Genomic DNA, 65,551 nt, shown 5'->3' with positions numbered 1-65,551 from the left:
ATGCTGCCAACGCTGCCTCTTTCTGCCCTTCAGAGATCCTTCCTCGTGGCTGCATGGCTAACTGCCACAGAGACACCGCTCAGTTAAAGTTCAAACAAAGCTGGTAGCCAGAAAAACAACCCCTGCTCCCTTCCAGCACTGAATTAGGAAGACTTCAAAACAAACACAGTGACCTCAAAAAGCAAAAATAGAAGTGTTATTTGATCACCAGTCGCGAGGCTACACAGCCCAGCAAGCTGGCCCTGGATTGGATGGCTTGTTGCCTGCAGTGGTCTGATATGCTTATTTTTCCCTATTCATTGAATCATAGAATTGTGTAGGTTGGAAAAGACCTTTAAGATCATCAAGTCCAACCATTAACCTAGCACTGCCGAGTCCACAGCTAAAGCATGTCCCTAAGCACCACATTTACATGGCTTTTAATACCTCCAGGGATTGTGACTCAACCACTTCCCTGGACAGCCTGTTCCAATGCTTGATAACCATTTCAGTGAAAAAATTTTCCCCAATATCCAATCTAAAACTCTGCTCATGTAACCTGAGTTTGTTTCCTCTAATCTTGTCGCTTGTTATCAGAGAGAAGAGATGAGCAGCCACTTGGCTGCAACCTCCTTTCAGGTAGCTGTAGAGAGCGATAAGGTCTCCCCTCTGCCTCCTCTTCTCCAGGCTAAACACCACCAGTTCCCCCAGCAGCTCCTCATAAGACTTGTGCTTCAGACCCCTCACCAGCTTTTGTTGCCCTTCTCTGGACCCACTCCAGCACCTCAATGTCCTTCTTGGAGTGAGGGGCTCAAAACTGAACACAGCACTTGAGATGTGGCCTCATCAGTGCTGAGTACGGGGCAACAATCACTTCCCAGTCCTGTTGGTCACACTCTTCCTGACACAAACCAGGATGGTGTTGACCTTCTTGGCACACTGTCCAAAAATCCTATCCATCTCCATGTAAACTTGGTAGAGTCACAACCTTGACAGGACTGTCTTGTCCTTTCAGGCTGTTTGTTTGCAGTCTTCCTGTGCTCCACATCTTCCCTTCACAGTGCGGAACTTTGGTCCTGCGAGCTCCTCAAAGATTTTTCTAGATCAAGGGTGGGATTTCACCAGACATCTGCATCTCAGCTCAGCCCAAACTATTGTGTACAGTCAACAGCACCAAGGGCAAGGTTCAATTACCCCTGAAAAATCTTCAAGCAAGTGCCAATTTCTTTCCTTTGACTATTAAAGGAACACAGACCAGGCAGCGTGGGTGCACACATCTGTCCAAAGTGACTGTGGGTTCTGTCTGCATGGGATTTACTCCCTGTTTATTTCCCCACTGTTCACACAAACGAAGGGAAAGCTAAGCCATGCCCTGTCAGCATATGGAGCACACTCTTTTTTTCCGAAAGGGCCAGACTTCCTTTTGCTTTGCAACCTTTGCAGCAGGGTCTCTTTCTTTGAAAGCATGCCATAAGGAGGTTAGATCCACCTAAGCTCAGTATGGTCCTCAACACCTTGGGTGAGACAGTGTCTCTTATTTCCCTAAAGAGCAGCTGAACTCAGGAAAGATGCAAGATGCCCACACAAGAACCTGTCCATGCATTTTCTCAGTTCTGGCCCTTGCAGAGGTATTTTTTTGGCCAGGGACACATCCTTTCTCTTCCTTGATTTCCAACTTGGCAACTTGTTTGTGATAGGGCCCTCTTGAGAAGATAGGGGACAGTCATGCACACACACAGAGGTAGATGAAATGCTGACTTGTGCTGGGAGGGTGGGAGAGCGTCAGCCTGCTAGGCAGAGGCCAGAAGATAGGCTCAACTCTTAGATGGCTGCCAAGGTTGGGTAGATCAGTTTGTCTGGGGTGGGATGAAGGTCTCTGTGTCCCCTTGTCTCCTCAGGAAAAATCTAGAGAAGTATTAGAGCATTAGCACAAAGATTCGGCACACATGCTGCAAAGGCAGAAGGGATGATTTTTTCTGGTTTGGCCTAGCTTTTCACTGGAAACCAGTAAAAATAAAGCTTACTGTTACTATTGCCACATTTAAAAGATCAGTGTGAGGGACAGCCCTGCCACCAGACAGAGAGTAACACGATGGAGAATCTAATAGTTCCCTTCGATGCTTTTCTTTTAGACCGTGCTAAAATGATAACGCTTGCCTTATCTGCAAGCTAACAATAGCTCTGCAGCAGCACAGGAAAGTTAAACAAGCCTTGAGTCGAGGGGATGTAGCCATTACCCCCATGCACTGACTGAAGCTATAGACCACATAACCTCCTAGGGGAAAAGAAACACGAAAGGAACAGGTTTTGAGGTGTTACTGACCTAAACTACAGTCCTGTGGTCAGTTGTGTTCCTGCCTACCAATATCTCCCTAAGGCATTGGCCACAGGCTAGCACAGTCACAGATCCGGAGTTTCTCACCCCCATGGACAGCAGATAATGCTTGCATGGATCAACTCCTCTGTGAAACAACAACCCCCCTGACATCAAGCTAGTCGTCAATAGATAGGCACGTGACTGAACTAATGTGCCCCCAGGAACTGTTCTGCTACAGAAGGGTTTGCTGTATGTGGCAGAGAAGGGCAGAGGTAATGTGGGAAATTTCTGCTCTTTTCCCCGTGCTCAGAGGCAGGCAGTGTGCAGATGGTTAGTAAATTCACTCACAGTGGGTTTAAAGGAAGGGCAGCACTGTAGTTGGGAGCAGGTAGTTTCCATGCTAGAGCTGCCGCTGCACCGCATCACGCTGAGCTGAATGGGATCCCTCTGCTTCTTCAAAGTTTTTGTGCTACTACTTACTGAAATCCCAGGTGATGCACTTCACATGGAGTCCATGGTACTTGTATGATTGTGTTGTGTCCCTCCCATGCTACCTTAATTTAATTAAAATATTAAAGACTTCTGGGCAGATCTTGCTTTTTTGTTTGTTTGTTTTGCTCCAATACATGGTGGGTTTTTTAAATGTTCATAGCCCTCCTTTCAGTAAGGTGTGTTCTTCCACACCCACCCTTTGGCCTTGAGAAGGTGAGTCCCTTAGCAAACCACTACAAGCTTTGTTTGTTTTAGTAATTCTTACCCAAGGTCTTTATCTTAGAATCCTGTTTGTGCAGCTTTGGACAAGATTTGGTACTTGGTGGGGAGGGTGAGGGAGGTGGGAAGGATTTCTTAGTGCCTCTACTATTTAATATGTTATCTGGACTGTGACTATTAACTAGATGATTTATAAGCTTGTTCATACTGAGATGGTGTGAATCTCTGCCCCTTACAGTGGGTGTAAACACAACTCAACAATAACTGTGGGAGAAGTAGGGGCTGTGGAGAAATACGGTGTCTGGGCTGTGCACAAAGCGCTCAGGGAACCTCAGGAGAAAATGCTGTGGTGGATAGCTCACTGCACGTCCCTCTGTCTGCTCCCAGGGTGGTTTGATCACAACAGCAGCACGCTAAAATCAGCATCCATCTTCTCTTGCAGTTGCAGCTGCAAATTCAGAGTTTGCAGTGCTACTCCACACAGTACAATTTGCTAAAGAGAGCAGTGGATCTCAGCATCCAGGACTGACTACAAGCCACTTGCTGTGGCCAGGCTGCTGCAGCCTGAGCAGTGTTAGCTGACATGGAGGAGCTTAGGAGCCCAGTGCAGGCATGCCTGGAATGCTCCAGAGGTCTGGCTCTAGGAAAGGTCTGCACTTCTCACAGGGACAGCCCCTCTGCCCATTGCCTCCCTGGGTGGCCTCCCTCTTCTCCCTTCACAGGCCCCCACAAATCTCTCCAGCTCCAGTCTCCCCACTTCTCCCACCCCCAGCTCCCCTTTCTGAGGCAAAATTGTCGTGGGGAAGGGAAATTCCACGAATCAGCAACACAGTGGTGCCTTTCCAAACACGATGTGGATGCAGCCTTGGGGACAGGCTGCTCTCAGAGGATGGCCTCCCCTGCAGCAGCAAGGCCAAATGTCTGCAGCCCGTCCATTCAACAGCTCCCAGCAGCCAGAAAAACGAGCCTCTGATCTGCCTGCTTGAGACAGGTGGAGCTACTGTAGCTTTAAAGATGCCCAAAGATCTTCCCTATGCTGTCTTCATCTTCCTCCACCTTTCTGACACCGAAATACCTTGGAGTCACTGCAAGAAGAATTTTCTGACAAGTGCTTTTCTGATTTCTCATGTCTTTTAAACTTCCCACCTCTGCAAAGTGGTGCTTGGTAAAAGAAGGTTGACCCCACCACACCAAGCACCAGACCTTCAGTCACCAGCTGTACCACCAAGAATGGCAAGGACTTGCACTCCAGTGTCTTGGACTATTCTGGGAAAGGAGGACAGACAGTATGGAAGCCTTTCTACTACCATATCCTAAAGACATATATTTTCCAAGATACTCAAACTTCTAAGTGTGAAATACCTCTGTCCGTGAAATTAATCCTTATCACTTCTGGACAGATGAAATTACTGGCAAGAAACATCTTTTTCTCACAACTGGTTATGAAACTTCACTTCTGGAAGGGAAGATTATAAATCACTGTAGCTGGCACTAAAATTGACATGAAGTGCAGATGCATCAATCTCAGGGAGGGGAATAAAAGCAGGGCTAGTTGCCAACTCAGCAGTGGAAACCTCTGAAAACACACCAGTCAATAACATCTACAGCCTTGCCTCCAAGTTCACTTGTGTTGCTTAAGAAAAGATGCCATCAACCAAACCACACGCTGCCAAATTCTGGGCAAGTTTTTATCCCCCCTGCCTGGCCTGCTCATGAGATATGTGTTAGGAAAACACCACCAGGGACCAGCTGTTCCAAAAGACACCATAGTCACTGGATGCAAACAGAGGTAAGCAAGCTGTAGGCAGATAATCTCATAGACAGGCAGGATGAGCAGAACATTCTGAAAGAGGAATGAAAGCAAACTCTGATGTCTCTTGCACAGGTAACGGACTGGCTGGACAGATAATATGAATTCAGCACACAAATATGAGAGGAAGGGAGAGATAAATTTGCTTCTCTGTGATGGGAATCTTCTAAAAGCTGGTCATCTCAGCATTCCAAGGGAGAGATCCCTCCAGTGTTCAACCTGTTCTTCTTCACTGCCAGGCTATGGCACTGGCAGAGCACAGCTTGATCCATCCCAGTTGCGCAGACCACAGAAAAGCTATTTGGTAGAGGATGTCCCCACTTCACTGTGATGAGACCCATCCTAGGACAAGCTGCTACTGCTTGAGGCTCAGAAGGAAAGGGGCTCGAGCAAAGTAATTGGATCGAGGATCTTCAAGAGTGGCAGCATTAGTTACACTGACAAAGCTCCAGTCCTCAGCCTCGGAGCCTGCGTACCAAAGCCAACAGTGAGAGGTGGGGTGCCACTTTCAGCAGGAATATCCCTAGTTTTGGACAGGTTTCTCAGATGGTGTGTACCCAGAGGCAGACTATCCAGAGCACGCCCTGCACAGAGAAGACTGCAATTGTGCAGTAGTTGTTCCTCTGGGACCCAATGTCACACACAAGCCCTGAGCAAATGGGGAAATCCGTCTGCCTAAGACACGTCCAGAGAAGCCCTGAACTGCAGCAGCACCTCTACATGAGAAGTGTTTGCTGCAGTTAAACAAATGCACAAGGAGAGGGGAGCACCCAGGAGAAGTGATGTGCAGCTTTAGCACTTCCTATCGAGGCGCGTCCACTTCTGTAAACACAAAGTCCACTTCATGGCTCAAGGAGAAGAGCTGGGGGGAGGAGGAAACAAGATGGAAAACAAAAGCAGGCTGAAAGGCAGACAGTCTGCCTGATGAGAGCTGTTTAGCCATGATTACATGCAGCTACTGTATGCCCTTTGACTCTTCTGTACTGCCCCATAGTAATTCAATTGCTTCCCTGTTTTCTTCTCTTCCCCTTCTTAACTCAGCCCTGTTGCTGTTTTTCTTCCAGGGTTCCAGCCGAGATTAGCGAGGCCGCTCCCCTCACCCAAAGCACACACAGCCTGTTTGTTGCTATCAGCGCACCAGTGCTCACTGATCTCTCTGTGCCTTTGAGAAGGTCTTGCCCTTCCATATTTTGTATCCTCTTCAAAGGCCATTTAATTCCAGCCTTTCCTTCTCTAGCTCTCTTTCCCATTTCCCTACGTATCCTGGGGCTCTGACATCCCGCACTAGAATGCCAACTCTTCTGGTGCAATTCATAGAATCATAGAACTGTCTGGGTTGGAAGGGACCCCAAGGATCACAGAGTTCCAGCCCCCCTGCCACAGGCAGGGCCACCAACCTGCAGGCCTGGATCAACACAAGGTTGCCCAGCTTAAGAAAAAGAGAATTCCAAGCATCCCTTGCCGACTCCTCCCTGCACCTCAGTCATGCACTTACTACTTTACCTGCAGCCAATGCTGTGGAGCACTAAGGGTCCTCTCAGGTTCTGGGTGTCTCTATAATACTTGAGCGAGTTTACTATTTAGCAGATAAAGCCAATGTTGTTCTTTCATGCTCACAACTTGCATAAACCCATTGTCAATCCATAGCCTGTGGTGATCAGTAATGCCTGAGTTCAGCTTTCCAGACCTCTTGGAGCAGGTGCTCCCTCCATCAGTGGTTCTCTTTTGGTAGACTAAAGTGTAGTGGGCATTGAGCAGCCATCAGTCAAATTAACAGGAGCCTTCCTATTGACTTTCAAAGTCTGAAGTAATTCCAAAAAGCTCAGCAAAGAGGATATAAGAAGTGAAGGGTAGTCCTCCTCAATTTGGGGAAAATGAGCTTTCTCATAAGGTAAAAGCAATCAGCATCAGAAGCACCTTGTCTAGAGTGCCAGGTTTTCAAGTCTTCTTTGTAGCATCCCATCTTATGTAAACTAAGTGAACACGAAAGTGGGAGCATCTGCCAAAGTTCTAAAGCCAGAGGGACCGTCTGTTCTGAATGCTAAGAAGCCTTCACTGAGGTCACTCTGATCCAACCGAGCCCGGTGATCTTGCTTTTGAGAGCATCTGGCCAAAAGCAGCCCAAAAGTTGCAGATCTTGTGCCAGCTGCCATGCAGACCAGAACAAGCCGAGAGCTGCTGCCCTTACCCATGTGGGGGACATCCTGCAGGAAAGCACTGCCTGTCAGTGGCAGCTAGAATAAACCCCAGCTTTCTTGTATCATCCTACCCTCCAAACTCTTTCAGTGTAGGGACTGATTGGAATTACCAAGGAAGATGGTGTTGAACATGGAGGATGGGCAGACTCCAATCCAGGGGCTTCATGGTCCTTTTGTGCTCTTGCAGGCAAGAGAAATCCATCCTCAACTTTTCCCTGAAGTGAAGCTGAATAATGGATCACCAAAGGGAAAGCAGGGCTAGTCCTCCATGCGCTCCGGAGTGAATTTTAAGACAAAGGTAAGAAACAGCCACCTGAGCTTGTGTGTGCCGCTTCTAGGGCCCAAGATAGAATGGAATCAGTAAAATCACGGCAGTTTCCAGGTTTTTACTAGCTCAACAGTGTGGTGACATCTACCCTACCGTCTTCTGTGAACCTGCTGAGTGAGGGGTAGAGTGGGCAGGGCAGATTTCCCTCTGTCCCTGCAGCGGGTCTGATCTGCCTCTGACTGGAACTGAAAAGCAGATGAGAAATGTCACCTGTTCAGACTAGTTACCTCGCTTGCACGGACGGTGACACAGGCTTCAGGGGAGGGGTAAATTTGGCATGCCCTGACTTATACAGAGAGAGGATTTTACTTCAGATCACTATTGCTCTACCAGCTGCAAAACCTCAGATTTCTGTTTTTGCGCCACACTTCTCCAAAGAAAGGCATTAGATGGACCTGTGTAATTAAAGTCCACGTTCTGGGGAACTGCAGCATTGATGATGTTGTCTGAAGAAGTAGCTTCTAGAGGAAAAGTCAGCCACACTAGAGAAAGGGCAAACTTTTTCACAAAACCAGGGGAGGAAACAGAAAAATCCCTCACTCTTGGATTTCTGCTTCCTACCACGTGGTGTGTGTTTGTCCCCCACCCAGCGTGAGGAAATGGCTGCACAGCTGCCTGGAAATCTCAGTGAAAGGTCCCTCCTCCTCAGCACCATTCAGCTTCATTCCTCTTTCCAAAGCCTCCCCTTTCCACTGCCTCTTGTACTTCCACCTCCTGGGCCATCACCGCCTGTGATTCTCTCCTGTCCTGGTGACACTCCTGCTCTTGCTCCGTTCTTTCTACCTCTCCCCTTCTCCTGCCACCATCTTTCATGCAGGTGCCCCTCAGCCTCTCTGCTCTCTCACCTGCTAACTCATCCAGCCTTGATCTGTTTCCAGAGCATCTGACAAAGAGGAAACCCATAGAAGTTGGAGAAACCAAAGCCTTTAGACCTGGCTACGAGCCCAGCGTCTTTGCTGCCCCTCGTAAATGGGAGTCACCGCAAAGGGACTTGTTGCCCTTCTGCTCTGGGTGTCGACTTTGTGTCCTCGTGCAGCGTCCCAGTTGATAGCAGAGAGGCACATGCACACGCACGCTGAATACGGCGGCAGGTGAGGAGCAAGCAGGAGGTGTTGGGAGGCTGCGCTCAGCTCGAACCGCAGCAAAGCAGTATTTCCAGCCAAGAATAAGGGCAGTCCCTGGTGCCAGCTCCCGTGTTTCTCTCCCTGATTAACAGGTCAGGAAGTGTCCATTTTCCCCAGCCCCGTGCTCTGCAGCCAGAGAGGTGGCACATGCTTCTGCAGATAGCAAAGTGAAGAAGTGACACTTGCTCCCTGGCCATTGGTACTTCTCAATCAGGTATTAAGCTCCATCCAAGGCCTCCTCCAAAACTTCAGTTGAACTTACCTTCTTGCAACAACTTACCCTGTTTTTCTCCTTGTTTAAATAGGTGCCCAGACTCAAACAAAAAACCCAATGAAATCTAAACCCTGGGAGACCTGTTATGCACGGCTACCACAGTTTAAGTATTGCCACTGTGCTTTCAGGTAGAGTCATATTCAGGCAGCGTGGTGCCTGCAGGAGGAAAGGCCTTCTGAAAAGAATTTTAAAACTTACGACATGCAATTGAAGCAGCAAAATATCCGAGCAAAGAACTGGGAAGGCACTACAATGAAGCCTGAAGAGACTTGCCAATGTCAACAGACAAAAATCTGCTGCACACCCAGCCTGAACAGGAAGCAGGAATTCCTTGCCTAGAGATGCCTTCTGAACAGAACCTCCTGGGAATTATAAGCTCTGTAAGAGCGTTGGCCCTTGGATGGTACCAGCCAACAGGCGATACGGCGAAACAGACTCCTCTGAAGTAACACATGCCGTTATCTCAGAGCACGTTACAAAGGCAAGGTGAACACGGGCACACATATCAAAGTTCAAGTCATCCTTGTTTCAGTGGATGGATAATTCTGCGGCCCTTTAGTGATTCTTCAACTGTGAAGGTTCAGAGTCTAAGGTCAGGCCCTCATAAATGGGAATTTAGTCATGCTCAGCTGACTTGGATGTTGCCCTTTGAATGGACACATCAACAATACGAGCTGAGCTGCCTCACCCACTTCCACTAACCTGCTCCCTTTTTTATACCATTTTGTCAATGCAAACTGGAAGCATGGATGACAACTCAGACCTACTAGAGTGAACTTTGGCTGCAGCATGAACTGTTTGCCCTGACCACCCATCAGGCTTCAAAATCAACATGAACTACATGATCTGATGGGCTTAGGTAATAGCCACAACAGCAGATGGAACAACATCAGAGAAGCAAACTGCCGCGCTCCAGCCACTGCCCTGTGAGCAGCGACACTGTTCAGGTGTAGGTCACTCTTCTGCCCCAAGGGAAGGACACACATTGAGCTTAATAACTGAAATCCCACTGCGCTCACGTATGGAAGAGGGGACCAGATACCGTTAAATTGGAGGGCTGGGGACAGCTTGCAGCCCATAGAGTTTGCAAGTCCTCAATTGCGCCTACATATGCTAACTGCAGGAAGGTACACATGCAAAAGTGTACCCCCGCTGCAGGCTCTGGCTCTAGCACAGCAGTCTCCTCGGGCTGCTGCTAGCCCAGAGCTTTGCACTGCTCTGAGCTCTGCCCAGTGCTCCCTGGAAAATTTCCCAGAGTGGTTCAGCTGACAGCAGCATTAAAAAATCACAGCGTGTGTCTGCAGGCTTCTTTGTATCAGGCATCCAGAGATAGCACGCGGCAGAGAGACTCTTGTCACAGCCGTGCTCTCAAGGCTGCTTCTGTCGCAGGGTCTGTCTTTGCCAGAGGTGACCGTCTCCGAGCAGACAGCCGCAAAATCTCACTCCGATGCAGACAATTTATTCCCCTCACAGCTGTAGAACCAAGTCTGTGCTGCAAAAGAATCCCTAAAACAAACCCCAAAAACCTACTTGAGTTTTGCTGTTCATTTGAGGGTCATCCACACATGAAACTTCCTAAATCTTTCCGCTGGCACACCGAGATGAAGGACAGCGCTATTATCAATGCCAGCCGCTGCTGCGGCACCCTCCCCGATACATTAGTTTCCCAGGGCTGCTGCTGAACAGATACACCCTGTGCTGTCCTCCTCATCTCGTCCTTGAGAATTCTGCCCATTATTCCTTGGAAATTTTCCCAGAGCGGTTCAGCTTACAGCAGCACAGCACACATCAGTAGTTTTTGTATCAGGCGTACTGAGCTACAATGCAGCAGAGGCTTCGTTATCACAAGGTTAGCTCTGCTACAGCCCCGCTTGGGTACTTACAGGAAAATAAAAGAAAGAAGAAGAAAAAAGAAGTAATAAAGGCAGAAAGAAAGAAATTGTCAGCAAGAAACCACCAGCTCTTCCTTAAGCAGTAACCAGGCTACCACTTTTTGGAACTTTTCCTGACCTAACAAAAGACACCGTGAAGACGGGAACTTTGGCAGCAGCGGCTTTTCACTCCACAGCCCCTCGTTTTCCTCTGGTTGGCTGTGGATGTGTCACTGGAAATAGGACCAACAGCTAGGGAAACAGCATCCAATCAGATGTCCATGCAGCAGCAAGCTCCAGGAATTACTGCTGCTAGAATCAAAAGGAGATTTCCACCCAAGCCACCCCAAATTCCTGAGTTAATGATACCCTGTTTTGCCTGACCACTATGCCCTCAGCGACTGCAGGAGTTGCTGCTGAGCCATCGCTCTGTGGCGTGGGTCAGAGACGGGCTGGATGCAGCACTGGAAAGGGCATGACCTGAACTCAGGGACCAGCGAAGGAGATGTGGGTTGGGGCGTTGGAAGCAGCCTTGGGGCACAGTGTGGCAGGAAAGGCAGTTTCAGAAGGAAAGACATGGAAATTCACCACGGACTGCCAGCCTCAAAGGGCTACTGCAGACACGGGGACTGCGCCCTGGTGAGAGGCGACAAGGTGAAGGAAAAGGAGATGAAGGACCACGCAGGCATTTGCAGTGAGACAGCAAATGCTAAGGTTTAGCTGGGGCTGGGACAAGCCAATTCATTCCCCTCCACGTCATTTGTGCGGACTGCTCCCTCTCCTGGGGAACCCTCGCAGGAAAACCAAATCATAATAATAATAAAAGAATCACAACCCCGGCTGTTTCTTCAAGCAAACAGCGCACCCACAGAGCTCACAGGCAGGTGATCCCCACACTCACAGACCCAAGTTGGAGAAGTCATGGTGCAAGTTCCTCATGCTGCCCTTCCCAGTGTGGGGTTCTGTCCCAGCCAGAGGTGCCCAGTGTGGCCAAGCAAGCCCCGACCCCCAGACTCCGGCACCAAGCTCTGCTCCAGCCTGCACAGACAACAGCAACACTGTCATCTGCTACGGTACTGCTGCCAAGCACCACTCTGACCATCCTCCACTCAACCCCACGGAGCTGCCCAGCGGCACGCGGGCCGGGATCCAGGAAACATCACTCGCAAACACTTTTTGGAGTGAATGCTGGAGTGGAAATGCCTCTTTTCTGGGAATCAGACAGAGATCATCAGTTCCAGTCATGAATGCTGGTGAGGGCTGACGTTTTTAGCCACAGAAATAAATTTCACAGTCTGAGAGTGAGAAGGACAATCTTGAAACATACTCTCGTGGTGAGAAATACCCACCACCTCCCTACCCCTTACTCCTTTAGGATTCCAAAGCCTAGTTACAGATCTCAGCAATGAGGCAAGCTCAGGAGATCTTGCAATAAGATTAGAACCAGCTGTTGAAAAAATGGTGCATTACAGCAACCCACAAACATCCACACAAAGCACCCTGGAGAGGTGAGAGGCTCTGCTGAGCTTCACAGCTCATAAGCACATACCATATTGGCTGACATGGGTGTACGACCAATGTCCCTCTTCTTTCTAAATCTTTGCCCAGTTGATGATCCCTGCTGTGGAAAAGTTATGATTTAAAGAGACATGATTAGGAAAAAAAAAGAGAGAGAAAAATGATCTGTATTTTATAGAGGAGAAAATGGGAATGGGTTGTCTGCAAGCGGGAAGCGGTGGCAGGGCTGTGAAGAAAACGTCACTTTCTAAATCCCTGGAGTTTGGCCAAAGTCACCCAACTCATCTAGATGCACGTGCTGTGCCAGCTTCGTGTCCTGGCAGAGCAGGGATAAAAAAAGAACCTTGCTTCATTCTTAATAGTCTGAGAGAGTCATCGTCATCACATGATCCCACGTCAGGCAAGCACGCCATCAGCAAAGGTCACAAGACTCGTAGCCATTCCCCTTGGCTTTACGGCCACCCTCCAGAGCCAAGACTCCTCCTTCGTACACTGCTTTGCAGTCAAGTGCAGCAGCGGTGATGGCAGCCGAGCAGTGGGAAGCCCTGCCGCAGCGGGCAGGCCCGATGAGGGGTACGCCGGTTTCTGGTCTGTAGAACTGAAAGGGATTTGCAAAATCTGATTAGCCAAAAGAGGTTCTTAGGGACTGCAACCGCAGCTGCTCGGCAGCACAAGAGAGGTGCCAGTCTGGCTTTCACAGAGGTGCTAGGTCAGGGTTGGGGAGAGCTTTTCCAAAAGATAAAAAGGAGTGGAAGAAATTTACCTCCCTCTGGTGCTCTGCATCTTCCTCAAGATAAAAGAGGAATGGAATCTTTTAATTGCTTTACTGTTCTAACTCCGGGAGTTACAGCTACCCAGTTTGAGACTCATGACACACATATAAAAGTTTTCATAACTTGAAAAAGTCCTTGACCTGAGGAGCTTGTAGCTTTGGTAGGCTGGTGACAGGCAGTACCATCCCAGTTTTACTGACAGGACACGCACGGATCAGGAGCCAGACTTCAAACGCTTTGGTGATGTGTAAGGCAAGTCTGGTAAGGCAAGTGTGAAGGACACACAGAAACAGGAGAAGTAATAAATATGTGGTGGAGAAGTCCAAGACTATAAAAAATAACATCCGTTGCAGCCTTCCCTAACCAAGCAGCCAAGCAGTACCATCCCCTGGTGCTCAGACCACCCCCAGGGGCTGGGGCTGCAGCTCAGGATGGCAGCTGGTGCGTCAAAGGCCACAGCACACAGCCCTGTGCTTTGTCACTGGACCACAGCAACCAGAGACCACGCATGTAAACTGGGTGGCTGAGGAGGTTGTGGGTTCCCTCCTGCTTCCCTGGCCTGCTGCTCCTAGCAGAGGCGCTTCTCTTGGTAAACCCTGGAGAAGTTCAGCTCCTGGGGCCCTTAATCCCGCTGAAAGCGATGACTGTTTCTTAAAAACCTCTACATATGCTTTGGGTTTGAGACAGCCCCCTATCTCCTCGCCTTCCTTTACGGCCTAAGCCAGACTTTCAGAGCAGGTCAGTGTTTGGACGCTGTTCTGCATTTTTTCTACAGAAGGAAAGGTCAGGTTCCCAGTTCAAGGGCACACAAATGGCTTTTAATGGCCAACTGAGATTTCCCGCACCTCTGGCTACCATAGGACCACTGGACTTGCCAGGCAGTGTCAGGGAAGGCTTAGACTTGCACAGCAGGTGACGCATCAAGTCTTTTCTCTGCACTGTTAAGTAATGACAAGAGCAGTGCTACTTCAGAGCCTGATGCCTCTCTGCTACATTCCCTTAAGGAAGCCAGATCACATTTCTATGCCCCAGTGTCTCCACCTCTTTGTCTCCGTAGCTCTGATCTCCACAGATCATTGTGATATGTGGTAGATTACTGCTGTATTGTTCTTGGTAATTTTTGATCCAAAAAAAATCCCAAACCGTGGGCAAAACCAGGAGTTGTGAGACTTAACCCCACAGTTTCTGTGAGAGCAACAAGCCAGGGCTATGGGAACAAAGGAAAAGGGAGACATGGCTTGGATTGAGGGAAGACCAGGTAGCATTCAGCTGCGTCTTTCACTGTGTGTAATTCTCCAGAGTTTTCATTAAAGCTTCATAGAAATTAATCTACTAGGTCAGCTTAGATAATAAATATCTTGCAGTGTGTGTGGGGAAACACAGAGAGAATCAGACACGAGAGTTCAGTATTCCAGAAAGAGACATTGATTAGATGGCCAGGATTTTCCTCCTGCTGATAGCACACAGCACAGAGGTGCGACCCCTGAGCAAATATTGATTTTAAAGTACTGCATAGCAACAGAACAAGCAGCAGCCGACTTGTTCTCGCTTGATTTTGGGAGCTGTAAGACCAGCCAGCAGCCCCTCCTCCTCAAGAATGCTCACAGCAGCATTCCTGAGGCAAGTGTTATTGCTGGATCTTGACCAAGAAAGGACTCCTATGGACCCAGCGGATGAGAGGCGGATGTCACACCGCTTCCACTCTTTTCCCCTTTAGCCCCATTCCTCCCATACTTGTATTTCCCCTTGGCTGAGGGCCTTTGGCGCGGTGGGGAGCAGCTAGCGGCGGGATGCGGGCAGCTGGAGGTGGGATGCAGGGCGCAGCAGCACAAGGCAGGAGTTATTCCGACTGATGGAAACAGCGATGGCAGCTCAAGAGACAAGTGTGGATAAGGCTGGAAAGCGCTGACAGGGGGAGTCTCCTCCTGGAGGGACGCAAGGAACTGTCCAAACTAGCAAGAGCACAGCTGCCTTCAGCATCGCGTTCTTTCTCGCTCCTCCTTGCTCTGCAGCCGGGATCACTCCCGCTCCCTCCCCGCATCACGGCTGGCTGGCTGTGCTCTCCCACCCGGTACCACCCAGACAGACGCGCTCCTGGGACGGCACGCGGTTAAAAGCACAAACAGAACGTGATAGGCGCTTTATATATATATCTGTAAGTCCAAAATGTGTCCATATCCGGGGATATCACGCAGCAGACAGCGGTAACTGGCCAGGCAGCCCGTGACTAACGTTTCTCAGGGGGCTGCGGGGCTGAGCCATCCCTCGCTCGGAGCGCGAGTGCCACCGTGTGCCGGGAACAGCACCTGTCAGCGGATAAAAACCGCTGGTCCCGGCAAGCGAAGGGGAGGAGGAGGATGAGGAGCCATCTTCGGAGCGCAGCTGCTTCGGGCGCTTTGGCTTTCGGAGGTCCGCCTTCCCGGTGCCAAACCGGCAACACGCTGTGGCGGGGGTGGGTTCTGCTTGGTGAGGGGAGCGGTGGGCTGAGGCGAGCAGCCCTTTGCAGGTACACCCCGACCCCCGAACCGCAGCGTGAAGCCTTACCTCAGGCCTGGGGCTTAACCAAGCACAAAGAGCTACAGGGGGAAATGCCAGGTCCGTCCTCAGCACGGGCAAGTGCGAGGGGAAACGAGGTGTCACACCCCAGGCCCTAAAGCCTGTCTGAGCGCTGCTGGCGCCCATGCCGGGGCCTGGTTTGCGGCCGATAAGCCCAGACATAAGGCGGGTGAGGAAAACGAGCCAGCGAAACCCAACAAGCTCCTTACAGAGCAATTTCCCAGTGCAAACTGCTGCTGCCCCTCAACTGACGAGCTGGGGAGAGGAGCCAGCTGGCTTGCCATGGGAAAAGCAAGGCAAGGCTTGAGCTTCTTGTTTGTTCCCTTAAAATTCACTTTGAGGCCTTCACTCTACAGATGGGTTAAGTTTCACCTGGTCACAACGTGAGGTGCGCCTCAGACTTTTGAAGTTTGAAGCACCTCCTGCTTCTCAGCACTGATTTTTACAGGAACTTGAGCAGAGTCAGCCACGTAGAAATTGGTTTTGTTTGTCCCTTTGTTCAAAAGCGGGAGGTTGCTGCTGAGGGAAAATACATTTCAAAGTCAGCCCAAAAGATTTCACGCTGCTGCTGATCAATTTGAGTTTCAGCTTTTTTTTTATAACTTGGAATATTTTCGTGAGCTGGCTACAGACTCAGAGCTTCAGGGTTTCTTCACAAACTTAAGAGGAAAAAACCAAACAAACCCCAGCTTCTGGAAAATATTTATGTGGCAAGGTAGGAATTCATAGAATGAATCACAGAATGAGTTGGGTTGGAAGGGACCTTGAAAGGCCATCTAGTCCAACCCGCCTGCAGTAAAGCAGGGACGTCTTCACTAGATCAGGTTGCTCAGAGCCCTATCAAGCCTGACCTTGGGTGTTTCCAGGGGTGGGGCCTCCACCACATCTCCGGGAAACCTGTGCCAGTGATTTACCACCCTCATATTGAAGAATTTTTTCCTAACATCCAACTTAAATCTCCCCTTTTCTAGTTTAAAAACATCACCCCTTGTCCTATTGCTACATGTCCTTGCAAATTCCATGCAAACACCTTGGGAAGAAAGGGCGTGAGCATCCTGATCATGAAAACGGCTCACAATCAGCATCCAGTAACCTGAGTTTTGAAGTTAAGACTACAGCTAAAACCACCACAGGGGCAATGCTGTTTTCTCTTAGAGCAAGAGAAAGCCAGGAAATTCAGAGTTCAAGTTATGTTCAACATAAAACTCTGTCAGAAATGCAATTAGAGCACACAGCTCTTATCCCAAAGGGTCCTACACAAAGCCTAATTCCAAAGCTACCCATCCAAGCCGTCCCTCTGTCTCCAGCAAGACCAGAGTGTCTGTGTACATACTCACAAGGCTGAGTCAAACCAGGAGAGCGAGGTGGATGGTTTCTCCCATTAGTGATTAACCACACCACTCTGTGTGGGCAGGGGGAGCACATCTCTGCTTTTCAACAGGGTGTACTAACACCACATCCGGGAGGGGGAGAGAGGACCATCAACTGAAATTTCAGGGTGCTAAAGGCAGAGAGAATGCCACCAGAGTTCAATTTTGTCTTCCACTTCCCTCTCCCAGACTCCTGCCTCCTTTAGCATTTGCAGCATATGAGCTCTGATGTAACAGGAGAGATGAGCGTCATTCATGATGTCACCCAGTTCAGAATTGCTGGCAAAGAGGTGCCAGTGTTGGTTCCCAGTGCAGGGCCGCTGCTGAATGCCAGTACGACCGCACAACAACTGCACCGGGGTGAAGGGCTCCATTTGTGGTGGTCCTTAGCGTGATGCTTAACACCAGCCACCCACATCAACACGAGGACAACACGAGGGTTCTCCCTGGTTGTCAGCTCTGCAGTCCTAGACACAAGCTCTTGGGCATTTACTTCCCGTCTCCTCCCTCTGCCCATGTGCCAGGTGTAGGGCGTGCATCATGCGTGTAGGTCAGCTGCACGGGATGGAAGTGAAGTGTTGCATTAGGAAAGCCCTTAAGGAAGAGGGCGGACTGAGGAACCACTGAACTCCCAGATGGAAGTGGTAAGCAATCAGCCAGAGGACTGTGTGACTCAAATATTTCCCAGCAGGGACCTGTATCATTTGCTTGGATGCCTGATGCCATTGACACGGTACCCATATGCTCTGCCTGACAGCTGCGAGAAGAGCTACGTACATATGAACTAATTACTGATTAGCCTAATAGCACTATCCATAATACTTGATTACAACACTTTTACTGGCAGCATAATTACTGCCTAACCTAGCAGAGAAGTGCTACACACAACCAAGCATGAGACTGCAATTGGATCATCCCTTGCCTGCCCCACGCATTCTCACCAGCCGACAGCGATCGCTTTCTTTTCCCTCCTAAGAAAGACTCCAGACAGCTCTTCCTTCTTGGGGGTTCCCCCTCTCCGCGCCGCCGGAAGCCCCATATGTCCTGTCCGTCCCGATACACCTGGTGGGAGCAGCAGTGTACCAGCTCAGACCAAAAGAAGGTCCACCCGCCCAAGGGTGCAATCTCTGACAGTGACCTGTGACATGAAGATTGGCACGTAGGCGACAGGTTCACACTCTCCTTCCCCGAAGCAGCGCTGCCTCTGTGTTCTGAAGCTTGATGGTGTAACCTTGGGCCCTGCTCAGTGACTCCACTTACAAAAGCCGCTTCAGAGGTTTTGAATTTGACAAACCCAGAACTATTAATACTTTGTGTGCTTTCCTCTGCAAAGAATAAGACTTTTTATGTTAGTTTTTGGCTTGAGTGGGGTTTTTCTTTTTTTTTTTCAGATAGCAAGATGACACACTAAATGTTCATCTTTCTCCAAACTTTAAAAACTGTTTAGAACACTTTTAATACCTCAGTTCCTCAAGTGTTCCTTAATTCTTCTCCCAGCTACTGCTGGCTATTTTTTTTTCTACCTTGAGTTCCCACTTGATGCTGTTTGTATCTGCTAAAATAACGCAGGTGCATGGTTAATTTCATCAGCAGTTACATTTGTTGCCCTGTGTGGTAAGTTAACTGTAGCTGTACCAACAGCTTTAGGGTGATTTTGCTAGGAGTCTAATAAACCCAAAAAGCTTTTCCATCTTATTACACAACACATCCTCCAAGCTGGAAACCTTCCCCATTGGCCACTTGCTCCAGAGAGCTGCATCCCCTCTGCTAGTCGATACTGGCCCCTCAAATCAGTTACTTCCTACAGCAAAGGCTTTAAACCTCCCGCAATACAGAACAGCGTCGACTTTTGGTGCTTTTATAACCATTGCAACATAAAAACGAGCTGGGCAGCTGAGAGAAGACAGGAGAAGAGAAAAAACATAATTCCCCCCCCCAAACAGAAGAATACAACCCCCTTTTTTTTCCTATTTCAGAAGGGTTTCAGCGAAAGCCAGCACACAGAAAATGATGCAGGGGACACCTATGTATTTTTAGGGACTTGGCATTTTGGAAAATGTGTGTGTTGTTCAGCTGTTGGCAGATGCACAGCTTTGAAAAATAAAGAAAACTAGGGGAGTTTTCGGGAGCGATTGACATGACCTCAGAATGCTCGGTCCCGTATTTAAGTGGCGTACAAGTAGTGTGGATTCTGGATTCCACTGCAGATCTGAAATAGCTGGACTCTACGTGACTTTCCTGTGCTGTTTCAAGAAGAAAACTTTCAGAATGCTTAAGCATTGAAGCCACTTAAAAGCCTAAACCTTGTTCTCAGCAGCAGCTGTAAACCCCGGCTTATCCCTAATGTGGAAGGCAGCGGCACGGGGTCGTCCTTTCTAAGAACGCCCACTTCGAGGTCGCACCCAAGGCTGGATCTCAAAGCTTGCTGTTGCCTCTGAAGTTGGAAAGTGCTGGTTGGTGAAGCGATACCAGTTTGGCATTATGGGATGGTCACTCCTCCTGGATGGTACCTTACTGTCGCTGGATGGGCCGAACCTCATCTCTGGCTCTTACATATTTTGGGTGGGCCTTGCCCTTGAGCTACAGGAGAGGACTTCATCTCTTATCTTTCTGCCTCAGAATCCAGTATTATCCAAGAGATTCTGGTAACCCTCCCTGTCAATTGCTGAGCAGTCCTGCCCTAATGTCCTAAACACAGGGTTTATGCGGATACAAATAAAATCCCGTCCTATCCAGCACATTTAAACCCTTGTCATTCTCTACCTTAGAGCTACCAGTCTCTGACCAACTCTGCTGCAAAACATTGTAGCCAAACATAGCAACTGGAGCAGAAAAGCCTTTAAATCTAATTATGAAACAGAATTGACTTCTGATGAATGTTATAAAGCACCAGTGGAAAAATCTATGGCTTGTTGGGGCCACTGATAGTTCCACACTTGACCAAAGCTCACTGCCAAGCCCATGAACCTTTGCCTGCGAAGCTAAAACAATTCCTGTGCAACACTGTCTAACTGGCTCCGTACCTGCTTCAGTGCTGGCCTACCTGCACCTCCAATAGGGAGTCCTCCGACACCACCGCCCAAGCTACTGTTCCTCTGGCAGGAGCTGTTCTGATCCCCTTCCATGCAAGCATGAATCCGAATTAAATCACAGTTACATCAAATGTAGCTGCCTGGGAAAAGGTTCATGGGTCTCCTTGGCCGGTGGGGAGGAGGGTAACACTGAAAGAACCACTCACACCTTGCAACGATGAAAATATTTCACAGGATTACCGCAAATAAGGTACAGGAACTCAACCACCACCACCAGAGGAGGTCCCTCGGTGGGCGAAGAGCAGTAGGTACTACAGACACAAAAAAACCCAGCAAACTCATAAGCTGGTGTTGCTGCCTGCTGAAGAGGGATAACCTACCTTAACCCTGGTAACTCATGAAATCAGGACTTTAGGAAGGGGCAAGAGAGACGAGGCCAGACCAGAGGTTTACTCGTGGCCCAGCCTGAGCCAGCAAACATCTGCTGGGGAAGGGGATTTAGGAAAGCATGTGATACTTGCGTATTTAACACAAAGGTGACTCTGCTTTTGACTTCCGTGAAGTCTTACTCTGCACAGCCCTCAAACCTTCATCTTTGTTCGGACATGGGCAACAGGCCATACAAATCTGGGGAGTGAAGGAGCTTACTTTAAAGAGGCAAAATGTACAGAAAGAAACCAGAGAGAGAACCAGCCAAAGCTGACTTATGAATACATCCTTTGGGGAGTACCTGGGCACACTTAGCATGCAGTGGCTGGAGGCGTAACTGGATAAAGCCAATCCCTTGTGACTGAGCAACACGACGGTGACTGTAAGCTTCATGGAAGTGTCCAGAGTACATACAGAGACAACAGGTAACATCAACAGATACACCATTGTGGGGAAAGACAAGAAAAGGCATTTGAAAAGCAGAGGGGGGGAAAAAAAAAAGAGACAAGAACAGGACATTCGTGTTCATCTTGCAGGGAATCCACAGCAACGTTATCGGAGGCAATTTTTTCCAAGGGCAAACTCTTCTGCTTGCACACTGCAGCTGGAGTTACCGATGTGGGAGAGAAGAGTGTGCTTCATTGGGTCAGAGGGAGACTCGTTTCAGACATTACAAATGACATCAGACAATCACGAGGTTCTGCTCTCTGCAGAAACATCACTGCTCCACCGCACAAGCAATTTTTCCCCAAATTCCCCAATGTCCGTGGAAACACCCATTTGTGAGAAGCAGGAAAGCCTTGATTCTTGTTTGGCCACTTCCAATTAAACCACTCCAAATACATGTAAACCACCTTTCTGGATCACTCCAAAGAGATGGGAGAGCTCCAAAGAGACTGCTCTACACAGGGCAGGCAGGAGCACACCCAGCAATCGGGTTTTTCCTGTACCTGAGAGGATCGAACTGTACCGTATTTTGCAGCGATTTTACTGCACCGTAAGCACATGCACATTTCTACTTGAGCACTTTGAAGTGCTCTCTCCCCTCATGCATCCACTGCATCTCATTTCTTTACAGAACATTCAAAATTCCTTGACTCTGTTTTGTAAAGTGGTGTTTGGTTTTGCCTTGTGACATACACTTTCCATGGAGGCTGCGTTTCCTTTTGAGCCTCTCAGTCCGTTACACATAATGCAAAAGTAGCTGACAAAGCTCATCTGTAGCACGTTGCCTCCAGTTCTTCAAGACACTGGAAGACACGTGGTGCTCACCCTAAACTCATCCACTGTTGCATCTTTTCTTGCCAGCCCCTTGCAGAATGAAACACAAGGGTTAGAGCCTGGCAGCTCAACTCACGATTAATATCGCAGTTTCTTTGTGATCCAGACAGCAAGAAACATCCCTGGGCTGTCGGGTTCTCAAACACGCGATGCAGATGCCCATCTTTCCCTACCCAAAACATTAGGGAAGGAAAGATCACCATCTGCTGTTCCACACAGGAATGATGGGAAAAAACCTAAATCCCTCCTGCAGCAGGGGAAGGACAGAAGAGACAGGCCTTGTGTAACCCCCACATGCCTCATCAACCTGGGGGAACACATTTCATTAATTTCAGAGTATCTGTAATGCCAAAAATCCGCACAGCAGGACAGAGCCATGGACCTGCCTACTCTGCAAACAACTAAAAGCTTTTCATCCCTATTCTCTAAAGTTGATCAACGAACAAGACCAAAACAGGGTTCCTGATGCCCAGAGCTACCAGCAGTTCTCTCTGCATCCAAGACAAGCAGCTCTCAGTAACAGGTTGGCTGAACTAGTAGTTCCCAGGAGTATCTACTCCAGCCAGCTTCTGCCTCAGCACCTGCTTCACAACTTGCTTTCATCACGAGTTGCTGGTTTCACAAGCCCTGAACTTGCTCTTGAACATGTTGGTCAGCAAATGCCAACACTGGCTGCCGGTGTTAATGGGCCCCTCAAACAGCAAGGTGAGTGTGGCTTCTGCACACCCAGCACCCCCATTGGAACCACCCAGAGCACTGGGGAGCATTCAGAAAGGCTGTGAGCAGGGGCACCAGGGAGGCACAAGAGCTGCAAAAAGACCCCAACTGGGAGTGGAACAGGAAGCACAGTTCTGTAATACCTCATGAGGTAGTAAACAAAACACAGGCAGATGCTCTCTGCTCTGCTCTTCACCTCAGCTGCTGAGTCAGACTCTTGCAGGGCACAGCACCCAGTGGAAACTCAAGCAGACCCTTGAGGAAAGAGCCCTATCACTGTTGTCATCAGCTCTGCTGGTAAGCCTCCTACTACACAGCTGTCCCCCTGTGACCCTGCCTTCAACAACCCGTTTTCTAGGGCACAGTACAATTAACAGGCCCAGAAGACAATCCACCACAGGTGACAGGGTACCTCAAAACACCAGCATACTTACCGGAGCTGTTGGGTCCAGTCTTTCAGGAGCTAAGAGCCTGGGCCTGACAGGAGGAACTGTGCCAGCCCAGAGGCCCACCCATACTTTGCAAACATGCACACATTGTACACAGACAGGGCTGGCCTTCAGCAGGAACTGGACATCGTACAAACCAAAGCACTGTTATGTTTACTAGTGAGACAAAGGCAGATCCCACCATCTGATAACGCAGTCTAACAAGTTACCAGGACACATCTGGAAGGATTTCTTTGGAAAAAAGCTCATTTCTGTGAGGGACAGAGATGAGCCAAACTGCTACAGTCAGCTCACATGGAAATTCACCCTCCCATTTCCCTGTATGCTGTCACAGCTGGGTGGTACAGCGGTCACGTAACTCGGCTCTTGCTCCTCTGAGAAGAAAGGGTTGGTTTGACATGAAACCACTACAGCAGATGAAATGAATCCAACAGCACCTCTTTGTATGACACGACTGCTATGTCTGCAACCCCAGGCAGAAAAACTCCAAACCTCAATCCATGGTTGAGTAGAACCAGGAACACCACAGACCAAAGTGCTACAGAGTTTTGTCTCCCATGACATTCTATACCTGCTTAAGGAAATGGCTTACACATCAGCCCAGTTATTCATACGAGTTCGCTGTGCCCAGGAGTCTCCTAACACTCATTTATTAACAAGAGGAGCCAAAGCTTGCCCTGCTGCTCCTTGCTGTTACAAAGCGGGCTCTGGCGGATTAAGCGAGCTACGTACAAGCAAAGAACTCCAACCGATCCAGAGTTTAAAACTAGGTTTACAATTTCCTATTTTATTGGCATGGATGTGTTTCTAAACTTAAAAACCCTTCTGGCAAGTTATCTCAATTTCTTATGACAAAATTTCTCACAACACACAAATATTTACAACATATACATTTTTTTTTTCAGTCTTTTACAACTGGTTCTTAAAAGACAAACAATTTATAGGTTACCACAGAACAAAAGCTGTGACTTAGTTGTTTTTAATTTCATAAAACTATCATAAGTTAAAGTGAATAGATTTTCTTTAAATTCCTTGTAGCATTTTACAAGTGCAACAGAAAAATATGAAGAACCAATTTAGGATAGCTGCAGTTCATTGGATAAATGTTGCCCGTTGTAATCACATTATTTCACAGCAAATTCTTGAAAAAATAAGCACCAATCATTCTTGCAAAGAACAATTTTATCTAAAAGTATTGAAAAGTGTTAAATACAAGGTGTTTAATTTACATAACAAGCAATAAATACACCATATCCAAACTTTTATTCTGCATACTGCTACCCTTGTACATATAATGTACTAAAAAGTCAGCAAATTGTCAACACCTTTTCATATTTTTTTTCCTCTTTTTTTTTTTAAAAAGAAATCAATTTGACTTCCAACCAACGGTTTGCTACTATAACAAAGGCCACAAACAGTACGTCTGGGACAGCATACAGTGTTAAAACTGACAAACTCCAAGGGAGGAGGGGCGGGGAGGGGGGAAGGAAAAACCAAACCATCTAGCAAATAAATTGAAAAGCTGGAGATCATTGCTGGTGATATTAACATATACTAGAAAACCTTAATATGCTGCTACTAAGATTATTTTTTTTTAATTGTTTAGTCAAATGTGGTAAAAGCAAACTAGTACTCTTACCGATCGAAAAGAATTACGTAGCCACACTGTATTCTCATTGTCCTGCATGGAAAGATTTGATGCAATTTCGTAACTTTGCTTGAGCCTTTATTTTACAACAGAGCATTACCTCTAACTCAGAATTGCACATAAGAAGGCTATTAAAAAGTACAATAAAAATCTGCACAAATCAGACTTAAGAAGAGTCAGTATGCTGTACACTTTCTACAATATTACGTTGATAGGTGAATAAACAATAAAGAAGTGCTGCCACTAAAGTTTTCAGAAAGTTCTTCAGTTGAGGAATAATCAAATGGAATTTTTGTTGGGGAATTTTTTGTGGGGTTTTTTTTGTTGTTGTGGGCTTTTTTTTTTTTTTTTTAATTTTTTTTTAAAAATGACATCCAGGTCAGTTTAAGACCTATAAGCTTATGCATTGAGCCTTAACGACTGATCTTCTCTCCTCCTGGAAGAAATATCAATATCTATTGAATCCTTGCCAACAATAAGCCTTAATCTCTTCGCTGGAGGAAGAGGAATAAAGTCATCAAATTCATCATCATAATCATCATCATCTTCATCGTCCTCTTCCGATGAAGATTCATCTGCTGTTTCCTCTTCATAGTGACCATAATCATCTACTTCCATTCTCGACTCCAAAAGGGAGAGAGTTTCACTACAACACACGCCATTTTCATGAAGGTCCTCAGGGTACGCCCCCCTGTTTTCTTCCTCTCGTTTTAGCTGTATTTTTAATTTTGTTGAACTATTGCCTGATCCTGAGTTAAACCCATTATTTAGCTTTGCTACATATAAATTATTATCTTTTTCATGGTCTTTACTTAATTTGATACTTATCTTTGAGGAATTCATTCCATCACTTTCTTGGTCATTTGCCTTGCTACTGCTATCATGGCGCCTACGAAGTGTCAGTTTAGGGATCCCAGAGCTATTTTCAAGGATAAGTTGTGCATCATACCTCGTGATTCGTCTTTTCTTTTTACTTTTTGCAGTTCTAAAGCCGTCTTTTGCTTTAAAATTGTCAGATGTTACAACAGAGCAGCCACCAGACCCAGAGATACAGTCTTTATAGCCAACAGGTGCCTCCGCCACAGTATTCCTCTCCCCGAGCTCTGCATGAGAGCTGATCAAGTCCGGGACTTCGTCCTTCACAGGTGCGTTGTGCGCGGCATCGGGTTCTTCTGGCTTTGCACAGGGTTTCGCAGGTTTTCCTTGCCGGGATTTCTTTCTGGACATGCCTGCATCGCTCTTCTGGCACAGAATATCCCCTGTATGTGATGGTCCATGAGCCACATCAGTTTCACTTACCGCATGAGGCTGCTGCTCTGAAACGTCCGACTGCGCTCCGGCCAAACTGTTCTTATAGCTATCCAACGTATTTGGTTCAAGCTTTGAGTCAGAGGTCTCCTTCAAACTCATCCTGGTTCTCATTGACCTCCTTGTTATGTATGTGCAGGGTGGTACATCACCATGCTCATGAGCACCTTTCACAGAATTCAGTTTATGTTCTCTTGCTGCATGCCTTGTTAAGCATCCACTGGAGACTGCAACTTTCACTGGTCCCTCCAATTCTTTATCCTTTTTAATGGGCAAGTTTTTATACAAAACTACTTTCGGCTCTTTGAGAACCAAGTTCCCCATTTCAAGCTTTCTAGAAGCATTCTTTTGCTCTGGCCTTTTGCACTGATTTCTCAACTTTATTTTTGAAAGTAAAGGCTTTGCAGGCTTTTTCAGTCTCTTTGGTACCCTGGAATTATTTATATGAGTTAGTTTAGATGAGGTAGAATTTGATGATGCTGGAATTCTTGATATTGACTGTCTTGTTAATGTTCTATTTTTGCTGTTCTTTTTTACGCCAATTGAAGATTTTCTGTTAGCTGCAAAAGAAAAAAAGCAGGTTTGTTACAGCACCACTTTATCCTGAGTTTCCCACTCCCAAATACTATAGTTAGATCATTTACTTCCTTCAAACATTTCATCACAATATGTGAAACAGGCTCGACAGTACACAGTAAGGGGTGAGACCACTTCCCTTTCAATTCATAAATGAAAGGGACTTTCAAACAAGTCAAAAGTACACCTAAATTTCACATGTGATTCCTTCACTACCCCAATATACTGTTTATTTTCTACTGAATTTTTTAAAAAAAGGCATTCCACACTATCCACAGTTTCTACCAAGTATTATTGCAGCTAAATCCGAGGATCACCATGCTCTAGTATTGCTAACCCGATTTTTTTATTATGGGGGAGAAAAAAAAAAACCCTGAAGCCTTAACTACAGTAATGCTTTCAGGCATCCAGTTGTCTGTCACCTACCAGGGTAAGCAAAGGAGTTTTGTCTGCCCAAGGAATGCCTCCACTCTAAACCTCTGTAATTAGAGATTGTAAGAGGGTTTTGGGAAGTGTTTTTTTTCCTTTCTTTTTAAAAATACCACAGCAGCGAGCAGGAACCATATGGAACTCTAGCATTTTATGTGGCTCCAAACCTATCTGCTAGCTAAGTCAAAGTTTAAATTTCTACTTCACCTGTACTAAAGGTGGTGCGGGTGTGGAAAGGGGACAAGTAAATGATACTCACTACTCCATGAAGAGAAGCCTCTCAAGTGCATCACAAAGAAAAATGCCTTCCAATTTCTATTGAGATTACTATCATGCACTTTCACTTCAGAATAGGTACCTGAAGTATCAGTCCTGGGTGCAGAGGAAATAGCTGCCCAATTTAACGGGCCTCTAAAGGAGATGACTGTTTGTTTAATAATCCCAACTAAGAGTATTTATTTAAAAACTGTTTTCCTACAGAAAGCAGATACCTCCAACTATATGTGCTTCTTACTACACCACACCACTGCATGTGGTATGTGACTGTATTTCCAAACGCATAGGTTTTTGAAGGAACTTTAACTGACATGTTTAGATATAAGACACTATTTCCGTTTGATATAAATAAACCCAAACAAGAACATACTGTTGTTCTTGAAACACGTAAGGAAAATTGAATGTCCTATTTAAATGCCTTTCAGATTCCTGAATAAACTGCAATTCCAAAGAGCAGTATCTGAGATGCATCTTAACACTAGGAGAGGAATTCTATCACAGGGGAAATGTTTCATGTTTTTATGAAAGCTTTAATCCTACACTCCAGGCTTCTCTCCTTACTTACTTGCATTAGCTTTTTCCTGAGTGGTATCTGCATCAGTGTTAGAGCCGACGGACTGGCTGTCTGAATTTTTGCTGCTGTCACCCAACTTTTTAAGCCTGTTCAATCGTTTATCTGTTTCTCTCAGTCCGTATTTGCTATTAATCACAGGAGTAGGTGCTGGCAATCCTACTCTTGATTTAAAAGCACCAGTTCCACGTCTACAAAGAAAAAAAGAGGACACCATGTATTAATAACTTTGTTTCATATGCAATAGTTTGAACACAATTCAAATCTCACACTTGATTGCTGTAACATAGCCTTGTGACTGAAGCAGATTCCTAAAGGTAGAATTACCCAAATGTTAGCTTTAAAATACAACATTTTCATGAATTTAAAATACAAATATGACAAGTTAGTGGAAGTGTTTGGTTTGTGAAAACTGGTTTGTCCTGAAGAAGGAAGCATGTCTGTATTATGTTCAAAGCAACAAAGGAGCTTGTGCAAAAAGAAAACACATCACTTCATGTAATAAGGAAAGAACAAATGGGCACCATGATTAACCAGCACTAAACAGCTCCCAGGGATGAAGCACATTTTTACTAGCAGTTTTCTGCATGAAGTCTGAGACTGTGCCCTTCCCACCTGAGATGATCTACCAACATCGTATGAGCTTGGAGGCCCAAACCAAAAGGTTTTCCCTTGAATTGCAAGAATTGTTATGTGACCAAACTAGTTAGTAAAAACAAAGATAAAAACAAAATCATTTATACGTAGGTACACTAAGCTATTTCTCAATATGATCAATATTTTGTCCTTTATAGGCTTTCCCCCCCCCCCTCTACTCTTAGGTCAAACAGTAATAGAAATGTTATAGGTTAACACAGTTCCTCTTGGAACTGGGTGAGGCTCGCACGAATTACACTGAGCCTCTGTACTCACAATAAGCTGACGTTTCAACTTGACAAAAGCCAACTAGTAAATTCTTTCAACTGATTTTGTGGGGGAAAAAAAAATAGGTTGGGACAGCACAGATAGGAAAAAAATTTGCAATTTTGCTGCTGGTGTAAGATAGACATATACAAGTGTAAGTATTGTCCAGGCCAGTAGATCTTTACAAATACACCCCCACCCCACCCAAGTTCTAATAATGGAGTGAAAACTACTTTGCCCATTCCCAGCAGAAGAGAACATTAGGCCAACATAGAAAACATTAATGAAATTTGCTTCTTCTAGTGAAAGAGCAAACACTGGGGGTCAGTTGCTAACGGTCTTTGTGGCAGCGACAACTGCTTTTCTTCTAATTCTACCTTATTCAGTGCAAGTATTTTTAGAATCTACATTTCTTTTTTATTCTCATTTTGGGCTATGGCCAGAACAGAGAATCAAAAGAAAAAAAAGAACGTGGGAGTTTTCAGGAAACATGACTATTCAAGTTACAACATTAAGAAAATCATTACAAGAAAAAGCTAGGAAGCACTTATGTGTGCAAAAGTAAGAATACTCATAATCAAAGGACTTTCAGTTTTACAAAATATATCATGAATATGCCCAATTCCATTTGGAATTTATTTACATTAATGCATACCTTTCACAGGTGTAACATTCGCAGTATTCATTGTTTTCTCCAAAAAACCCATCTCCATAGTAACAAGAGATTTCTTCTCCAGGTTCAATATCTCTTAGAGCTTTTACACATGCTGTATCTCTGCCCGTTGATACAAACTGGGGAAGGAGATGACAAGAAGGGGAAGAAGAAAAAAAAAGGTTAAGCATTAAGGTTGAACAGGATCCCTGGAAGAAAAAAATAAAATGGGGAGGACAGGGTGCAGGAACAAAGGGAAAACATGGTGGGGTGCTTTATTTATTTACTTGTAACTTCTCGCTTACCTTACAGTTAGGTCTGCAATCTGAAAAAGGTCCAAAAGATAAAGTCAATTAACTGTTGATAAGACCTGAAACATGAATAGTTGTAGATATCTAAAGTAAGGATTCACTCTGACTTCAGTAACTGTAGAATCTCAACTAAAGACTGGGCATTAGGTTAGTACTGCTCAAAGCTATACATCAAGAGATACCTATTTTGACATAGTTTGGTTTCTGAGCTCTTCTCTATGCTATCACAACTGTTCAGTTTCCCTCCTCTTTAATAGGATTTATCTCAAGTTCTACCTGCTTGTCCTTCAACATAGAGATGAAAGAGTAAGTTATGCTTCTGTGCAAAAGGTTAAAGGAGGCATAAGAGGTTCACTTAAGAAATACATTACTATTGACTAAGTTCACAAAGAATTTAGGGTAAACCACTAATTTAGCTGCCAGTGCCAAAGTTCCTGTGAAGGAAGAAGGCATCACTTCCTAGAGCCTTCTGTGAGTTTCCCAGTTCACAGCCAATCAGCTCTGGTCTGGGAAAATGGCAACGGGATTTTGTCCTACAGTAATCCCATGTGCCAGATTCAGCCTTCTTCTCTAAGGTGCTGCATTATTCAGCTCCCCAGTAAGAACACTTCTAAGTAGAATTGCTTATGCCCTGTAACATGTTTCCTACCCTTACTACTCACCATGATTGATAAATGCAGCAGGACCGAGCCACAGCTGTGCACAGTTTTTCCGTGTGGAATACATGACACTGAAGTCATTCTCCCCATGCCTCAGCAGCATGTTCTCTTCCATTTCCGACAGCTCAGCAATGCAGCCCACAAGTAATTCTATCTTATCATTTCGCTTCCTTTAGTGTAAAGGAGCAGCAAAAATAAGATTACATATGCCAAAAGTACAAAGTGATTTTACAAAAAGAAAAGTTGTCAATAACAGGAAGTGTTTTCTATATAATTTCTCAACCCCCATAAACTTCACATTTTAATTCAGTTAGAGACAGGATATTAGGCTAAATAGACTTTTTATCAGACATGAAATAAATGTTTTTATGCTACTGTATGGAATCAATTACATCAATTCTGATGACATTACCAGCGTTGTTACCACAATTTCCTGAGATTGCAAGCAAGAAATTGCAAGAGTTGATTACTTCGGCTTCTACTGTTGTTAAAACCAAAAGCAAGATGTTTTCATTTGTGCACAGTCCCTCCCCATCAGCACTTAAGGCATTCTGACTTCCTCCAGCTGCTCTTATTTGCATTTCCTACACTACTTCCTCAGGGCAGGAAAACAGAGCAGTGAGGATGCTTAGAGCTCCATGGCTTCTGAAAAAGGCCAGAATTCACACAAGATGTTTTTTCTCATGTGTATTTATTAGCATCATGCTGGTCCTTGAAGTAGACCATGTGGAGGGTGAGAGGAGGACAAACCCTCAATGCCTTCATGTGCAGTCAGTGTGCCTTCATAAATATAGCGGGTCAGAGAGAATGGGTGCTCAGCCTGGGAAGAAGCATGCAATTTCCATTATATTAAGGGCATTGTTTCCAGGGCCTTTAGAGCAGCCAGACCAAATTTTGGCCAGATTACTCTGACACAGATGAATATGCAGATACTAAACATACATGAAGGACACAAATTCGAAGCCAAGCCTTTTAAGGGCAAATTTTTCCTTTTATAGAAAGTGCTGAGAACTACCAGTTTTGGGTCTCATTAGTTTCCCAGAGACTGGCAGGGTTAAGCAACAGCCCTCCTGTCTTGCACCCTCTCAGGTCACTCAAGAACTAAAGTACGAAAACTTAATTTTGATTTTCAACATCCAAACATACAAAACTTCCCTCCTAAAGAATCAGCCAAGGGGAGAATTCAAAGAAAACAAAACAGTAACCCAGAACGCTACTTACTATACAGTAATGGTGGAACTTCCAGTTAGATTCATGAGGAGACAGAAACTGGCCTCAACTGTCTTAAAGCTTACTCTCCTACATGTTGAGACCACAGTCCCACAGTAACAGCATGCTTACTTGGTATGCTGCTAGCGTAACGTCTAGCCACTCAATCCTAGCCCACACATTATAGCACATCACCGTCTCAGATGTGCTGTTATGAGTACCTACTGCCACCAAGCAAAACAAATATAAATTATGGGAGGAGGAAAGGGGGAAGGGAGGAGGAAATTTATTTTAAAATCTGAAATAATCCTGGGATCGGCTGGTGCTACCACCATGCTTACAATGAAACTCAGATATGCAAAAGTGAGATGAGAAAAATACACCAGGGTTCTAACTTCATGCTTCTGGATGAGATTTATCTTGGACAATCAAAATAAGCAAGTAACAGCCCTCTGTTTCGCAAAGGTGAAAAACTCATTTCCCACACAATCATCTGTTGTATAACGAGTCCAGCATAATGGGATTCTTGATATGGTCGTGTTTCTCACAGGACGGCAACAATTCACAATTAGAGGAAAATAATTATCTGACTGAAAACAAAAAAAGCCAGCCTTGTATATTGAAAATTGTATGGCTGAGCCCAAATATGCAAAAGAATATCTACAGACCCATGTACTGTGTGTTAAGCACTTAGCAAAGACAGACATCAAGTGTAATTTGTAAGTAAAAATACAAAACTTTGCATTTCACTGGTTGCAGTTTTAACTCTTAAGTCATATTTTTATTTTTTTAGAATTCTTCAAAATAAATGACAAAAAACAGAATGCAAAAGTAAACTGTATTTCTTACCATTCTTTCGTTGCAACAATTTTGGCTCCATTCTGCTCAGAAGAATACCTATTACAAGGCAGTATCTCAAACCCACTGTCAGTTGCAAACATTCGTAAATAAATAAATACCTGCAATGAAAGAAAAGAGTACTCTTCTGTTACAAGCCAAACTAAAGCAGTGAGGAACTGTATATAATAATAGGGAAAGTCAGGGAACTGCATAAGAGACACACGCAAAAGATTGGTACTGGGATGTTGTTCGCTGAAACACGTGCCTGACTAAGAATTTCAGCTATACACATTATCTTAGTATTACTTTTCCCAAAGTGACTTGAAGAAATCTAGACACTGATAATGTGAGTATCCAAAGAGTTTAAAAAAATAATAAAATTAGAGATTCCTCAAATGGAACAAAATTGGCCCAACCAATGAAAACGGGTAATTTCTTCTTGAAGTCACCAAATACTCAAGAATTTGTCTCAGATCTTTAAGAAACACTCAGACCTAACAGTCTACAGGAACCAGTTTTATTCTTTCCAGTTTTGAGAAAGATACCATAACAAACCTAGATACTGTAGTCAGGGATTGCTGGATCACTTCTTTTTAGTTGAAGTGTGATTGTATTACCCAAAAAACACTTTGGGAAAGCAGTATTAGCTGCCTGCTTTTTGCTACGTTACTAGATTTGATGCACTTTAAAGTAGGACAAAAGTTCCTTTTGTTTGTATCTAAAAACAAAGAACTTGTTCCTGAAGGAGATTTTTATTTTCAAAGTAAAAAATATTATTTCCTTGCAAGTTTGAGTGCCCACATGCTTTATACTATATACAAAACAGATCTGAGGTGTGGGAATTGGATAAAGGACTGTAACACTCACACATAAAGCCCCTATACCCCAAAACAATTATGTATTTTGAGGCACCGATGATTCTCCCTTTTTTTTTTTTTTACTTTTCTTTTTCACACAATTTCATTTGCAACAGCTGGAAGCAAAAAAAACCAAACAAAAAACAAACCCAAACCAAACCACCAAACCAAAGGACCCACACTACAACAAGTAACACAAAAGCAACAAAAAAGGGAAGGAGCCCTTCCAAGGAATGTAAGAAGTCCTCCAAGCTCCCAGAAGTAGGCCTTCACTCTTCTGCTTATGGCTTAAGCCAACAGTAAGAGGCAAATGTGGTTTGCTTTCTACATGTCTATTAAATAAAAGGCAACGGTAAGTTAACTCAAGAAAAGCAGGGGGGTAAGCTAGTAGGGTTTTAAAAAAAATGAAGGTAGGTTCTGTTAAAAAGCAATCAAAATAAGTAACATACAGTAGAGCAGTGGATTACTTTCCTTTATTACCGCTACATTCCTAAGATTTTTTGACATTTTCTTAGCCTTTCAACCATCTGAAAAAGCACATTAATTACAAATACACCTACATGTTCCTTGAACAACCTTTCCTGCATTTTGTTCTTGTTAAGAAAATAGTGCCGGGCCCAGTCACCTGACGTCAAGGACTTGAAGGCTTTTTCTAAGTGCTCATCTTTCTTGAAACGCTCAATCACCTCTTTTAGTTCTTCTTGCCTTCCTTTAATGGGTCGAAATCTGAAATAAAAAACAAAGCTATTCCAGTCCACTGTTACTCATTCTCAATTCTTCCTCAAAGTTAATCACATCACAGAGCTCTTCTGCTAGCCATATCGATATTTAACACCTAGCGTAAAGAAACTGACCATGATGTACTCAAATCACAGGCCTTCATTTCCTGGGGCAACAGCAGAGGTGAGGGAAAGCCAAGCATACTACTTGGAATGTCAAAACCCTCTATTCTGCTGAGATGCACAACTTCTTTATAAAAGAAATCTCTCCTAAGTTTAACCAACACAGAATAGTATTTCACTGTTTTCAAAGCTTATGACGTGGAAAAAAGGAGCTAAAGGACTAGTATAATAAAAGTGTTATTGTCCTTACTTTAACAGATTTACTTCAAGCCCTCTACAGCCTGATATACTACATTTTTTAAATAGGGATCAAACAATTGGTGCAACTGAAAAGCTTGAGCAAGAAATCTCAAAACACAGCTATCCTTGAAGAGCAATTTCAAATTAACTTTTGCCCAATCCCAAAGCCTTATAATATGAAAAGATTTACTACATGGGTTTGTGTAGATTGCAAACTTCACATTCGTATTCATATAAAATTCTGCCCTTAATGACTACACAGAAGGTATATCTAAAACAATGACACACAGTACAGATACCACATCTGTGGAAGACTCAAGTTCCCCAAGTTAGTGTAAACAATAAGAATCTTCCACAAAATACTGTCTACAGGAAACAAGTAGCTGAAAACCATGGGTAGGAAAAAAATACTAAAATAAATCCCTGTACATTAGGAAAGTATTTTCCCTTCTTCCCAAAAGGTTAAGATTTAAGCAACACTGTCCTTTCTATCTTTGACAGGGAAAAATAAAGTTACAGAAAAAAACCCGTATGACAACAAGCAGCAGAAGCTCCATTTCTGATCTGCAAAGCCATCAAGAAAATGCACAACTGAAATACAGATCATGTTGAATCTCTATAAATGGCCTTTGACTGAGCGTATACTCATGTATGTTCCACTTTAGGGTGGAGGTGGGGTGCATGTACGTTAAAGTGCTTGACACACCCCAGGGCACTCTCAACAAAGATAAAAATTCTGCAGAGTCAAGAGAAACAATTTTCTGCAGCTCCTTTTACAGCTCATACCTTTTGCTTACACAGAGTATGACAAGTGTTAAACAAGCTAACAGCTTTTGATTAAATCCCTAAGACTTAAGTCCCACTACTTGCTGCTTGAAGTGTGTCACCATGTTGATTTTTGTCTCCTCTTACTTACCAAATGAGGTCTGTATTCAGTCACAAAAGTAAACTAGGGGAAATAAATGCTTCAAGTTGATGAGGTTTCCTTCTACCAACTCCCTCACTGATACCCTGGGTTTTTTTATATTACTGCATCACTTGGCTTATCCTCATCTCAGAATACTGAATGTTGCAGATGTCCAAGTAAGATTTGCTGCTTCTATGGAACTTGTATGAAGGAAACGAAACACCCTGTGCTGCACTTCCCACATTTATTTTACCTTGTAAAATAGTAAGTTTAACCAGAAATAACTAATAAGGATGGAGATTCAGTTTTCTTCACTAGAAGTAAAATGCTGTATTTATGCTCCTGATACAGTAAGACAGACCTCCTAACAGCAGTATCACTTCCAGCAGCAGTGCAGGTTATCAGCACTCCATGCTACTGCTTTCACGCATCATCTCTGCATCTGAAAAACTTCCATGTAATACAATGACTAAACAATCTTTTAGATCTTTCTGAACATGGCAAAAGCTATCAGCATAAACCTGTGAGCTTTCAGAGAACAAGATACAGCAAGCAGTTCTGCGAAGACATTAGATAAGTTTTATTCTGGCTGGGATAACATCTAACAAGATAGCAAAAGCCAATCAAGACATAGATGCACACTTCAGAACTGTAGTGCATACTACACCCAAGAAGCTTCAAATAAAGTTCTTTATTAAAGAAAATACTTATCCCACCTCCCCCAAAATCTGCCTAACAAGCTGCTGAAACCTCATCATTGAAGAAAACTCCCTTCAGGCAGGGGACACCATTATTGCTATTTTCATTCTGTAGCACCGCGAAGTCTCACTTGTCTTACCAGTTAGAGACAAGAGTATCTCCCAGTTCTCCCAAAACCAAAGATTGCTCACAGATGTGATAGTCATAACTCACAGAGCTTCTTCAGACATTAAGGGAATTTAAAGTGATATGGCCTGAACAGAACCTGACTAGTTTCAGAATAGGACTTGCTCTAATTTTCCATCAGAAACAGTCTTCCCAACAAGGACTCAACTGTACTTACATCATGAGAAGTACAGAGCACACCAATATGCACTAACATGACATTTTGCTTAGATCTTTATCTGCAAACATTACAGGAAGAACTGTCACAGGATTTACAGCTAAAATTGGTCTTCAGCTATATCTGTTCTTGATGCGCTAAATGCATGATCGCCCTCTGCCTTGCCCTTTATGGTACATGTTGAAATGCACTTTTTTTTTAAGCTAAGTGACCTGTAGGAGCAAAGATAGGTGGAAAAATGGTAACATTCAAAACTGCATTACCACCAGGACAGATGCTAAACTTAACCAGTGGCTTTTAAGACCTACAGAAAAAGAATCAACACCCTGCATTTTCTATCTCACACATCTTTATCTTTTATCTTTACACATCTTACAGCCCCAAAGTGACATTAATATTTCAGGCCTTTCACAACATACCACTCTCAGAGGCTGACGAGATACCCACCTGACTAGCTACGTTCAGTAGCTCAGAGCCTGGTCCCAACCCTTTACAAGTCACCCCTATGGATCACATTCAGCAGCTGCTTATATAGGTTCTTGTCTCAAGCATGCCACACTGCTGGTGGAACTCCTTTAAACTGCCTAGCAGAACCTCATGTAATAGAATTCCTAAGAAGCAGAATAGTTGATGCATGCCCATGTCTTGAAAAAGTCAAAAAGAAGGCTGGAAATCAGAAGGGGGTGAAGAGGTTGTAAAAGCCCCGAAATGTTAACGTCAGATGGATGCCACGCTGTATGCCAGGCATTTGAAAACTGAAACAGGAACTGGGTTTTTCAAAGAACGCATCTCTTGGCACCCAAGGGTTTGAAAATTAATTCCAAGGGCCTTTGCAGCACTGCTACCAAAATGTACTGATTTTTCACATGGTGACAAGACAGAGATATCAAGAAAAGCTAAGTAGGAATCCAAACAAGCAAGAGGTGTCCACAAGCACACGCAAAGATGCCGAAAACCATCATCGTGATGTGTAGCATTTCACTTCAAGGATTTTCAAAAACAGAATGACACTTTGATCCCTGAGCTTGAGTTAGGGACTTGTTCACAGCTCAACCGCACATGTGAACTGCACTGAGAGCATATAAAGTTTATGAGCTAACCCAGAGTAATACAATCCAGACTCCTCATGAAAACTTCAGTACTTCCACAGGCATATCACCATATAAAAAGGTACCTTTTGATTTGAGACACTGAAGAAGGCAATATGCCAAAAAAGCCAAGAAATAGAGTATTCCTTAAGAACTTGAGGGTCTGCTGACAGATGCTTCACTTCTCTCAGGAGTATCTTGAAACATCACTTTCACCAGTCTTTCCCAGCACTACCTACCAAAAAGCCAATCAATTCTGAAAGGCAACCTTAATGCTATACTTTTGGTCTTACAGGGCTTCCTCATTTAGACATGACATTAAAAAAAAAAACCCAACAAAAACACCATATGCATCTGCTAAAGAGTCTACATGACTCTTTTTGAGCACCATCATGACCAGAGCGTGAAAAGACCCCACAGCTAAATGTGCAAACACAAACTGACTCAAAAAAAAGGCTTTGAAGCGTCAGTAAAATAGGAGACAAAATCAAAAAAGAGAAAAAAAGAGAGATAGAAAGATCACAAGAAAACTAACAAAACAAACCATCCAACCCAGTCTATAAACAGAGCACCAATTAAAAGCACAATTATTTATCTAGACTTTTGTTTTTCTCCTATGAACAGTACCTTTATTACATTCCATCCTGGAAGCTGAACAAGATGCTCTGGTGTTTGACTCTGCTCACAGGCAGAGACTCCTTGAGCCACCCTACAAACCAACTTCAGGGGTCAGGTCACAAAGAACACGCGGAGTCTGCCACAAAACAGTCTGTTGCTAATAGTAAGCTAAGAATGAAAATCTCAGTTATCACAGTGTCTTTAAAGGAGTAATAATAGCCCTTCTTCCTGCCAAGCTGCAGAATAGAAACTTTTCACACTACACTAGAAAATACTTATTTTTCCCCTACTCAACAAGATCCTAAAAAAGCTACGGCTACTGCAAATTCAAAATGAGCTAGAAGATGCCCCAGTCAGGGGCAAACTGAGGCGGTCTCGATAAGGAAGAAGTAGGAAAATGACTTGGGGAACCAAAGCTCTTTCTCTCTCTCAAGTTTCTCTTACCTCGGGAATACTTAAAGACTCTTGAAACTCCAAGGTATAAAGCCAAAGGTCAGTGAGATGCTTGCCTATAAAGGAAGTTAAAGGAGAGTTTCTGGTAAGTTCAGAAGCACAGTACCTTGCTCAGTCTCAGTCACTGAGAGCAGTGAATTCGAACAAATAGTATAAACTGATCCTGTAAGAGATCCAGTACGGAACTCCACATGGTGCACCCGCTGAAGAATTACACTGAAGAGTATAAAGAGTTATACTTCTAAACCTACTTCTTAATAGGGAACATCAAGAAGAGTGAATTTATCAAAACACAGCATCCCAATAGCCTCTTAACAGCAGACACTTTGGATGGTACTTTTAGTTAAGTGGCTATGGAAAGACAGCAAGTTACTGTTCATCTAATACCAGGGGTCCAACACAAAAGCTAAAACCACAAGGCTGATGCGTATTCAAGACAGCACAAGAGTTGAAAACCATCTCCTCACAATAAGTGGAAACAACTTAGTTAACATACATTTTGGCTACGTATGAGTATCTTAATTAAAGCTAGCTACATAAAAATCAACTTGTTCTCTGTTTATTTTCTAGTGTTGTTATCTGGAAAAAAACACATTCTTTAAAGCCCAAAGTTAAAAATCACATTTTTAATGAAGAAAATAATCCACATAATTTAAGTTTCTTGAACTGAAACTATACACATGCCAATGTGGTCAAACAGCCTAGAATAGAAGAAAAAAAAAAAAAAAAAATCTATCAGCCATATAATTTCCCCTGTCCTTAATATAGTTAGCAAGTTTGGTGCTTTTTAAAAATAAATATGGTGGAAGGGAGCCCTTACCCCAAACCCCACCACTTTTCTTCATTCCTATTCTGACTCTCCACATGGTAAATTCAATTTAGCATTTACCACGTCTGCAGGATATAAGCCATTCATTTTTCTGGAAATATATAGAGTTTTTCTTGTAGTTAAAGGAGCAACTAGAAAAATTGGTTAAGAATACAGTGGTGGGTGTTGGCTTAGTGGTGGGGTGGCTTGTTTTTTTGAGGGAGTTTTGTGGTGATGGGGATTTGGTTGTGATATATGCTTTTTAATCCAAAACATTCATCATCAGCAGAACAGTTAGTTCCAATGTAATCACTGTGTCAGGAAGACAACAAGGAGCAAGCTCAAGGGCTTTACTGAATTATCAGCAAAAAAGAAGTGGCGAAAGCAGATTTTACAGGAAAATAAAAAATAATTTTGGAAAGTACAGACACTGAGGTTTGAAGAATGTAAAAGCTTTGTTTTGAAACAGGACATCACTACATAAGAGCTGTGCATCTCTAATCCAGTATCTCCATAGTGCCACTGCACTGAAGTTGAGCTTTATGGCCAAATAACCTTAGCAGAAGCCACATGACTTTTCTGACCTCCAAACCCCGTTCAAAATGAATAGTGAGCCCTTTATTTATTATATTGAAGTGAACTAAGGACTGCAGAAGAGATTCAGCACAGACCCAGGAATGCAAGTGATATGGAATTGCTTTGCCTTTTATTGCTCCACAGTGACTCTAAGGGACAAAGAGTAACATACCCTGTCAAGTTGAGGAATGACTGACAGTTTACATCAAGGCCAGCAATTGCTCTTGGTGCAGTGTTGAGAGAAAGCAGCTTCCTGTACATCATCCCCAAACACTTCATGTTTGCTACAGAAAATTCTTGAAGCTTGGTTCATTACTTTCACATTACCAGAGAAGCCCACAGCACACCCCGGTTTGTAACTTCACTGAAATCAGCAACATGTAATTAAGAAACAGCCTTGGATTCTCCTAAACCAGACTACAATGTGCTTGACTTCCTAAATCACTTGCTAACTTACAAAGACATTGGGACTGCTCTCTCAGTATTCCCTAGCATGATGCTGGTGCTTTAGGGAACCAGGAGACAACAGTGACTGTTAGCAGCAGCATCGTGATCAGGAGTCTGGCCTCAGGTTTAACTACTAACATGTTTGGAAGCAAGGTACTTAAGAGTGGATTAGCCACTAAGGCATGCAACTTCAAACATCAGTTCTAGGGAAAAGCATCTGAAAATATGAGATGGTAAGATATGCAACAATTTTTTTGGTTTTTTACAAGTGTCAATTTTGATCACTAGTGTTAGACAACCTTCAACCCAGGAAGTAACAGCTTACAGAGTCAGTTGTGTTTTTACAAAAAGGACAGGCATGCAAGACTAAGTAAATCTTACAGCCATGACAGCCTTTGTCTCACACACACAAAAAAAGGTTCAATGTAACAGGATTTGTACAAGAAGCAACAAAACCTCTTAGAGCAGCTACAATTGACAAAATATTTTTTTTAAAAAAATTAACTGCTAAGCTGCTATTTTGTCAAGATAAGTGCTGTCAATTTGATGAAATAATGACCACAGGGCCTGTAAGAAGGGACAGAAGCTATGAGAACAACCTCTCTTGGAAATCTGAGGATTAAAAAAAAGTTATTTCTGAATAAAGTCACTGAAGACATTTCCACACCTACATTTTATGCTGTACAACAAATCCCTGGTGACAAGATATTTCAGAGGAGCACTGGACAAACCCACTGGGGGATCCAACTAATCTTTTGAGAACTCTTCTTCATCTTTTTCGGACATTACTGACTTGACAGCTTACAGAGCTGATGGCACAGCTCCCAAGACAGAGAGCATTCTAGAACTGCAGGACTTCACTTTCTGGCCTCCAAAAGAAAAATAACAATCATGTTCTTGTCACCACTCCACCATAACATCACTAATTCAGTATAAAGAAGAAGATGAAAGATGTGTTCCAACAATAACCTAGACTTTTTACTAGAATATTATGAAGTCTTTACAAACCCTTCAAGTAAAGGAATGAATGAAGTACAGAAAGTGCATATATAGAAGACACTTACATGTTCAAAAATACAGACCTTACCAAAGGTAAGGTAAAGTACAACTTCAGTAAGTGGTCATCAGCTTATGCTGGGCTACTAGTTGCAAAAATACAAACCTCTTATATAAGAGTAGTTCCATAGTACATCTTCAAACAAATCAGAAGATATTTGCGTACCATCATGAATGGCCTTTTTATTTTAAGCACACCTCAATATACAAGCTAATATATGAGCTAGTATGACTTCATCATGCTGAAGCAAAAGATGCCAAACGTAAGCTGTGAATCTTAATTTCTACTACAACCATGTATTTGGGTACTAGCGTCTGGCATTTTGAAATGGGTCTAGTCTTTTCGAGTTTGCTTTCCTCCCATCCTCCCTCAAAGCCATACAACAATACATCTCAGGAGCTCTAGAAAAAGACTGCAGCTTACTAGATGGAAGGAAGATGACCTAAGTGACACAGCTACAATAACAAGCAGCTGTCATCACCGTACCAAAAAGATAAACAAGAACTATGCTGATCCCTTTCTTTTATTTCATTGCAACAATAGAAACTCTCTCAAAAAGACATTATGAAAGAGGCAAGAAGATGCATTTCTGGTAGAAGTTGTAAGCCTCACCTAAGTATTTCCCATAGTGTTCCAAGATCATTAACTATTGCCCTTGAAGACTGCCTGTAACTGTTCTCCAAGTCTGAGAAAGGAAGAAATACATGATGACAGCCTTTGCGTAGTCTTTTGATTCAAATTAGTAATTAAAAAAAAGTATTTTAAGTGTTGAAAACATGATCAGAATACAGCATTTATGAGAGTAGCTTCTCCAGCTATTCTACAACGAATACATTGTTTCTTCAGCAAAAGGTGTAAGAATACTATAAAACTGTAGACTACCATTCATGCAACAAAAAAAAAAATAAGCGTCTTCTAAGCATATATATATATATGTATATATTTAGCTCAACTACTGGATATACAAGGACACTCCAAACTGAACTGCCACAATATCAACCTAGACACTGTTTTAGGCACAATGCACTATGTAGTCAGTAGCATGGAGGGAACAGGAATTCAAGTATTCCTCAAAGATGGCTGTTGTGCTCTCCAGGAAAAAAAAAAAATCTCTTTGGAATAAATCTTTGCAGCTATTTGGACCACAATGCTGCAGTTTGATATGCAAGTCATGCTGTCAGCTTACACTCGCATTCATTTATGTTATGTGCCAACACCACTTAATCTAGCAGTCATTTTTGAAGCAATTAGCCTGTTACACACATACAAAAATCTACTTAACTGATGCTCTGGTTATGTGACCACGCTGCACAGGTAAACTGTTCTTCTTTTAAAATAGCCACAGCAACAGCTTGAAGGGTTCAACAGCCTGTTCCTTGTGATATGCTGCCTGGAAATCCCAGCTCTTATTATTGTACAATAAGTAGCACCCAATTCCTCTCCCTAAAGACTTTTAATTTCAGTATTGTTTCTCCATTAAGCTAGTAATGCATCTGGCACACAAACAAAAGCTTAAGAGAGATCTGTAGAATATGCTTACAATCAGTGGTACCCCGTTAAAACAGGAAGCAGCACGCAACAACTAAGCCCTACGACCACAATGAATTTAGACCAGAAGTATTCAAAGAGGTGTAGGACAGTGCAAAAGTATGTGCAAATTTGGTAAGCCAGTTGCCAGTGTGCACATAAATTTATCCTGTGCATACATATGTCTGAGTAGCATTCATTCAGCGTGGGTCTGCAAGAACCAAGGATCAAGTGGCACCCAGAACATGAAATACACAGAGAAGTCCCTGAACACTAACTTCTGTCTTTGAAACGTTTCAAATGATGCTGGGTGTAAAACTTATGGTTAACTGTTTAAGCTAGGAAACAGTGTCTATTAACAACCTGTTCTATGGCATAAAGACAGACCTAATCAACAGACCTGGGACAGCATTACAAATGCACGCTGCTGCTGAGCCCCAAGTCCCTGTCTCGTGTGCAACAACATTTCAAAGGCAGAAGCTACTCACAAACTGCCTTTTTTTCCAGGCTTTTGTAAACATGCAAGAAATTCCACAGTTCTGCTCTGATTACATCAACTAAGATCAGTTCTTTTCTAGAATAATAAAGACAAGTTACCTAGTATTCATTTTATGTGTCTGAAAACCTAAATAGGGATCAAGAACCAAACTAGTTGCTAGGTCATCGTTTTCACACAGTTCCTTGGCAGACATTCCAGAGGAAGGCACATAACGACTCTGACCCTCAAATCCTGAAGCACCGCTACCTGCAAGTAAGAAAGGATGAATTAGGAATGTTATAAAGCCCAGCTACACTTGGGGACAGCCAGCCACAGGTTGGAGACCAAAAAAAAAACGATAGCACAATTAAAGATGATTACAAAATATCTGAAGAAGCAGGAGCACAGTCAATTTTTCACTCTTGTTTTTGTTTATTTACGTAGCAGCCAATGGAAAAAGTATTTTAGAACACTTCATGACTGTCTTTAATTAAAGTTTGGTTTTCTTCTCTCTTCCTCTCCCCAATTACAAGCATCTTTCCTGACTATGCAATTCAATCATGCCTGGCTCCACAATTTCTGACCTATAAATATGATGAAGCCATGAAAATTAGAAACGTGATTCTTCCAAAATCTGAAGAAAGGACTTACTCTGAATTTGTATTTAGTCCTTTATCCCAGACCAGCAGCAAAAATGGAAATTCACGTTCCTTAAAACCATTTCATAATGACTACTGGTACATATGTGGCTTATCTCTACACAGGCATTCACTAAAATTGGGCTGGAAATCCCAATTTTTGTGCCAATCGTGTATTTTATCCTTATACCAGTTCAAAATTCATTGACAACCAGTTATTCTCACTTAACAGTCAAACTGGAGATATTTATATTCCTGATGAGTTAACACATCCAAATACAAACATAATTAATATCTCTGATGATAGCTACATGCTGAATGCAGACAAGACAGGAGCTTGACTTGCCAACTGATAGATGGATCACACACAGCACCAAGCTACATAAACATGTACATACATCTGCTTGATCTTCTCTCAACTCCGTTTTTTCCAGACTTGGGATTCTCCTTTCCTGCATGCTGCAATTTGGTCTGATTCTGTGCATGTTCATTAGACGACCTGCTTCCACTTCTCCTGCCATTCACCACCATGTTCTTGGATTCTCCCAGCCACTTCATTCCCACAGACAATCTGACTCAGTTGCATTTAGTCACTTTTCAAAAGGCTTGGAGAAGTGGATGAATAATTTCAGTTCCAATTCCTAAAGGAAGTAAAACATAAATATGATTAGAAACAGTTTCCTACTAAGTTCTAAGACATGGATTTTAACAACAAAAAAAGGGGTTTTTTTGGAGGGTGGGGTGAAGATGGTGATGCACATTTGCATTAGGAAGAAAAGCTGTTCATTAGCATCAGTACAGGGAACTGTTCCAAGTACAGATAGCCACAGGTCAACTGTTGTCCTGCCACTTACTATCACATTTAGAAGCAACGATGGAAATCTAAAGCTGATAAATTGTAAGGGACAACTAAATCTGGACTACACACAGGCATATACCTGTGTTTATATAGGTATACATACACATGGATAACTACACACACTGTTATGTGACTCAAAAAAAATGGAGTCTTTTCAAATGCACATGAAACTAAGATTGTATTTACTAATAAAAAACCCAAAACACCACAGCAAAAAACCCTGTAACCTGTTTGGAACTCTAGAACAAAGAAACATACTATGCAAACAGTCTAAGAAGTAAATACAAGCACAGTTAAAAAATCACAACAAAAACCAACTGACAAAGTTTTTTGAATGGGGATGTGGAAAAGAAAGATGTTAAAGCCTTATTTAAATACCAGAGTTCAAAAACCCTCAGGGATGGTCTAGAGGACTCAGACTACTACTTTTAGTGTTCCATGTAACAAAAAAAGTCACAACACATCTGGCTCAGCAGGCCAGCTCTAAGTGGGGTCACAAGTAGAGCTGAAATTTTACAGTACATAAATGGCCGGCAAAGTACATGGTAATTTTTGTCTCCAGTCCCAACGCCTTTTGCATATCTAAGAAAGCTAACAATGCTTTTGTGCACAGTCGTGTCTTGCTCTAACTTGCAGGGAAAAAAATCTGACACTGATATACACACATTATTTTACAACTGCATTTATACATCAATAATTAATTTACTTGGCTCTAATTCATCATCCTCCTTATTAAGAAATAAATTGTGCCTTTTACAGAGAGCGTTAATACTCTGCCCACAGCAGACAACAGGCATCATGTAACAGGCACTTCAGTTTAGTGCAAAAATTGCAAACTAACAGATGTTTTGAAACTGTATTTTGTAAAAATTCTGGTTTTAATCAGTTAAGAGTAGCAAAATACTGGATTTCTGTTAGATACCTGTGTGATCCAGCCACTTCAAGCTACAGAAATACTTATGGCCAGATGATTACTAACCATGTTACAAAGATTCAGAAGATTGAGGTATTTAAAAAAAAAGTGGCTTTACAGCTGCATTGGTTCTAGTAAGATGATTGAGCCATCATTTAGAAATCTACAGGCTTTACAACTTTCTACAAAATGTCATGGGACAGTAAGATTATCAACACAGTAACAGAATCATACTGAAGAAAAGCTGGCTGAACTACTGCCTCAAAACAAAAAAAAAAAGGAGTTGAGATAATTTCAGTGGACAAGGAATTTTCTTGCTGCCAAGTGACAGAAGAGATTGGCTTGACCTTAAGATTGAGGTGGTGGGGGCAGGTTTAAATGTCTGTTTTACTGGACCAGCAAGCTTTAACGTAGCTCCTTAACAGAGCTGGAACCAAACAGCTTGACTACTAGAATGCAGAAATCATTCTGCATAATGACAAAATTCTTCAGCAAGTTACTAGATACAGCTTTCAGAATTAAAATGTGCTAGGGAAAACCCTATTCATTGCATTTAGCTGTATGCACAACCAGAAGTTTTTACAGGGTACCCCAAACAAACCCCACCTTGGAAATCTTGCAGCCAAGCTTGTACTAGAATACACTAGGGGTTTTTTTCCTCCTTCACAGAGCTTGCCTGATAACATACATTTAAAGGGGTGCATGCGTGTGTGTTACAAAACCAAACCACACCACAAAACAACCCAAACCTAAAACTTTCTTTCTAAGCATCCCAGCTGAACCTCTTTCAGAAGACAGCTTCCCTGTAAAGATCTGTACTGTCACATAAACACTTGATGATACACTCCCTCTCAAAGTTCCCTCTTTGTGCTTATTCATAAATTCACTTCACAGCTCTATATACTCTAATTAAACCCAGTTCCCCATTTTTGTAACAGTGCTAATAAATAGTATTAAAGCAGAAACTACATTAAAGACTTCCACTAAAATCAGTCTTGGTCTCTTTGTAAACCAGGTCTGAACTTTCCTACTCCAGTGTGTGTTACAGCTGAAGAGCAGTACAGGTAAAAGAAGCCTACCATGAAGTCCAATTGTAGGCAAATACCAGTATGCAACAATCTGGAGGAAAAACACTGAACAGGGTAGTGTTTCTGACAGCTAACAGGTATGGCAGCTACCTGTTCAGCTGGAAAAAGGCATAGTCGGCACAAAGAAGGAAACTCATCTTCCCAAAGTCCAGTTCGGGGAGGCAAGTACTGTCTGTGCTATGAAATTTCTGCCTAACAAATGCAGTTAATGAAAGTGTGATAGCAACAGTAAGAAGGAATGTGGCCACAGAGACACATTCAAACCATACCAAGCATTAGAAAAAATACTTGCTTTTGCTGCAAAATGCATTGATACAGATGACAACAGAAGACCTTCCCTAGGAAAATCAAGACTGATTTAGCAAAGCCTAGTGAACATTCTTGTGAAAAATCATTATCTACTTGAGCCTAGCAGCCTAATGTGCATGAAAACCTTTGTCTCCATCTCCTGCTGCCTTTTGTTTTCTAACACCACCCAAATGCCAAACTTGAGGACTGCAAGTGTGCTTCTCCAGCCTCTGATCCTTCTCCCAGTCCACCACAAACAACATTTCAAGAGATGGTACCAAAAGTCACAACCAACAGACAGGATTCCTTTCCCAGAGAGTATCACAGCTCCTAATGCCAACAGAGAACCTGAGTAGAACAAACACACCTTCAGATGCCATTTGCTCTCAATACTTCCTACATCAAACTCCTTTAGGAACACGATTTCTGAGCACTGCTTGCACTTCAGTCACATTTGGAAGCACCAACAAACACCTGAAGCGCAAACACTACTAATACTGCTACTACATAAAACACTCACAAACCCATGCTTACCTAGAAGTGTTTACCATTATGACTAAACAGTACCAGATTTCTATCCCGTATGAAAAGCCTCAGTCATTTTATACAGCAAAGTAGTAAACACCTAAGAATTTGAGTAAATAAACGATATGACTGTTAAAAAAGGGTCTCAAAAGCTGTCTGAGCCTCACAGGTTTTAGGGTCTCATCTGTGTAAACTATCAATCAGGAAAGTCTTGTGTGGGAAAGGGTGTGGGGGGAGTAGGGGTGAAACCACACAAAACCAAGTCAATGAAACCCTAAACCATACAGACACATGCACTGGAAACCTTAAGTATTATTTACTTGAGTTTTCCGTAACAGTTTTTGCACAAATATTTATTGTTTAAAGGACAGGGACACCTTCTAAACTGGGGCAGTTTCTTTTGCTCGACCCTCTGCCGGACACAGGCAAAAATGGCATGATGAAGAGGTTTCCTATCAGGCCAGGTCATGCCCTCCTTTCCCACAGTCTACAGTACACAAGCAGTCAAAACACCCCCTTCTACAGTACAGTGTCTTATTATTAATTTCTTTTAAGAACTCACATCAAAAAGCAGTTTGGGGTTAGATTTTGGGGTTTTTTTGTTGTTGGTTTTGTTGGCCATTTTTTGATGGCTTGGGTTTTTTTCCTTAAATTAACTAGAGCTGCAAAATTCTTCCTCAGCAAGACAGTGGCGTAAAGCAACTACAGGACACACAACCAAAAGACCCAATGGCCGCCGCCTCAGCTCTTCTGAGCATGTCAGTGGCATCAAGGGATAGCTCTAAAACAAAGCAACACACCTCTGAATTTTGGAAGTAAAGCAAAACTATGCAACCAATTTTCCTACAGAATCACCAATCTGTACACGATCTCATCACAGCCACCCCGTCTGGGTAACAAGAAAGAGCCCCTCACTCCCACCCTACAAAGTGTTCAAGTTATCATTAAAGACTCCAGGCAAAATCAAAGCTGAATGAAAACTGCACAGCTTTAAGGAGTTACTCAAAACCACCCTCAAATCTTATTTCAGTTGCTGGTTTTGACAGCTCAGACAAGTACCATTACGCCAGAGAGGAAAGCACAGGATGCTTCTGGCTCGCAAAGGGTGTGAAGCCAACCTATGGCATCACTTCAAACAGGAACCTAATGGGAGACCTTACACTACCAATTATTATTGATGATACTAAAACATAGCAAAATATGCGTCATGAAATGTGTCTTTGCAACCACAGTAGGGGACAAAAAAGAAAGGTATCTGGGAATTTAACTTTCCCATAGTCTCTGTGGATAAAGTTATATCTTACAGAAAGGTCAGGTGGTCCCACAGGACTTCAAAGATTCTGCAGTTGAGGCTGCAATTCCTCAGCAGGATCAAAACTACCTAGGACTTTAGTTCTATCCCTAGAGATGCTTATTTTGGGCACCTGATTTCACATCCACTTTAGACCTTGGGGCATAAATTTGTTCAATAAATTAAAACACCAGGGAAAAAAAAAGGAAAAAAAAAAAAAGGTTAGGTGTTTCTTTGCAGCTTGTTATTTCTCAGAATAAGCTTGGTGCAGAACTGCAAGTGGATTAATAGTGGCAGATTGGAGGCTGTATGACTGTGTCAAAACAGACTCCAGTCAGTTCCAAACGATGCAAAACTGCACCCCTGGATACAGGTTTGAGAGACCACACATGGGTCCAAAACTGACCCAAACCCAGGCTTCAATCCCCTGCCAATAGCTCAGCCTTTATGTTCCCACTTTCTCTTGTGCCAATTCTTTTGTAGCCATGTGATTTGTGTGTGTCAATTTAGCGACTAATCCAAGTACAATGCAGGCACAGAAGAGTGTACCAGTACAAATGAGTAGCAGGGAGGGAATGAACACAGAAGTGCTTCAGCAGCTCCTGCCCCTTCCCTCCATACCCCTTCCCCCCCGTAACAGAGCAAAGCACCCTAAAGGCTGCATGTTCTCCCCAACTCTCTGCAGCAACTCCAACGCTCAGCACTTTCACAGAGACAATCCAAAACTCGCTGCTTCCAGGAAAAGGCAAAACCTTCTTCTTCACCCTTCCCAGTTTACAGAAACATTTCTACCAATTCTGGAGCTCAGTGGACTTTCCATGACTCGATTTAACCTCACTAAGCCAAGAAGGAGCAGAGCTGGGAATTTTCTGCTTGTTCAATGTGCTGAGTATGTTTAGCCTGAGAAACAAGGGGCACCAGGGTAAGAGAAGATGCTGTACTGGGGGAGCAGCAGCAGGACCACTGAAAAGGGAAGGAAAAGCATCAGCTGTCGTAACAGTTTAGTTACGTGACTTACACAGGTTCAGCTGAACCTTGCAGTTCAGGGCAGCCCCACCACAGCTGGCACAAACAGCACAACAGTTCCTTGGAGACTTCAAATCCGGACAGCACCAAAAGCAGCCCTGCTGCCCCCTCACCTGCATGCTCCCACTTCCATATCATCCTCTGCCTGTGCTAGCAAAACAACTGCAGACCCAAGCAGTGACCGAATCAGAGGAGTCACCAGAAAAGTCTGAACCTTAGTACAAGAGAGTGTTACAGGAGGTTAGAGGAACAAGGTAAGGGAAGCGGCTGTGAGCACTTAAACTCCCAAAAGCTTTGTGTTCTCAAGCCACAGCTCTGGATACACTGTTTACCACAGAAATATCACAGCTTACACATACTATGTTAATTTGGGCAACTGATGGATTAAAGCACAATGGTGTTTGAAGTGAAAAGGATACTGGGAATTGTAGTCCTACAATAGGATACTGCTAACTGAGCAAACCAAGTATTCAAGTGGTCTGTTTGGTTCTGTTACTGAGTATACAAGGACAGAACATCCTGCTCACTTTCAGTAAGTCTCATTTTCCAGTCTGCAAACTCTAATGGGTATAAAGCAGAGGTGTTTGTGTATGCCTATCTTGCTCCAGTAACAAAACAGCACAATAAACAAAACAAAAAAATCCCATTTTTTCAATCAAGCAAGTCACAATTTCTTCACACAGTGTTACTCCCAAAGAAGAAAGTTTAAGGCATTAAAGACCTAAGTTCTTTTTTAATGGAAACAGCAGAGGATGCATCAACAGCTACAGTGACCAGACTATGAAAACAGGACGTGACTGTGTGAACTTCTTCTATAATACACATTAACCTCATTAAGACCTCCCACTACAGAGCTACAGTTACACCACTAAACACTCTCATCAGATGGCAAACCTGTGTGCTGCCCTGCACTGAATTCAACTCACCAGAAAACTGCCCTACTTGATTCTCACGCTGCCTGGGTCACAACTCAAAGCACCGCGTATTGTCTCTCGTCACCTTTACTTTCCCAGAGCACAACGTGTTGTGAAGGTAATTCGGCTTCACAAGTTTCAGACACAGATGCCGGACACGCATGTGTTTCATCCCTTTCTTAAAGGCACGTATTCCTCAGGCGGGGGAGACAAGAACCCGCAAGATGTCAGGCGCTCCGATCTGGCTGCAGCAAGCCCCGAGACCGCCACAGCCCCCCAGCGCAGGCCCCAACGGCACCGAGCGGCGCTGACAGGGGTTAAAAGCCCCGCCACGGCTCCGAGGGGAAAGGCACTCCGCCGGGGCCATGCCACGCCAGGAGCGCCGCGAACTGACAAGTGACTAGGAGCTGCCCCCCTCCCAGGCTGCCACACGCCTCCCTGGGCTGAAGCTACTCGCCCGGACCCCAGCGACCAACCGAGGGGGAAGCAGGCGACGGAAGGTGAGCGGGACCGGCCGGGCCGGGCCGGGCGGCGCCTCCCCCGCGCCGTGCTGCCCCCTAGGGCTCGGATCCCGCCGCCGCCATCGAACGCCGGGCCCGCCGCGGCCCCCCACCTCCCTCGGCCCCCAGGTGCGGCGGGGAGGTGGCACCGCCTGCAGACGCCCCTCTCGGAACGGCCGCGGCTCTTCCCCCTTCTTCCAAGAGCCCTGGAGCGGGAGGTCCATCTGTCAGCGCCGCTCAAAGATGCCTTCGCCCTCCCCGAGGAGGCAGCCCCGCAGGCTGCCACCTCCGCCGGTTGCGAGGGAGGGGAGGCAGACTCCAGGCCGCGGGGCAGGACACCGGGCACGGCTCCTCCAGCCCCACGGAGCCCCCCTCGGCAGTTGTAACCCCCGCTTCCCCCCCACCCCAGCCGAGGGGGCACTGCCCCGGGCGCCCCTGCCGCACCGCCCGCTGACAGGCTGCCTCTAGCACCTCCTACGCGCGGGGGCCCCCTGCTCGCAGGGCCCACGGGAGTCGCCCCCCTCTCCCCCAAAAGACACACACTCACCTCCCGTCCCCCCTCCGCGCTGGGTCCCTCGCCGCCGGCGCTGCCCCAGCCGCCACTGGGGGAAAATGAATCATCAAAGGGAAGGGAGCGAGGGGAAAAAAGGGGAAGAAAGTATGGGGGGAAGAAAGCGAAGACTGAGCGGAGTGAGGGCGGAAGGCGGGAGGAAAATCAAGGGGGGGGGGGTAAAGCAGCGATAGTGATAAAAAATAATTCCGAGTGGGGGGAGGAAAAAAATGGCGGATTAAAATCCAAGATGGCGGCACCAAGGGGAAAGCGGTGCAGGGGGGAGGCGACGGAGGGAGCCGCCTAGAGATCCGTCCGCCGAGCCCCGCGAGAAAGAGTCCCCCAGGTTCCCTCGCAGAGACCCCGCGGGGCGGCGGCGAGGACCAGCCCCTGGCGCCGCCGCTTCCTCCTCTTTTCCCTTCTTCTCTGCGGGGAAGCCCTCTTCCTGCCGAGCCAGACGAGCCGCCACGCCGGCCACCGCGCTCCGAAGTTTCTTCTTTCTCCCGGCGAAGCCCGCGACCTCCTCGCCCCGTCCGGTGAGACGCCTCCTGCTCCTGCGCTCCCGGCGCGGAGGGACACCGCGGCCAGGCACTGCCTTACGCCTTGATCTGCGGAAGGATACCACCACTCGAGAGGAAATACAACCCGCCCGTTCCCCCTCCCCTCTTCCCCCCCGTCGCTCCCTGCCCCCTTCTCCCCTCCCCGCCGCCGCTTCACACCGGTCGACACAGAGGCAGGCGGCCAGCCCACGAGCGTCCGCGCCTCGCCCGCGGAGGAGGGACGGCGCCGTTCCCAGCGCCCATAGTTTCTCAGTGCGGCGATGCGCCGCGGCGGAGTGATTCCGCGGAGAGAAAACAAGGCCCCGGCCACCTCTCGGCTCGGGCCGCCCGGCCGTGTGTGCAGAAAAGAAGTTCCGATCGGCTCACGCGCTGGAGGGATCCCTCCGCCCGGTGCTGCCCTTTAAATACGAGGGACTCCCCGCCGCGGGGGTGAGAGGCGCGGGGGGGTGTCCTTATCCCCCTAGTCGCGCCGAGAGCTTTCTGACGACCCGGCCGCCTCGGTGCTGGGGTCTGTGAGGAAACGGCTCGCCCTTTCCCGATCAGGGAACGCGGACTGCAACTTCCCGGTCTCAGACGGCTCCTGGGTGCCGGCACCTGCTCCCCCACGGCCGCCGCCTGACAGAGGCATTTAAAAATGGCCCCCGCGGCCCGGAGGGGCCGGGACGGCTCCTCCTTCCCCGTCGCCGAGCAGGGCAGCCCGGGAGCGGAGTCGGGCCGCTTTCCCACCCCTCCACCCCCCAGCTCGCCACGTCTCCCCGCGCGTGTTCGCGGTTGCGAGCCCTCGCGCCGGGAGCAGCCCCGCGGAACAAAAGGTGGCGGGGCGGGGGGGGGGTGATGGGTTCCCCCCCCCCCAAACGCATCAGACTCCGCCCGGGGTGCCCATCACCAACTTCCTAATGTGAGCGTTCGTTCCTGCGTCTGCCGGAGCTGGAAAACTCGAAGGCAGGCATTTCCCGGCTCAAAGCGGAGGGGTTTCATTATGTACATAACATTTTGTGGGGCCCTCTTAATGCTCCTTGCCACACGATGCGCAGGGTGGAGGGCTCTCAGGCACAAGGTTTTGGGTTTTATATGTTGGCCAGAAGCTTATTTTTGGACTGATCACACTCGTTTCAAGGTAGCCACCACCATATGTGGAAGGGGGGGGGGGGGGTGCCTTTCCACACCTTTCCCCTCCCCAGAAATGCCAAGCCCTCGAGCTGTGTTGGTAGTCGGGGTGCTGAAGCTGTTTCAATAAACTGCAGCTCTGCATGGAGCTGGGGTCAGCTTTCCTCACGTTGTACAACTGAAACAGCACCTGGAAATGGCACCTGTCCCAGCAAACCAAACCTGCCGGCAACATTGCTTTTTGCCATTAATTCCGTAACAAGGAATCGCCCCCAAAGCTGAAGTTTTGCTCCCCCTGTTGCTAAACCAGACTAACGTGGCCTTCCACCGTTAAATTACAAACCTCTGAAAGATCTGCTTCCAGCCAGCATTGATTACTTAATAAATAGCATTGCAAGCAGTGACGCTGTGATAATATTAGTAACAGCGTTTCCATGCTGTTTTATAGAGGTGCCAGGTCGCTCTGTATGCTTATGGGAATGGCTGCAAGCGTCTCAGAAGTTCAGGTACTGCTGGACTAGAAGATGCTGGCTTCAGCCCTCATGGCAGTGAGAGTTTTCCATAGATCCAACGGCAGGTGGTGAGTCCTTGATGTGGTTGAAGCAGAGCGCAGAAACCCCTTTAGATACATCCCCACCGTAGGCTCCAGCAGGTGATCCGATGATATAGCCCTGGCTACGCCTGAAGGGATGTGGTCATTTTTCAGAATACATTTGTCTAAAACCTATTTCCTCTGCTATTTTGGTAACAATTACAAAAGTGGGGTTTGTGTTTTGTTTTGGGTTTTTTTTAAAGGCACCATTTCCAGTTAGATTACAGTTGGGCTTGTTACTTTCTTTTACCTTAAAGTGTTCTCCTGTCATAGGTCTTTCATTCAAGAAAACAAAATACAGTTTTTGAAAATATAAGTTTGGTGGTCAAACCATGATGGGATGCTTCAGGAATAAATTTACTACGTGAGACAATTCTGAGTGCCCACATTTTATCCTGGAAACCGGCAGATACATGGTGGCTAGCTCCAACTAAGTGTAATTTCAGAAATGTTTTATATTTTGTATTGTGAAAGACCCATAGATGGTTTCAACATCGATTTCGCTTCCTAAATTAATACTAACATATCAGGCGCAGCCCTCACCAGAACACAAAAGGTCTCAGATGATAAACTTATGTTCTTTTCTGGACTTCTCTATTATTTTCTTACAGTTTTCTTCATCGAAGAATGGTGATGTTGGCATTATTTTTTGAAGGCATCAAAATTTCATTCAGTCACGTGTTATTCAATATATCTGTGGTTATTTTGTGACTTCTGCTGGAGAATTTTTGTTTGATACCATAAGACCAAAAGTTTTCAAGCATACACCAGGCAATGGATGAGTTTGTTTCAATGTGCGTCATCAAGAATTAATAGTCTTTTATTCCCAAAGTAGTATTCCTAAGTCGTTCCAGTTATAAAAACCTGATTTTTGCTGATTTTGTAGATGTCCCCACTTTGAGGACAGTAGCTGTTATATTTTCAACACTCCACATATTCTGTGGCAATACGGTCCTAATATCACAAACATTTTTCGTCATCCAATTTTCACTGAAGATTTCTACTTATTAAAATATTTATGTGATGAGCGGCTTTGTCAAAAAGGTGCCTTTTAAGAAGCAAAACTGGATCTTTAGACTTGAGTTACGTGTAGGAGTGGCTGCTGCTTTGTAGTCTCTGGGGCTTTGTATCGGTCTGGGCTTCTGCCCACAGCTGCAGGGTCAGAATCCAGCCCGCAGCTCTAAACCTCCCTCTTCGAAACCACCCCTGCAACAAACCCTTTCCAGTGATACGAAGCCAAATCCAGCTTAAGCTGAAAAAGATGCAGCTCTAGCTGAGCACATGGTGTTTTGTCCCCTATATGCCTGCGAGCCCGTTCCTCCTTTATTTGCAAATCTGACTGAAACGCTGCGGCAGCGGGTGATTTGGAGGACTACGAGCAGATAACCACAACTGACAAGTCCATCACCTGCTTGACAGTTTTACTCAGCCACACAGGCATACTTTCATTCTGCAGCACTTTTACATAGGCCCAGCGTAAGCATTTCCAAAACAGGCATCTGGGAGTGTTTGTGTGCTGGTAATGAAGCTGAGTCGTCATGTATGTTCTGGCTCTTTAGCAGGCCTGCTAGGCTAGAAGGCACCTTCATGCTGTGGAAGTTTCAAAGCACGCCATGTCTTGTGCTGTAGCATACATAAAACTTATGTTGGAATTTTAAACTGGAAATACCGTGTCCAAATCCTTAGTGTTCATTCTGCCGAGTTTAAGAGCCCAGCAATTTCACCTAGTGAAGCAGAAGCATGAGGAAACAGGAAGAAATACAAGGAAGGAGCTGAATAAAATTGTCAGGTATAATGAGCTTGGTCTTTCATTTACAGTAATGTTTTATCTTCTGCTTATAGATGCTCCATAGCCACATATTGTTACTGTTGGGAAGAAATTGTCGTGCAAAGGGGTAACTGGTTCCACATCACTAATGACGCTTTCCCACTGGCACTGGGCATGTGGAGAATTTGTGTCCTGAGCAACTGAGTATCTTCTTTTGACAGCCTCATCCAACCTGGCCTTGAATGCTGCCTGGGATGGGGCCTCCACAGCCTCTCTGAGTAACCTGTGCCATGGCCTCACTGCCCTCACAGTAAAGAATTTCTTCCTGACATCTAATCTAAACCTTCCCTCTTTCAGTTTGAAGCCATTCCCCCTTGTCCTCTCACTACACTTCCTGGTGAACAGTCCAACTCCCACTTTCCTGTAGGACCCCTTTAAGTACTGGTAGGCCATAATTGGTCTCCCCGGAGCCTTCTTTTCTCCAGGCTGAACAAAGCCAACTGTCTCAGCCTGTCTTTCTAAGAGAGGTGCTCTAGCCCCCTGATCATCTGTGTGGCCCTCCTCTGGACCTGCTCCAACAGCTCTGGGTCCTTCCTGTACTGGGGACCCCAGAGCTGGATGCAGTACTCCAGGTGGGGTCTTACATTCCATGATTCCATGATTCTTTCTTTGAGAGGATCATCCCATCTGTGCAGGAGCATGGCCTTAAGCACTAGCCATGACGCCTGGCTACATTTGCTGTGAGGTATAACATTGCAATCAATAGGTAATCAACTCTGGCTGATGTCACAAGACAGTTTTCATTGTGGATTACAAACCCAAAGTTGAATGTCGCAAATGAATTTACATGGGAGTAAAATTGAAGACATTTTCTATAAAAATCTTATTAATTTATCAAAAAAGTACATATTCTTAGTAACAGATGGTCAATAATAGATGATAGATGGCCTCCTCTGTGTAAATTAATGGCTGTAATTCACTTGAGGGGATCTGCTGATGTCATAAGCTGCCAGAGTGCAGCTTGAGTGATTTATTAACAGCTGCAGAAATCCTAGAGTAAATTACATCCTTGTACTCACTGCAGATTGTTATTTCTAAAATATGGAGGTTTGCATTTCTTCATTATCACAGGGATCTTTTCGGTGACTCTAATACAGGGGCGCAGCGCAGAAGTGATGAGTACAACAGCTCAGCTCCCTGCCGCAGTAAGGGACAATTTTCTTCACTCATGCTTATCAACAGCAACCTTTTATTTGTAAAATAAGCTAATCAATAACTGCAGAATTTTACCTAAGTCCTGTGGGTTTGGGATGTTTTTGTTGGTTTGGTTTGTTTTTTTCCCCACCATCAGATACAAATAATGTCAGTATCTTCTGATCCAGGAACCTCTGTCACTCAGTGGTGGCGTCCAAAACAGTCTATGTCCGTTAGGCTAGGTCCAAAACAAAAGGAGAAGAGGTATGGGAGCTAAAGAGGGATGAATGCTGTCTCGGATAATAACTGGATTTGTCTGTTTTGCAAGAAGACAACAGATCTAGAGGGCTTGAAAAGGCACCTGGAAACCAAGATTTTTGTGTAGAGGAAAGAGGCTGTCCCGTGCCCCAATGCTATCCCAGTTCAGGGAGAAAAACCCTTCCTTTCCTCCACACAATTTCTGCATGGTGAAAGGGGAAATTTCCTCAGTGTGGATCCCAGGTTTATCACACCCTTCTAACATGTGAGCATATGGAAATAAGTGAAATAATACTAATTTCCGGTCCTCCCCACTGCCTCCCCCCGGCCCCTCCCCCCCCCCCCCCCCAAAAAAAAGAGGTGGTTAGGATGATGTTAAACCCTGTTTCTTCAAACAAGGGATACATTTCAAAAAAAGTAATGCAAGTTGTAGAGAGACAGGGAAAGGGAGATATGAGTAAATGCTGAAGAGTTGCACAGCAGGCAGGAACAGTCAGAATTCATTTGCAAATACGTGGGGATTTTTTGTTGGTTTTTTTTTTTGCTAAAGATGCAGAATTTCTTGACAGAACTCACAGCAAGTGTTCGGATGCCAGCTAGATAGCAATGAAAACCCTTCTGGACTTCTTTCTTCTCAGAGAATAGTTTTGTTTGTTGATAGTTAGACTACCCAGTCCTAGGGAGAGCGCTGCAGTTGCCGACCTCGGCAAGGAGTATTGCCTTCACTCCTGCTTTCCTTCACCAGTGACTGTCTGAGTGACCTGTGTCTACATAAGAGGTGTGAATAGAAGGAAAGTGGTATTTGTACAGAAAATGAAGGTTAGAATTTGAAGAAAAACAGGCTCCAGAAATCGTTTGCTGCCTTGAGGCAAAGCCCTTCAAATTCATTATGAGGTTACAAATTTCAGTAAACCTGTTACTGCTCTTACAGTGTCATGAACGAAGCCCAATCGCATCAGGATCCCACCATGTTAGATAGTATACAAAGGCACAGAAACAAAAATAGCCATTTTCCCCCTCCTTTTATTCCTTCTGTTTTCTGGAATGAAGTGCTGTCCTTTGGATACTTTAAAGTTTGCTTATGAATCATAGTAACATGTATTCAAAAGCTTGACTCTCCTTGCTTACCTTTAACCGTGTAGGAACCATATATAGAGCAGGTGACCAGCTGGACTACAGTCTGTCCATGAATTGCAACTCCCAGGTCAGTTCTGAAACAGGCTCCTTCATTTCCTCTCAAATAGTATCTCAATCCATCTCTTTCCTGTTCAAACTGAAGCTAGGTTGATTGGTTGGGTTTTTTTGCTTGTTTCTTCATGTCTACTTGCTTACTTTGGACCCGGTTTATATGAGGGATGCTATGCAAAAAACAAAACAAACAAAAAACCCACACAAAAAAAGAGAAAGAGCTTGGCAAGTATCACCCTTAAGTTGTATTGATCTCTCTCATTTACATGCTTTGAAGGGAGGAGTTGCTGCTGTCTTCCCAAAGCTCCATTGTCATTCACAGGCTTACTGTGTTGGCTGGGATTTTTCATTTCCCTCTTGTCATACCAACCAGGAAGAGAACTACTTCTGTACCAATGCTGCGCTTCAACACCTTTCACTTGTCTCCTTTTCGTAGCCAGACTTCTTCCTCCCTCACACCAACAGTGTGAGGCTGTGGGGTCCCGAGGAGTTATGATATACAGTATTTCTCCCTGTTCCTCCATTATTTCTCTAAGTTCTGAGACAATTTGCTCCATAAAAAAAACCAGTGAGCTGCCTAATACTCTCAAATCCCCCAGTTCCTCTAAATGGGCAAAATAGAGGTAGTTATGACGGCTGACATAATCCTGAGTGGTTACTGAAAAAGACCAGTGTACTATTTCATATCTAGAGATCCAGTGGGTAGTAGCAGTGGGCCAGCTTCACAGAATCACAGAATCACGGGGGTTGGAAGGGACCTCGAGAGATCATCGGGTCCAACCCCCCTGCCAAAGCAGCTCCCCAGTTCATATTGCACAGGTAGGTGTCCAGACGGGCCTTGAATATCTCCAGAGAAGGAGACTCCACCACCTCCCTGGGCAGCCTGTCCCAGGGCTCTGTCACCCTCACTGTGAAAAAGTTCTTCCGCATGTTGTTGTGGAACTTCCTGTGCTCCAACTTGCAGCCAGACATGTGAAGAGCAATGGGATGCTTTGTTTCAAGTGGTAGAACAAAAGCAAACACTTTTTTTCACCTTGCAAGCTTTGTTTCTGCAAAAGTGTTTGTTTGTTTGTTTGTTTAGAAATACAGGTTCATGGAATATTTCTGATGGGTGTTGATCTGATTCCAACAGAGCATGCTGCTCAAGGCATTATCTGTTTATGTATGTTACCTGTATTAGTAATCTCACATCTGGAAAAAATAGTGTCTGTACCTAAAATGACCCAAAGCGCACAAAAAGGGCAAAAAAGGACCCCAAAATGTGCTTGCTTCATATTTTTCTTTGCAGATTTTCATGCATTGACACTGTTCTGTTCATTATCCTATTATAGGACCCAACAGTAATTTCTCATCACTGCTTTTGGCTGTGCTGGAGAGATATGTGAATATTCAGCTTCCTGTCCTACCAGAGTCTGGCAGGTCTTGGGTTTTCTCCTGATGGAGGGCAGTTCTCAGGTGCATTTTTGAGGGGTTTTGTTTTAATTCATGGGATGCTCACTCCTTTTATGCTCCATCAGTACTAAGGAGTTACCTCACAGTGAGCGTTGGATCCACATGTGAATCATGTATCTCTTCTGACATAAACCACACAGGCACTTTGCCAAAAGTAAACCCCATGAGAAGGGCATTAAATCAAGCACGACGTTCCGTTTTCCCCATGGATACCTCAGGCTCCAGCTATTGTTTCCAGAGAGGCTGCTTTACCCAGCGATGGTGCAGCGAGGAGAATAATTTGTGTGCTTGTAATTTTAAATTCATGTCCCAGGGCTGGCATAAGAGTTTTTCCTCTCCTGGGGAAAAAAATAAAATGAAAAACTAGAAAAATGTAGCATTTCTGCCAAGTGAGAGAAAAATAAGCTGAGTGCATCTCTGCAGCATTCCCATCAAGCAAAAAGGAGTTCACAGTGCTCATGACTCCCTTGGAAAGGGAAAAGGTGCTCTTCCACCACATGACTGCCTATTTCAGAAGTGTGCAAGAGGTTAATTTAGGGGAGGGACAGATGAGGAATTAAACAAATTCTGCCCTTGTCTGCTTCATTCATCTGTTTTGGGGAAGAATAAAAAGTATGAGCTGAAGCAAGTTTGAACTAGATGATGCATCAACACCTGCAACAAAGGAAAACGGCTTGGGATTGAACAGTTGCAGCTGCTGTCTGTCTTTTTTCCTTGCATTCTGTTGTGACAGAGGCTGGCATCTTACAGAGGTAGCCTTGAGACCAGGTTGGAAGGAAATCAGAAAAAACTTCTCTTTAAAATCATGCTTTTGCTAGGCAGCTGGATACAGCACCAGCTATCAGTTATATAGGCAAAGCCACTTTGGTTTTATTTGCGGTTGAAAGACATACACCAGCCCCAGTGTTCCTCTGTTGGTACCACTCCGTGGGTGCAAAGTATCTGATATGCTGTATGACCCTAGCAGTTCTGCAGAGGGGAGTATCACACCATTGCACAGGACACTGGCCCTAAAAGAGCACTTTCTCAGTCTCAGGAGAGGCGCATGAAGGTCCAAGGCAAATTCACTCTGTGGAGATGGAGTTTTCTGTGACTTTCCCTTTGTTTTTTTCCCAGTCACTAGCCATCTAAGGTGCCAGTCCTAGGCTCCTTAGATTGATGCTCTGCTCTTTCTATAATTAGCCATCGCTGTATGATGTCACAAAGTGGGCATTCTCTCTCTAGCTGCTTTTGAAAATTTTGGACATAATGCCCTGTTGGCTGTTTTATTTGTAGAGTGGTGGTTTCTGCAAGTGTCTCTGGGATAGATAATGGGTTGTTTTGGTTATTCAGAGTGGAAAGAAACATTGATCTGTGCTTACTTTTGAGGCTTTCATTTAGCGTGCGTGTGATAAGAATGTATCTCAATGCAATGAAAGTACAGCTTTGGTAACATCCTTTCCATAAATACCATAGAAAGTCTCACTGAACTCCAAAGACCAATGCCACAAACCTGCCTCATTCATTATCACTTCAGCAGCTGTCATAATTGACCTGCTTCCTTATGACTGTAAAACACATTGAACTATCATAGAATGGCATGGATTGGAAGGGACCCCAAGGATCATAGAGCTCCAACCCCCCTGCCACAGGCAGGGCCACCAACCTCAGGCCTGGATCTACACACGGCTGCCCAGGGCCCCATCCAACCTGGCCTTAAACACTTCCAGGGACGGGGCATCCACTACCTCTCAGGGCAGCCTGTTCCAGCACCTCACCACTCTCTCTGTAAAAAACTTCCCCCTAATATCTAATCTAAACCTTCCTTCATTTAGTTTTAATCCATTCCCCCTTGTCCTGCCATTGTCTATCCTTTTAAAAAATTGAATCCCCTCCTGCTTATAAGCTCCCTTCAGGTACTGGAAGGCTGCAATGAGCTCCCCCTGCAGCCTTCTCTTCTCCAGGCTGAACAAGCCCAGCTCCCTCAGCCTCTCTTCGTAGGGCAGGTGCTCCAGCCCTCTAATCATCTTCATGGCCCTCCTCTGAACCCTCTCCAACAGTTCCACATCCTTCTTGTATTGGGGGCCCCAAATCTGGACACAGGACTCCATATGGGGCCTCACAAGGGCAGAGTAGAGAGAGACAATCACCTCCCTGTCCCTGCTGGCCACCCCTCTTCTAATGGAGCCCAGGATATCATTGGCCTTGCGAGCTGCAAGAGCACACTGCTGGCTCATGTTAAGTTTCTCATCCACCAGAATCCCGAAGTCTTTCTTGGCAGGGCTACTCTCAAGAACCTCTTCTCCCAGTCTGTATGTCTGGGATTCTTCCGTCCCAAGTGCAACACCTTACACTTGGCAGTGTTGAACCTCATTAGGTTCACCCGGGCCCATCTTTCCAGCCTGTCCTGACATTCTTTCTCCGTCTTCTGACAGGAGTGACCGTGGCGGCAGCAGTGCAGGTGATAGGCCTTGCAAGATGTAGGCCTATTTGGCAAATTCATCATTGTCGAAATCTCTGCAGATTTTGAAGACCAGGTTTATAGGCAGGTTTTGGTTTCACCAGGAGAAAAAAGGAGGCCCTGATGTGCAGACCCTGTGTTAATGAAGTCTTGACAAAGCAGCAGCCTATGCTCCAAGACTAAGAGCAAGTCTGCCTCACATGATTCAGGGTGCTGAGTCTGTGGCTGCCAGCCACTTAAATGCCAAACCCATTTACTTCTTTGAAGAACTCCAAGATGCCTCTGAGGGGAGGTGGAGAGGAGCAGAGAAACTTCTTCAGTGATGCACCAGGGTAAACAAGGAGTTGCTGTGTTCAGGGTTAGTGACAACATGGATGGAATGATCAGAATAGAGAGGAGACACTTGTCTACACAAAGAAAGCAAATGAATCTTGCTTAGTTCTTCTCTTGCTTAGTTGTTCTTCCTGATTCCTATTATCTGAACGCAGGAGAACATCTGAGAGTAGAGGAAACTTTCCTTGAAACTTTTGAATATTGACGGAAAGTTCCATTTTCTTTTAAGGAGATCCTGGCTTTTCTAGTCAGTGGTTTTTTTCACATGTACAGGAACTTTGTAGTTCTGCTTTCAGAAATACATCCTACCATCCTGTCAGAAAGCTGCTTCTGCAGCAGATGTCTGCTAACATGGAAGGTCATATCAGCCTGACCTGCCCTGAGCAGAGTGACTGTTCTCTCCCAGGCAGTCAGAATCCAGTTTATCAATGCAATCTGCTTCACATCCCGATTACCCTAGAAAAAATAACTACTTGCCCGCTGACAGGCAGCTAATAAATCCTTAGTTCTGAGAAGAGGCTCCTAGGTTAAAATCTGTAGGTGACATGGCAGAGGAGGTGGCAGGGAAGAGCCATCTAGATGGTTGCAGGATGCGCACAGCCTGTGACGGTTTTTTTAGGGAAAGTTGAAGTGGGGAGGCCCAGGTTTCACTGAGAACCTTGAGGGTAAGAGCAATGCCTAATTAAATGTCTAATTAGGCAGATAGACTCTGCCTTATGTATGCACAACAGAATTCCAGGCTCGCGATTGGGCATTAAGGACTGCCTTGTGTTGCTGTGCATAAAGGGCACTGTGTGTAAGCCCCAGCTGCCAAAGATGTTGCTGCATGTGCAGCGCTGTGCTGAATGCAGAGGGATTAGTGTACCTTGACAGTAAACCATGAAGGTTTTCCTCAGCTGCCTTGAGAAACACAACGAGTTTATTCTTCACTTTGAAACAGCTTCTGTGCCGAAACTGGGAAGCACAGAGGAATAATCATCCTTTTTCAGTCCAGCTTTGCTTTTGGTAGCATGTTTGTCTCCACAAGAACGCAGAAGAGCTGGTATGGAAGAGCAACCCCTTTAAAGGATTGCAGGACTGAAAGTAGAACTTGTTCTTTATTACAGCTCCCTGGTAACTCTGGGCCTTCTTTCCATTATGGTCAAATAATAGATGTTTTCTTTATTTTTTCCACAGTAACACCTACCTCTGATGTAGGCACGGTCAGGCTTCTGCCATCCTATTTTGTCCAGAAAAGACACAGATCTATACATAGAATAGATCAACGATGTCAGTTAAAATATGGATGCTGATAAAACCAAATCAAATCAAGAGGTTGAAGCTTGCTTAAAGTGATGATTGCGTTGCAAATGAAGCTTAGTGCTCCACTCTAAAACTGCAGCTCACGATATATTGTCTTCCATCAGCTCCTTTGTGAGATTACGTGTATATGGTCCCCAGTCTGTCAGGCCTATTGCATCCCTCTAAACTCTTCTCAAGGCTATTTTTCCTTTCCATCCAGTATCCTTTAGGTGTGGCAGGAAAGGCTGGTTTCTTCTTCCAGTTGCTTCGCGTTGGGGATGAAGGTTTAGATGACAACCATATTTGACAAGCAAGCAGCAGTGGTCTAGTTGGGAGTCCCTGTAAGTTCTTAAAAGCCACATGTCCCCTCCTGACTGAGAAGTCACCAGTCTAGAAGCAATCTATTTATAACGTAAACTAGGCATAAAAAAAGAAAACCAAACAAACCCCTAAACCCCCAAGCATTTACTCCTCATATGTTTATTTACATAAGACAGAAAAATGTGCTTGCTTAAAGTACAAGTGAGTGGTATTTGCAGGACTAGCAGGTGTCATTCTACTTCTGGTGTGTTTTTCAGCCACATTTTTTAGCTTGTGTCAAAGTGCCATACTATAGAGTTGCTCTGCTATTACAAGCTCTAGTCCATACTCCTCTCTGCTATGTCAGGGAATGGAGAACCCACAGGACGTAAGGCAGTAGTTCAGTGAATTGTAGTAGCAGACAGATACTGTAGAGCACGTTTTGCAAAACCCTGCTGCCTTTTTCCTAGCTGTTCATCTACCCGTTTCTTCATGTGGGAAGTTTTGTCATGTTTTGTGAGCAAGATTATTTAATTTTTTATTTGAATTTTCAGTTTCTTTGGAAGAAAGAGGTTTTGTCAAGTGGAGATTTGTAGAGGGAGTCTATTAATGGACTATGCATGTCTCTAATGTCTTGTGGTGAGACAGTAGGTACACAGGACAGACTGACAGTGCCTTTGGTGGGGGGCACAGCACAGAGTCAGGCTTGTTTTCAAACAAGGGTTTACTGGATCCTTGTTTGCTCTCTTGCTGTTTGCAATCTTATTTATGATTCTGCTCTTAATCCTCCTATTTTAGGAGAAAGGAAAGGTGATTCATCCCTCACAATGTCTGACACCCTCTGACTCCCTGGAGCTTGGATAGTTTGTGTGTACTGTACAAAGTTGGTGACTGTGCTAGTTTTGTGGCCACCTGTTGTCAACACTGATCCATTTGGGTCATTTTTCTCTGATTCTCTTGACCATGGAATATTGACATGCTTAGACATTGTGGCAGGGATGTACATGTTCTCAAGTTATCCACTACCAACTACGAATTTATAAAACTGACAACCAAAGAGACACCAGGGACTATCCCAGTACTGACCTTCTGAATACCCACTGCCCCTATTCTCTATTTTCTATAGCAGAGCAACATGAGCATCTTTCTTTCCCTCTGCATTGTTATAAATATACAGAATTATCAGGATTTTTTTAATTAGCTGTTAATAAAATCCTCTTTCTGATTTCTTGCTGGCTCCTTTGGAAAGTTAAGCCTCTAACAGTGATTTGGAAATGTAAGGATATTTTTGTTACAGACATTATGGAAAAAAAAAATCTTTTTGAGGGAGGGAGAAGGTGAAGGGAAGCTGAACTTTTAAAATCAGTTTCCTGCACAGAGGAAGGCCAGCTAGAGCTAGGTTCATGAATAAAACGTGGTTTTAATGA

The 65,551-nt window shown here is 44.6% G+C and overlaps 1 protein-coding gene across 1 annotated transcript; it reads right to left on the bottom strand.

Annotated features, from left to right (window-relative positions):
- Positions 1 to 23,532: 23,532 nt before the first annotated feature.
- KMT5B (lysine methyltransferase 5B) lies at positions 23,533 to 51,697 on the bottom strand. The gene is made up of 10 exons (XM_084263054.1): positions 51,649 to 51,697; positions 44,096 to 44,338; positions 43,179 to 43,326; positions 33,537 to 33,702; positions 32,129 to 32,238; positions 30,074 to 30,240; positions 29,406 to 29,425; positions 29,104 to 29,240; positions 27,540 to 27,736; positions 23,533 to 26,253 (listed from the first exon to the last, which is right to left on the bottom strand). The coding sequence occupies exons 2-10, from the start codon at positions 44,253 to 44,255 to the stop codon at positions 24,785 to 24,787; spliced, it is 2,574 nt and encodes an 857-aa protein (XP_084119180.1). The 5' UTR covers positions 44,256 to 44,338; positions 51,649 to 51,697; the 3' UTR covers positions 23,533 to 24,784.
- Positions 51,698 to 65,551: the final 13,854 nt, after the last annotated feature.

This window comes from Gallinula chloropus (genome assembly GCF_964237585.1).
Source record: "Gallinula chloropus genome assembly, chromosome: 4".
Classification (NCBI taxonomy): domain Eukaryota; kingdom Metazoa; phylum Chordata; class Aves; order Gruiformes; family Rallidae; genus Gallinula; species Gallinula chloropus.
The sequence above is the reverse complement of the archived record's forward strand: the minus strand, read 5'-3'. Positions and strand labels throughout refer to the sequence as shown.

Bases quoted from the DNA above. Each gene is read 5' to 3' on its own strand.
- KMT5B (XM_084263054.1), bottom strand. From the start codon at position 44,255: ATGAAGTGGCTGGGAGAATCCAAGAACATGGTGGTGAATGGCAGGAGA. The intron at 33,703-43,178 runs GTAACTTGTCTT...TTTTTATTTCAG, and splicing joins ACACATAAAATGAATACTAG to ATTTCGACCCATTAAAGGAA. The intron at 27,737-29,103 runs GTATGCATTAAT...TTTTCTTTGTAG, and splicing joins GAATGTTACACCTGTGAAAG to ACGTGGAACTGGTGCTTTTA.